Raw genomic sequence first — 69,352 nt, forward strand, 5'->3', positions numbered from 1 at the left:
TCTTTACGGTAGTGGAAAGCCTCAACTTTCTCCCTCAGGGTAGCTGGGGGTTTCAAACTGCCACCCTGGTGGTTAGCAGCCCAACGCATAACCACTCTGCCACCCAGACTCCTCAAGAGGAGCTGATCAGGTGGAAGTAGATCACCAGGCCTTCCTAGCCCCGCTTAGTGTGGAAACCCCGCTGTCACCTGCCCAGTGGGCTAGCGTCCTGCAAGCCTGCCCTCCCCTAGCAGGATAAGGTGTGTGTATGGGTAGGAGCTATGCATGAGGGGTCCTGGCTGGGAACTGAGCCAGGGTCACTCCCACCACGGAAACCATCCTGTGTCAGCATTTGGCATTGAAGACAGGCCAGAGAACTAGGTGCCCTGGGAGTGTTGTTGGATCAGGGTTGGGCTGCAGACAGCAAGGTGGGCAGCTCAAACCCGCCAGCTGCTCCTGGGGAGAACAGCGAGGCTGTCTGCTCCCAGAAAGATCTGTGGCCCCTGACGCCCTGTATAGATAGGGTCTCTGTGAGTCCGAATCAGTTCGATGGAAGTGGGGCCTTGTCCATTTGCTGAGAAATGTTCTTTTTCTGTCACCTTTTTGCCTGAAAAGTAAAATGGAGCCCCCTTCTCTGTGCAGAATGGAAAAGGAGCAGGCCGAGGGCGTCTTCCGAGAAGTGGTCAGCTACAGCCCAGACCCTCTGCCAGGTGAGAATGGCTGGGGCTGGAGCTGGGGCTCGGGGCAGTCAGGAGGGCCCCGAGGGAGTCCTCACTGCCCGCTCCTCTGACCAGTTAGATACTATGATACGGACACCACTAGCCCCGTCAGCTTTTACTTGACTTCGCTGGAGGAGCTGCTGGCCTGGAGGCCCACCATGGAGGATGGCTTCAATGTGGCCCTGGAGCCACCTGTGGGCCGCCAGCCCCCTCTCAGCAGCTCGCGGCCCAGGACCCTGGTGTGTCACGACATGATGGGCGGGTACCTGGACGACAGGTGAGGGAGGCAGCACCGCCCACCGCCTCTGGCCTCTGTGGCCAAGCCCCCGGTGGAGAAGGGGAGGGCTGGGTTCAGCCTTTGGGTGACCAGAGCTGGGAACCACCCGCGGGCCTGACGTGGGAGCGTGGCAATGTCCTCTGCAGGCGCATGGACGGTGAGCAACCGACCAACTTACCGAGGCTCCTCTGAGCCCGGTCTGCAGGCTCCCAGACCTCTCTGGATCTAGGAGCTGCACAGGGTTAGGGGTCTCTGATAAGGAGAGGCTTGGCTGTGGGTACAGGGAGAGACTTCGGTCCTCTTCTCCCCGAGGCCACCATGCTGGGTCTGGGTCCCAGTGGCAGATGCCGACCGATGCTAGTGACAGGGTCTCCAGTGAGTGTGGTGGGGGCTTCCCCCTGACCCCGTTTCCAGGGTGTGACTGAGGAGAAGCTGGCCCCTCTTGGAGGCCCATCACTTCCCTGGCCCCAGCCTGACGGCACTTCCCTCCCAGGTTCATCCAGGGCTCCTCAGCCCGGCAACCATACTCCTTCTACCACTGGCAGTACATCGACATCTTCGTCTACTTTAGTCACCACATGGTCACCATCCCCCCGGTGGGCTGGACCAATGCCGCCCACAAGCACGGGGTCTGCGTACTCGGTAAGACCCGGGGCTCGCTCCCCTCCGCCCGATGCCTGCAGGTGCCCCTGTGAGCCACAGGCTTGCTTTGCCTGGCAAGGGACAGAGCTCTCACCTGGGGTGGTGTCCAGTGGGGCGCAGGAGGGGCAGATTTGTTCCAAAAGTCTCTGGGTCACTCTGCTGCTGCTGTCCCCATAGGCGGTAGAACAGATGGGGTGGCTGTGTCCAGTGGGAGGCCAGGTTGCTGACCAAAAGGTTGGGGCCGCCCAGAGGTGCCTCAGAAGAAAGGCCTGGAGATCTCTTTCCAAAAAGCAGCCACTGAGCACCCTGCGGTGCACAGGTCTGCTCTGAACCATGGGCGCCAGGAGCTAGAGGAAACTCCAGACCGCTGGCATTTCTGGTGGTGTTGCACGGCCAAGAGGTGGCTGTGGTCCGAAGGACATAGGTTGTCAGTCGTGGGTCTCACCAGCCTGCAGCCTGGCCACTGAGGACGCTGCCCCTGAGTGGCTGGCTCCCAGATGTCTGCGGGTGCCACTGTGAGCACCTGCAGGGTTCTAGGCGGCACCGTGGTGGGTGCCTGACCTCCTGTCTCCTGTCCGCAGGGACGGTCATCACGGAGTGGACCGATGGCGCAAAGTTGTGCGAAGCCTTCCTGGCTGGGGATGAGCGCTCCTATCGGGCTGTGGCTGACCAGCTGGTCCGTCTTGCCCAGTTCTTCCGCTTTGATGGCTGGCTGGTCAACATTGAGAACTCTCTGAGTGTGAGCCTCCCTACCTTTGGCCCCTGGGGCTCATAGCGGGAACCCTTCCCCAAAGGTTCCTGGGATGGGGGCAGCTCCAAGATCTAGGGGATTGGCGCCCTTGGCAGCTCTGTGTAGGTCGGTGTGTGGGACCCGGGCTCCTTCTCCATCTCTGCTTGGCGGGGTTGGTGACTTCCTTTTCTGACACCCAAAAAACTCACTGTCATTGAATAGATTCTGCTCACAGTGACCCAGTGCCAGGTGTCCACTGCTGTCAGTCGTTGTGGGAACAGACAGCTGCCTCTTTCTCCTCCAGGGCAGCTGGTGGTTAGCAGTCTAATGCTTCCCTGACAGTGAGCCACAGTGGGGGAGGGGGAGGGGCTGTTTGGCCACAAGGAGTCCTGGTGGTGCAGTGGGTTACGCCCTCCCTGTAAGGTTGGCAGTTCAAGCCCAGCAGCTGGTCTGCGGGCAGAAGAGGAGGCTGCCTGCTCCTGTAAAACCTGTCTTTACCCCAGTGGGGTAATTCTATTTTTTTCAACGCGTCCACCTTGGCACCCCATCCACTGCCTTGTGTGTCGGGACCCTTCCTGCTTTAAGGGGAGGAGGATCGGAGATGCCATGGGGCGGGTCCTCCTGACCAGTTACTGGACGCCTGACCGGGCATGCCCTGTCTCTCCTGGCAGACTGCGGCAGTGGGGAACACGCCGGGATTCCTGCGGTACCTGACCAGGGAGCTGCATCGTGCCGTGCCGGGGGGCCTGGTGCTTTGGTACGACAGCGTGGTCCACAGCGGCCAGCTCAAGTGGCAGAACGAACTCAATGACAGCAACAGGTGGGCCCCCCCACCCGCCTCCCCGGGGTGGGGCCGCCCCACCCTGCCCCGCCCTGCTCCGCCCAGCCTCCGCGTGGCGGGGGGGTGGGTGGGGGTATATGGTTGGGCGCGAAGCATACCTGGGGCCCCAACTCAGTGCTGCTCGCTCTGGTCCAAGCTCCCAGACCTGTGCATAGGTGGGGCCCTGCCAGGCGCACAGTAGGGGCTGGCACAGGCTCCTGGGGCGCGGTGCACACGTGAGGGTCCCGCGTGGGCCCTTGTCTGGATGGAATCCATCTCCCCAGGGCTGGGTTCACGTGGGTCCTGCTGTGGAGCGCCGTTCCTGCCCCACCCCACCCCAGCTGTGCAAACCTGCAAACTGAGGCTGGTGATTTGGCTGCATGCTGGGGGCAGCCCAGAGAGGTGGAGCTGGGCAGTGGGACCCGGCCTGCGGGTCTCACAGGTAGGGCCGGCTGCCCACAGGATTTTCTTTGAGGCCTGTGACGGCTTCTTCTCTAACTACAACTGGCGGGAGAAACATCTGGAGCGGATGGTGGCGCAGGCCGGGGCGCGGCGCGCTGATGTGTACGTGGGGGTGGACATCTTCGCCCGCAGCGACGTCGTGGGGGGCCGCTTCGACACGCACAAGGTGGGCTGTGCCAGAGCAGGGAAACCGAGGCACGGGAATGCTGGGGAGATGCATGCCGTGGCAGAGAGCGTCCTAATTATATGCTATCAGGTGGCACACTGTCACCTGCCTGTAGGGGATACCCTCTTCTCCCAGCTGCCCCTACCCACCAGCTCAAACCTCCTTTTAGGGCTGTATTCTTTACGAGCATGACGTTAACATCCTGATACCCTGGGGTCCCAAAAAACAACCTCACTGCCACAGAGTGGACTCCAACTGTGTTTCCAAGGCTGTGACTCTGCGGAGCCAACAGCCTCATCTTTCTACTGTGGAGCGGCTGGTGGTCTTGAACTGCAGACCTTGAAGTTGGCAGCCCCATACCTAACCACTAACCCATTGCTGGCGAGTGGATTCTGACTCAGTGTCCCTGCAGGCCTTGGGTGCCCTCGGACCCCTACCCTTGGGCCCCTGTGGACCCAATGGTCCACCTTTCACTCAGCCACTGAACACGGCCCACTCTGCTTCTAAGGCTGCTGCAGGACTGGACTTGGGCACTCCCGTTGGGGGAGTTCCCCCCTCCCCCCGGGAGATCCCCCCTCCCCACAACTGTGTGCTCCAGGTGCCCCATCAGATGTTCTCGGTGGCGGCTGGCCCTCTGTAGGACTTTCTTCTGAGGCACTAGTAGAGGGGCTCCAACCTCTCATCTCTTCATCACCCGTCGGTGCATGCAGGGAGCGGACCCCCCTGGTCTACTTCTCTTGCCAGGGAGGGAGGGCGCTGGGATGGGGCTTCAGGGAAACAGCTGCAGATCAAGAGCCCAGTTCTCCTGGCAGGTTCTCTCGGCTGACCCTCCTGTGCAGCGCTGCTGCCCTCCCTGTCGTCCCTTCTGCTGTTAGAGAATAAATTTTGCCCCCTTGCTGCGCCCCCCTCTGCCCAGGGTCCTGATACTCAGGAGAGGGCCAGAGGTGAGGCTGGGCAGCATTCTCACCTCTGGCCCCTGATGCTGCCCCCTCCTGGTCAGTCTGTGGAACTGCCAGGGCATGGATGAAGCCTCAAATTTCAAAAAAAAATCTCACCTTACAGGACAGGGTAGAACTGCCCCTGTGGGTTTCCCAGACTTTACAGGAGGAGGAAACCTCCTCTCCCTGTCCCAGAGTGGCCTGTGGTTTTGAACTGCCGACCATGCGGTTAGCTTGTAACCACTACACCACCAGGGCCCTAGGCTGAATGGATCTGCCTGCATGGCGGGGCAAGTGGTTACTGCCATGGCTGCTCCCCGAAAGACTGGAGGCTGGAGGACACTCCAGGGGCATTTCGGAGGAAAGACCGGCAGTCAGCTCTCGGGAGAACGGCTGCTGGAGAGCCTGGGTGTGCGGTGCCGTGCAGACGCACTGGGGGCTGACGAGAGCCGTCACTGGGAGATGGGGCTAGGGAAGGTGGGCAGCTGCAGCTCTGCGGGGGCACCTTTGCCTCCCATGCCAGGGGCCCGGGTCCACACCCGGCCACCACCCAGACCCTCTGTGGTGGCCGCTCTGCTGCTGAGCAGGTTTCTGCAGAGCTTCCTGACCAAAACAGGAGGAAGGCAAGCCTGGTGACCCTCTGGGCCGGGCAGTGTGTCATTGCGTTGTTGCCTTGGGCTTGCTGTGAGTCGGGGGTGGGGGTGGGGGAGGGGTGGCGCTGGCACCAGGACAGCTCTAACAACAGCAACAGGCTGGGGGGGTCTGCACCCCCAGGTCCCCGGGGTTGGGACAGTCCTTGGTCTGACTTCTGTCCCCACAGTCCCTGGAGCTCATCCGGAAGCACGGCTTCTCGGCTGCCCTGTTTGCGCCTGGCTGGGTGTACGAGTGCTTAGAGAAGAATGACTTCTTCCAGAACCAGGACAGGTGTGTCACTGCCTCTGGGGACCCTCCAGGGACAGCTTGGGGCCCAGGGCAGGGAACCAGCCCATGGCCACCTTTGGAGGGCAGGTCTTAGGGCCAGTTAAGCAGGAGAGACTGCAGGCCGGGGCCCTGGGGGCCACCTCCCCCTGACGGCCTCTCTGGTCCAGCCAGGCCTTGGCCGAGCAGCTGCATCTGCATCTCTCCACAGGTTCTGGAGCCTGCTGGAACGGTACCTGCCCACACACAGCCTCTGCTCCCTGCCTTTCGTCACCTCTTTCTGCCTGGGGCTGGGGACACGGAGAGTCTGCTACGGACAGGTGTGTGGGCACCTTAGTCTCACAGAGGTTGTCGGGGGTGGTGGTGGTGGTGGTGGTGTGTGTGTGTGTATGTGTGTATATGGAGGATGGCCTGGCCAAGAGCTGAGTTCTCATCGGCTTTACCTTTCCCTGTAGGAGGTGGACGCAGGGCCCTGGTACCACCTTAGTGCCCAACAGCCGCAGCCCCTGCTTGGGGAGCATGGACAGGAGGGGGGCGGTGAGGGCTGGGTGAAGACCCGCTGCTGCCTGGCCGAGGCCTGGAATGGGGGCAGCTCCCTGCTCATCCGGGGGGCCATTCCCCCCGAGGTGGGGCACGTGGCTGTGAGGTAGGTGAGTGCAGGGGGCATGAGCTGTGGGGCCCCCTCCCTCTTGTCATGGGCAGGTGGGGCAGAGGCCAGCCATGTTGGTTATACCAAGGGTCCCAGGGGGGCCCAGGTCTAGAGCGGAGTCCCCCCACCCACCCCTGGCTGGCCCCTTACGGGGGTACCCTCTCTCTTCCAGGTTATTCTCCCTGCAGGTCCCCATGCCCCCCAAGATCTTCCTATCCCTGGTATATAAGCTTGAAGGACCCTCGGCCGTGACGGTGGCCCTGGAGTTGAGCACGGGGGACACTGACAGCTGTCACATTGGCAGTATCTCAGCCCTGAACGGTGAGGACAGGACCCACCACCTGCTCTGTTCTCCAAGGGTGGGGCTGCCTGGAGGTGGGGGAGGAAGGCAGTGCTTCTCTGACAACCCCCGCCCCCCATTGCCCCTGCTGAGCCCGCTGAGAGTGTGAACATGTGAAGTGGGTGGGGGCTCGGGTGGCATCTGAGAGGAGCCAGACTAGGGCAAGAGGTGGCAAGTCCTAGACACGCACTTTGTATTGTGGAGGAAATCCCACCCTCTCTTACCCAGAGGTTGTCTGCACCCACCTCTGGGCCCTGGGTCCCCCAGCCCTGTCTGGTCACCTGGCCAAGCCCTGGGCCTGGCTCTCTCAGGCCTGGCTGCAGCCTGGACAGAGTTTGTCTTTTCCCCAGCGGACACGAGCCGGAGGTACAGTGCCCAGCCCCTCCGCGTGCCCCCTACCAAGCTGACCAGGTGGGCCAGCCGATGTGGCCAGCCACTGCCGGGGGGTTGGGTCCAGCGGTGAGTGCCCCCTACCTGCTGGGCTCAGGGGAGTGGATGTGGTGGATGTGAGGGTTTCTCAGGAGGCCTGGCTCACTTAGCCAGACAAGGCCAGCACTCCGGGGTCAAGGCGGGGCCACTGGGTCCTCCAGGGCTTGCTGAGACTGGGCATTGGGGGTCCCCCCCTCCATTCCTGGCCCCTGTGACACCTCCCCCCACCTTCTCCCACAGCTGCTTCAAGGTGATGCTGCAGGGCTGTGTACTGCAGGACCTCTTCGTCAGCTTCTCCCGGCCCCCCAATAGCCACCAGGAGGAGACCTTTGTCTGCCGCCTTGGGGAGATCCAGGTGACTGAGCTCTCCGGGGACCCAACCCCGTGGCAACGTGCCCCGTTCCCATGCTGAGGTCGCCCTCTCTCCCAGGTGGTGGACGCCCAGAGCCTGCTGAGCCCCCTGCCCCAGGTGCAGACTGTCACTATCTCCCACGTCCGCTGGCAGCCGGCCGCCCCAGGGTCCAGGGGCCTCACTCGGTCCAGGCAGCTCCAGCTGAGCTGCACCCTGCACTGGGCCTTCCCGCTGCCCCAGGCCTGCTGTTTCTGGGTCCACTGTCGGAGGGAACCAGTGAGCGGCCCCCAGGGTGGGGGGCCATGGGACCCCAAGAAGCCCGAGTTCCTGGGCTTGGCGTTCACCAACCAGTACCGAGTTGTGGACCTGGCTGTGGCCAGAGATGGGCCTGGCCAAAGAGGCCACGTGGAGTTCCTGGTGCAGCCTGTCCCCAGGGAAGGCTTTCCAATCCCACAGGCTGAGTGGGGCCGGGCCACCCTGTTCTACACCAGCCCAGACCCTGATAGTCATTAGGTGCTCCTCACTGCCTGTCGGCCCCACGGTGGGGGTAGGGTCCCTGGACATAGGCAATGGGACCCCGCCTTTGTCTTAGCTTTCTCCTTAATCCGGGGTTTCATATGAAATGACCAGGGGGCGTTTAGTGCAGAAAATTCCCGAGAGAACACTCCTGGTGGGGTTCCAGAGGACTGCGCGGCTCCCAATAAACTCAGAAAGCATTGCCAGAATGGGGTCTCCGGGACACCTTATTGAGCCTGTGGGCCACAACGAGGCGGGCACCTTGCAGGGTGAAGCCAGGCCAGGCGTGCGTCTGGGCTGCGTCTGTAGGGCTGTCTGCAGGTGGTTATGAGGCAAGTGGACTGGGCAGCAGCTGAGCTAATCATGAGAAGCTGGATGTGCTGAAGGAGGGCCTGCTGGAGGAGGGCTCACGGGCAGCCTGCGTGCGTGGCAGGCAGAGGACTCGCCAACCTGGCCAATGAAGATCAAAGGCCACAGCCTTCAGAACAAGGGGTGGGGAAACCCCACTCTTTGCATACTGTCCCCCAAACTCCTCACGGCTGGACCGAGAAGCAACATCACCGGGATTGCAGACAAGATCAATGGCATCCAGCACTTGGGCAGAGCAGCCAGGTCATCAGTCGGCATTCGTGGTATCATAGCCTGGGGCCAACCTGCCGCACAATCTCCCCTCCCCCCCCTCGCAAAGGTGCTAGAAAGCAGACGTATCACTTTAAGGACTACGGTGAGCCCGGCCCAAACAAGGGTCTTCCCGACCCCCTCGCAGGCACAGGGCAGCCGGGCAAGGAGTGAGGTCTGGCAAGGCCCCGTGCCTGCGGAGGAGGGAGCGGGCGAGGAACATGGGTGAGACCGTGAGGCGCAGGGAAAAGATGCAGACCTCGCTGGAGGAAGCAAGGAGGGCGAGACTCAGTTCCTGAGACATGTGGCTGGAGTGGGGGGGGGGGGGGACTGGTTCCTCGGGAAGGACTTCCGCTTGGTAAACTAGAGGGTCAACAAGAAGAAAGCGGGGTGGCCCTCCATGAGACAGCTCCAAACACTGCTCGGAGCGGTTGTGACTGTCCCCTCGAAGGGGCAGCATTTCGTTTCACTGCACGTGGGGTCCACGGCCATCAGAACCCGGTCAGCGGAAAGCAGATGACTGGCTTCAGGGTGTCTCACCCCTCCTGGGCCTTCAGGTGCTCTGGTCCCTCTTAGGGGCTGGCCCCCACTCTCCCTGGAGTTACAGGAGCTGCCACCAGGAGCCACCCACCTGTCACTTTTTCTCCAGCCTGCAGGGTTGGGTGGTCTTTTTTCTGTTTTGGGGCGGGGGAGGACTCAAGGTCTCAGGAAACTCAGCTGCATTGGTGCCTTGCAGAGGAGGTGGGGGAGTTCTCCCCCAGGGACCCATCTCTTCTCTCCTACCACCTCCCAGGCCCCCAACCCCGCTCTCTGAGGGCTGCACCCCTTCCCTGCCCCTTGTCCTGACTTGTCTTTCTCACCACTGTCTCACTGTGGGTCTGGCCCAGAGGCCCCCAGCACAAGAGCTAGAGGCAGACTATCTCAGTCTTGCTTCCCTGGAGGGCCTAGGACCCCCCACTGACTGACTCCCCTCCTGCCCCCTGCCCCCTTGCATCAGGAGGCTCTGTGGGACAACATTCTGGTGTGATGGGGGTGGGGGCGAGGTGGGGAAGCAAACAGAGACCCCGAGGAAGCACTCTCTTTGACAGTGTGTTTTTGGCCTTCTTTCTGGTTGGAACCACAAGAGACCTGGTTTTTTAAAATGAGGACATGCTGGGGTGATAAGGGGATGGGGAGAAAATGATGGGTGGGCGCTCTGTGAGAAATGGGGTCGCCCTCCTGAATACAAGCCACGTGCAGGCTGCAAGGCACCAGAACCTCTTGATTGGCAGAGTTGGAGGTTGCGGTGGCCGGCTCAAAGGTGGTAGCTGAGTCTGTGGTACTGTTATACTCCAGGCTCTGGCTCCCGGCAGAGCTCACCGTGCTTCTGAGTCTCCCCTTCCTGTCTTCTACCCCAAATCTCTCCCTTTCTGGTGGCCATTCCCCACTTCACCCAAGGTGAAAACATTCAGGCCTGTGCTGATCTGGCCTTCTCGTCAGCCATGACCAACCCATCAGAACCCCCGTGTTCGGTTCTGACCATTCTCTGGAGTCAGCCAAAGGTGGGGTCACCAACCTGGTGGCTTACAGAGCCAGGAAAGCGGTCGCTCCCCAACTTCCTGTCCAGAGACTTTGTAAAGTGCAGGGCCCCCGGAACAGTTGATGCAGAGCGGGAAAGGAAATTTATAGTGGCAATTATTTTCTCACAGTCTGGTGAGCAGGCAATTAGAAATTGGGGGTGGGGGACGGGGGTTAGCAGAGCATGGAGCGCGGCAGACTGGCATCCCACACCTCGACGAGAGAGCTTGGCCCCCAGCCCCACTGGCAATACAGACACGACACAGTAAAATTAATATGCCCACATTTAAGTCCGGGCCTTTCTCAAGAGTGTAATTGTACTAAAATAAATGATCCGACGGCTAGACAATGGAGAGCTCCCCTCTGGGTGGGGCACCCTGCTGGCTCCATGTTTGGGTCTCAGTCTCGCCTTCAAGTTGGAGGTCTCCCAGCCCTGCCCCCTTTGGCATTCCCTGGCACCCCAGCCACTGCAGGGTGATACTACCCCCGCCTCCATCAGAGAATGGGAGTCATGGATTTACCTGGGGCCAGCAGCAGCTGGGCTCCTCCCGGGCATTGACTGGGGGCTGTTAACTGAAGACCAGAGTGCACAGGGGTCTTTAAGCCTTCCTCCTAGGGCCACAGGCCCCCCTTGGGGAGGGGAAGGTTTGTCACACCCCTGCCCTGCCCCTCCCAGCTGGAGGAGCTGCAGCTGCTGGTCCACTCGGTGCAGGGGCAAGGTTGGTTCTGAGTGGGGAGGGGAGAATACAGACCTGAGAGTCCCCGCTTGGGGCTGGGGAGAGGTCAGTCCTGTGACTTCCTTCCACCCCAAACACAAAAAGAGCCGTCCTAGTTTGAAGAAAGGGATCTTTATTAATAACCTTAATAATCGTTATCATCATCAATAACACTGCTGATCGGCGTGGTCACACCTCGAAGCACGCGGGATGGTAAGAAAGGAAGCCGGCTGCAGTCCTGGGGGGCCGAGGGGCACGGGGCTGCTGGCAGGCAGTGGACGGCGGGGGCTTTGTACAGGGGTGGGCCGCGCAGGGAGCCCAGGGGCCTATGTACACCGCGATAGAAAAGGAGACCGGTCGGAGTGAAGGCCGGAGAGAAAGTGAGGTGTGTGCAAGTCTTGAGGTTCATGAGGCCCTGGGGCCATGTTGGGCCGTGGGGGGAGGGTTGTATTGTGTGTATGTGTGTGTGTGTGTGTGTGTTGCTGCCTCCCCTTCCTCAGCTGTCCCTGCTCTGCTAGGGGTGCCTCCAGCCCTGATCTTTCTGCCCCTGGGGCTACAGCTACTTCCTGCCCCCACCCCGCCCCCCAGGCCTGGCCGGTGAGCAGGGAGGGGTCTGCAGCCCAGCTGACCTCAGCCTTGCAGGAAGAGGCTATCCAGGCCTGCTGCTCCCATGCTCCGCCTGGGCGGGTGCCTGCTCTCACCGACACCCCAACTCCTAGTCTCCACTCCCAGCTGGGTCCGTCCCTGTCCTCTTTCTGGTGGTCACCTCTGGAAAGGCGGAGACACGGCCAGGAGGAGGGGCCTCGGGCCCTGCATGCCGAGCCAGTAGGCCCAAGCTGCTCCTGTCCGGTATCTTCTGTGCAGCTGAGCCCTCTCTCAGCGGTCCGGCAGCACTCTGGTTCCCCTGCCCTGTGAGCCCTTGTGCAGAGCCCACCCCTGGCCACCGGCGACAGCCTCCAGGAGGCCCCTCGCCCTCCCTGCCCTCGGGGTCCCTGAAGCCCCTGCTGGGCAGGCCCAGCCCTGTGGGCGTGGAGGAGGCCGGGCCCCTTGGGGTGCTGAGCTGTCTCCCCACTCGGCCTGGGGGTGGACTGCGGAAAGGAAGACTTGAGAGAAAAGGGCGCCCCCACCCTCCAAACTCTCCACCACTGCCTGGGACAGAGAGGGTGCTTCCAAGGGTGCTGCCCGCGTGGCGCCTCTCTCTCCCGTCCATCTGCCCGCCCGTCGGTCAGTCGGTCCATCAATCGGCATGGCGCCTTCTGCTGCCGCGCTGCGCTCCCCCTGGCCGCGGGGGCTGGCCCGCCTCCCGCTCGGGCGGTCGCTTGGATGGTAACCTCGTGTCCTTTCGTTTCGTTTTATGTTTTTGTGTTGTTTTGTGATTTTGGGGGGGGATTTTGTTTGTTTGTTTTTGCCCTTCATGGTCCAAGGAGAAAGCGGCGGAAGCTTTCACTACAACAGAAACAGAAGAAGCGGCCTCATGGCTGGTTCACAGACCGAAGGCCGGGGGACTGGGCCGGACGTGGGCGTGGCCACATGAGGCCCCGCCCCGGGACCGGACGCATGGCACGGCCCCCGCCCCCAGCCTGCCCCGACCCCGGGCGCCCACCGGGGGTTGGGGGTGAGCCTGCCCTCCCCACCCCAGCAGTGCCCGCTCAGCCCGTGGGTAGGCCCACTTCTCCCTGAAGGGGTCCCTGGCAGAAGTCCCCCACGCGCACACGCAGGAGAGGTGGGCCTGGGCCCCTCCTGGGTAGTCGGGGTGAGGAGGGGGTGCTCCTCTGGCCCACCCAGAATCTCTGCTTCTTATGGTTGAGTCCCCCTGGGAGCGGGCAACACTGTGAAGTGTCATGCATGAAGTTTAATTAAAAGCAGTGTAAGACATGAAAAAACAATAACATAAATGATCAAGGGTTCTTGAGGGAGGGGAAAATGAGGAGCTGATGCCAAGGGCTCAAGGAGAAAGCAAAGGTTTTGAGAATGATGATGGCAACAAATGTACAAATGCGCTTGACATGATGGATGGATGGATTGTGATGAGTTGTATGAGCCCCTGATAAACTGATAAAAATAAAAATTTTCTGTTGAACCAGGGTGGGGAGAGCTCCCGTCCCCTATCCAGGCTGTGCACTGAGGGCTAGGGGCGGGGGTGCTCTTGGCCAGCCGCCTGGGCAGGGTCATTCATAAAGTACCTGCATGGAGTGTGGGTCCTATGGCACTCCCCCGCCCCCCAATCGAGGAAACTAGGGATTCCAACGCAGGGGCCAGGCTGTCTCCTGGGTGTGGGCGCTGGTTCATTTGTGAGAGGCAGGCAGTGTGCCCACTACTTGGGATGGCCCCCACGCGTAGGGGGTGAGGCGGTTGCAACCTTCTCTGCAGAGGCTAGCCTGCAGCAGCGGAGACTGAACAGGCCAGGTGACCGTCGGCGGCAGCACAAGCCTACCGCAGACTCAGGTGAAACGGACCACCGATAAACCGCGTCTGCTCCCAACTTTCCCCAAGAGCCCTGGTGGTGCCTTTGGGACAAGAGCAGGGCTGCTCCCCACAAGGTCGGCAGTTCAAACCCACCAGACACTTGTTGGGAGCAAGACCAGCCCTGTCTGCTCCCCTACAGAAACCCCAGACAGGGCCATTATGGGTCGGAATCTACTCTAGGGGGAGCAGGGACGGCAGCTTGTGACTGGGGGAGGGGAGGGTGTGAAGTGACTCAGATGCTAGGGGTGGAGCTACAGGGGCACTTTGACTGGTTGGCTATTTCTGATCTGGTGCTGTGGTCTGGGACTGTTGTGGGGGCAGCTCTGGGCTCAGGACTGGCAACTCCTAGGCAGGCTAGTGTCCAGCTTCCTGACTCACAGGGCCCCTCAAGAGCCAGGGGCCACCGAGCTGCCCCACCAGGCACAGCCTGAGGGGCTCCCTCAGTTGTATAGGGGGCCAGGATAAACCATCTTAAAACAGTGAAAGGGGAGCCACATGAAGGGTGCTGTGAATGAAAAGCTGTGGCTGGATGGGGGTGGGCTGGGCAGAGGCTGGGGAGGGCTGACTGCCCTGTTGGTGGGGTGCAGGGCCCTAAAAGGCCTGCACCCTATGGCAGCCAGCAGCACCACCAGCTGCTGGGGGACAGGACCAAAGAGGAAGCAAAGAAAACACACCCATGGTGTCGTCTCTGATGCTGGAGACTAAGCTGGCTACATGCCAGCAGGGATGCCTTCCCCCTGGCTGGAGTGGGTGGTGTGCACTGGGAGGAGGCTTTGGGTTAAGATGAGCTAGGTTGCATGTGTTGACAGCTAGACAGACAGACACACACGCCTGCACCCCTGCAGCAGCAAGCCCCCTTCCCTTATAGCCATGCTGTCCCAGGGAGTGCCCACCTGGCCTAGTGGAGCGGTCAGGAGGACTAAGGAATTACAGGTGCCCTGGTTCTCCAAGGTGGGAGAAGGTGATGTGTGGGGGTGACCAGAACAGCAGAGAGACAGGCGGTGGCTCACAAGCCACAAAGCCTCTCTCTGCCTCTGGAGCACCGGCCAGCCGGATGAGTGGCCATGAGGATGGGCAGGGTCAGGACTTCAAGATTCAGGGTGCAGGCCCATCCAGGCTGCCTCCCAGTTTCAGCAAGGGTGTGAAGGGGCCCATCTCCCGGGCTGGGGGCTCAGAGCCGCTCTGCACACACACTCCCCACCGCTGCCCCAGCCTCTTACCATGGTTCCAATGCTGTAGGTGGCTGTGGGGCCAACGGTGTGGTGGTAGGGGTCAGCGGCGGGGTACACTCTGCCATAACTGGGAGAGCCAAGGGAGACACGGTGAGGGAGGGGCAGTGGCCTCCACCTCCTCCCAGTGTGGCCCCCTGCCCTCCTCCCTCCTGGCTTTGTAGAGGGGGAGTGTGAGGAAGCTTACAGGGACATGGGTCCTGCTGTCCTGGGGGCTCCACGGGTGAGAAGGGGAGCCCAGAGGGCTTGGGCGGGGCGGGGGCGGGGAGCAGCTCATTTGGGAGAAGGCATAGTCAGGAAGAGAGGCAGGGACCAGAGTGAGGCTGTGTGTGTGTGTGTGTATGTGTGTGTGTAGGGACCGGAGTGTGTGTGTGTGTGTGTAGAGACCTGAGTGAGGCTCTGTGTGTGTGTGTGTAGGGAACGGAGTGTGTGTGTGTATAGGGACCTGAGTGAGGCTCTGTGTGTGTGTGTAGGGACTGGAGTGTGTGTGTGTAGAGACCTGAGTGAGGCTCTGTGTGTGTGTGTGTGTAGGGACCGGAGTGTGTGTGCATGTAGGGACCGGAGTGTGTGTGTAGGGACCGGAGTGAGGCTGTGTGTGTGTGTGTGTGTGTGTAGGGACCAGAGTGAGGCTGTGTGTGTGTGTGTGTAGGGACCAGAGTGAGGCTGTGTGTGTGTAGGGACCAGAGTGAGGCTGTGTGTGTGTGTGTGTGTAGGGACCGGAGTGTGTGTGTGTGTGTGTAGGGACCAGAGTGAGGCTGTGGGTGTGTGTGTGTAGGGACCGGAGTGAGGCTGTGTGTGTGTGTGTGTGTGTGTGTGTGTGTGTGTGTGTGTAGGGACCAGAGTGAGGCTGTGTGTGTGTGTGGACCGGAGTGTGTATGTGTGTAGGGACTGGAGTGTGTGTGTGTGTAGGGACCGGAGTGAGGCTGTATGTGTGTGTGTGTGTGTGTGTAGGGACCAGAGTGAGGCTGTGTGTGTGTGTGTGTGTGTGTGTGTGTGTAGGGACCAGAGTGAGGCTGTGTGTGTGTGGTGTGTGCGTATGCGTGTATCTTCCTTCAGTGCCTCAGTTCCTGTTTATCTATCTGCTCCTTAGGGGGCATGGTGGGCTGGACACCTGACAGAGATGAATCCAGGCACTGTGGGCACCCCCAGACAAGATGAGGTGTCTGTCGGGTACCTGGCACAGTGGCCCCACCCATGGCCCCAAACAAGGCTGCTGGGGGCCTGCCCCAAGGGCTGCCTTTGGGCCTGCTCACAGCTCACAGCTGGGCGGGGGCCAGCTGTTTTCACTGGTGCCCGAAGCCCACCCCTGCTGGACCACAGGCCTTCCAGGAGGCAGGTGACACTCCCGGCTCCAGGGGAGCTCCTGGGGGTCCCGGAGCAGGGGTGGGGCAGCCTTTCCTTCCCTCCCTCCCCCTGACTACATACAGGGTGAGGGCACTCCAAGCCCCACCCATCTGCTCCCTGGGTTCTGATCCTGCACCCACCACCTGGAGGCAGGTGTGGCTTCCTCCTGTCCCCTACCTCCCTGCCCTGCCTGCCCACCTGCCCAGGGCCCTGCCCAGAGACTCACCTGTCGCTGTAGGCAGCGGTGGCGGCAGGCTGAGCATATCTGTAGGCTGTGTAGCCTCCCTGCAGGGGGAGAGAAGAGAAGGGGGAGAGTGAGCAGTGCGTGCATTGAGGTTCAGCCGGTAGGGGAGGGTGAGGGCAGAGGTGGCTGGGCTGTGGACACTCAGCCACTGGCCTCATGGGGTCTGAGCACCACCAGGCGATGGGGCCTGGAGCAGGCACAGCACGTCTGCCCCGAGAAGCAGGGAGGGGCCAGGAGCCCCGTCTCTGCAGTGCTGAAATGCCCCCGCTCAGGGGCAGCCGGGTCTTGGTCTCAGGGGCTGCAGCAAGGAACAGACCAGCACGCTGGTCTCCAGGGAGTCACTGCTCCTGGTGGCCCTGCGGGTGTGAGTGGGGCAGAATGGTGCTCTTATGATAGGCACAGACTGCCAGGCCTTTCTTGGGAGTGCCTGTGGGTGGATGTGGACCTCAGTCCTTTCAGCTCGGCACACTGCCCGTGGACCAACACAACCACATGCACAGCCCTGGCGCTGATGCCGACTCGAAGCGACCCTCCAGGGCAGAGTGGATCGGCCCCCTTGGGTTCCCCAATTGTAACTCTTCACGGCAGTGGAAAGCCTTGTCTTTCTCTCTCGGATCACCGGGCGGTTTGAACTGCTGGCCTTGCGGTTCATAGGCCAGCGTGTGACCCTGTGCTAGCAGGGCTCCTTTGGATGGGGACGGTCGCCCAGACCGGACTCTGCTGAGGGGCTCAAGGGTGCAGGAGTCAGAGTAGACACTGCCTTACCCTTCCTGGATTCCAAGGACCCCTCCTCAAATTTGGGTGGTTGGGGTTGGGTACGGCAGGGGAGAACAAGGGACAGAACGGCCCCACCCTGGCCGCCACTTACATAGATCTCAGCACCATAAAATCCATCCTGATACAGGACCCTGGAAGCAAACGGACAAGAGAGTGGTGGGCACACTGGAGAGGCGGGCTCTGGCGTCTGCTGGGGGAGGGGGCACGGGGCCAGCCCCGCCCATGGGACCGGCATTTTAACAAGCGTTCGATCCAGTGCCCTGTTCGGTACAACGACAGAGTAACACCTTTGCTGGTCACACCTTTCTCCCACACTCCCAAGCCCTCCCAGGCCCCCTGACAGCCTCGTGCACCCCCACCCAGCAGCCACTTTTCCCTCCAGGTGGGGGGAGGACACTGCACCCTGGGGGCCTGTCCCTGCCCTGCATGGTTGTGGGGCACCCTGAGACTTTCCTGAACCAGTCAGTGGTCAGGGCTTAGAGAAGCCCCTGCAGGGGGGATGTGTCCGCATCGAACAGCCATCACAGCGACCCTCAGGGTCAGAGTAGAGCAGTCCCTGTGGACTTCCCAGGCTGAAACTCTTTACGAGAGCAGACAGCCTCATCTTGAGCCTGAGGGGAGGCTGGTGGGTTTGAACCACCAACCTTGGAGTTGGCAGCCCAACTTGTAACCCACTAAGCCACCAGGGTTCCTTTCTTCCACGATACACACTCACTGCCACTGAGCCGAGTCAGACTCAGTGAGACTGTGACAGGAGTAGGAAGGCTCCTCTTTCTCTCTAGAACTCCTGGTGGTTTCAAACTGTTGACCTCGTGGTTAGCAGCACAAGGTGTTACCACTAAAACACCCCACCAAACTCACTGTCATCGAGTCAATGCTGACTCATAGTGACCCCATAGGACAGGGTAGAATTACCCCTGTGTTTCCAAGACTGTAGCAAACTCTTTACCCGAGTAGCAAGCCATGTCTTTCTAGTGGTTTCCACAGCACAGACTGCTCTACCATACTCCCAAGGGGCCTAAGGGTTCTGCCACGGTGGGAGTAGGTGGGGGTCCTCATAGGGTGAGTGGCTGCAGGTCTGGGTCGTCTGGGAATCTGGGAGCTGTGGGAAGTCTGCCTAGCCTTTGGGGTTGCTCCCAACCCCCCACCTTCCCAGCCACCCCTCTGGCCCCTGAAGGTACTCACGCTCCATAAGTTGGGATGGGAGGTGGGGGCGGCGCAGCCCGAAACGTGTTATACACGGCCCGGCCCCGGCCCCGCAGGTGCGCGCCCCGGTAGGCAACTGCTGTGCCCGTGGTGGGGTAGGGAAATCCGGTCACTGTAAGTGGGCGACAGAGGGCATGAGTACCACAGCCCAGTGGGCCAGTCTCCTCCTTGGATAGGCCCCTGCCCAGCAGCCCCCTCCCACCTGAACACGCCTCCAGATGACCACGCCCCCACCGACTGCTTCCCTTCTGCCTGACCACGCCCCAAACTTTCCAGTTGGCCTGCCCCCAGACAACAGCTCCCTCCCACTGACCACCCCTCTGGATGGCCATGCCCTCACAGAGTGCCCTCCCACGAAGCCACGCCCCAGTTGGCCACACCCTCAACCTGAGTGGACGAGGCCACAGCTTTGCAGTTGGCCACACCTCACTCTAGCCGCTGGCCTGGCTTCAGTCTCTCCCCTACATCCCCCACTGATAGGGCAGAGTAGATCTTCCCCACAGGGTTTAGAATGACGCGATCTTTACAGAAGCTGACTGCCTCATTGTTCTCCCGTGGAGCAGTTGGTGGGTCTGAACCACCAACCTCGCCATCTGTAGCCGAGTGCTTCAGCCACTGACTCCAAGCCCTTACCTGCATAGAATTCAGGCCCGTAGACTGCGCCAACTACTGGGTTTAACTTCCAGCCTAGAGAAGAGCAAGGCAGGTGAGTCACGCTCCATCCATCGCCCCAGGGGCGGCAATCCAAGAGCGTGGCATCTGCCGAGAGCAGCCGGAGCCCTGCGCATGTGCGCCCCAGAGAGTCTACAACGGGGTCTCCTTCCCAGGCTGTAGTTAAGAGCCGGGCGCCACAGACCCATTCCCAGGAGACACTTCTGGGATTTGGTCTATAAAATGAACCTCGCCATCCTGCCCCTGGGCATGCCCCTGCCCTCTGGCTGTCAGCATTCGAGTGAAATGCAGTGGCCTGTCACAGAAACGCACTCACTGCTGGTGACCTCAGAGGCACGGGGCTCCTGGGGCAGTGCAAGGAAGGAGAACATGTCCCCTTTCTATGAGATTCACACTCATTTCCAGTGTGTGACTGAGAAAACAGCCTGTGGTCACTTCTGACCCCTCTGGCTATGATCCAATTCCACAGTGGCCCAGGGCGGGTGGCCAGCAGGCAGGGTTAAGGCAGGCCTCCAGCCCCATTTTTGTTTGCCCAGTCTAGACACCAAGTGCTCTCCCACAACACTCCATGTGCTGGCTGGGTGCCAATGGCCGTGCACAATACTCATGAGTCAGGGTCTGGAATAGGGAAGGTGACCTGTGGGATTGCTAACCTCAAGGTCAACAGTTCGAATCCACCAGCCACTCCGTAGGAGAAAGATGAGGCTTTCTATTCCCGCAAAGCCACAGTCACGGACACCCCCGGTGGCAGTTCTACCTTGTCCTGTTGGGTCACTCTGAGTCGGCATCGATGCAATGGCGGTGGGTTTGGCTTCTGGGTGAGCAGGTGACCACAAGCCAGAAGCAGCACCTCTCCTGTAGGCAGCCACGTCTCACTGGTCCCAGTACTCACACTGAGCTCTGCTGTGTTTGGTGGGCTATGTTTGGTGGGCCAGGAAGTCCACCGGCTGCTCCGCCTCAGTCTCATGGTCTCCTTGCTGCAGCTTCTGGTGCCTCTGCCTTCAGAAAGGGACTGCACACCTGCTCTCCTCATGAGTCTTCCTCCTTGATGATCCTGCAGGTCTCTCTCCCAGCTTCTGAGAGGCCCCCTCCTGACTCCCACAAGCCCCCTTGATGGGTGGGGCACCCCTTATTTGCATACCCCCGTGGTAGTTATATAATCTGTTGCCAACTTAAGCTTGAGACCATTAAGGGTGAAGGGGTGGCGTTTAGCCGTCAATCAGGTCACAGCTTGATGACCTCATATTAAGGAGAAAAATAGTGGGACAGACAGACATTTCCTGCGAGACATTCCCAGTGACAAGACACATGGAGCTACACTAGGGCCCTGGAGCTGAAGGAGCCACGTGGAGACCCATGCCAGTGCTGAGATGCTTCCACCACCACTGGATCCACAAGCCTTTCCCTGTGACCTTCCGGCACTTGGCATCAATGCATGTATTGGGTGAGTCTGAAGAGGAATTTGTAGATTGGTATCAGACATATCGGACTTATGAACTTGATCTAGACTGGGCTAGAATATTTTCGTAACGTTCAATTACTCTTTGATTAGAAAAAAACCACCTCTCTCTTACACCCACGAGTGGCTCTGGATTTGTGTCTCTAGTCAACCCAGACTAGCACCCCCTCCTGCCCCCGTCCTATCTTTTGGTGGGATGTACAGAGACCTGGGTAGAAAAGCCATTGCAAGTAGCATTGCTTCTTCACCACAAGAACTCTGCCTGGGCGTAACCGTTCCTCTTTGCCACAGCATCCACTCCAGGCCAGGCAGGCAGTGGTTGCCTGGTAACAACAGCGCTCAGAGGTCAGCGAGAACACTGCTATCCCCTGCCGGAAGGCAGCAGCCTCAGGCACGTGAGGAGGAAGACCGGCCGACAAACTCCAGAGCGGACAGAGGTTTTGATTAATGAGGAGCTGAAGTCTTCCGTCTCACCCAAGCAGGGGGAGACGGGGACAGGGGGGCAGGGGCAGGGGAGCAAGCTACAGAGAGGGTCACCAAAGGACACCATGGATTTCCCTGGGGCCTCAGGTGCCGCCGGGTCACTTAGGTTAAACAGAAAGGTTCTTGGCGCCCACTTCAGGACCGATAAAAACACCCCCCCTCCTCTCTCCAGTAAGAGAACCAAAGCCTGCCTCTCCAGCATCTGGCCCACCGTCTCCGGCACCAGGCCAGCTTCTGGAGCACCAGGCCCACGGTCTCCAGCAGCAGCTGCACCACCCGGCATGAACGCTATCATCATGCTAGCTCACACATGCCCTTCTGCTATGCCAGGCATCACCAGGACAGGAGCAGGCGGGAACCTGTTTGCGTGGCGTTTCCTCTTTTCCCTTTGCTATCGGCACAGTGTCAGCAACTGTCTGGTTGTGGTTAGGTGCTTCCGAGTCGGTTCCGACTCAAGGCGGACTTCCGGGTTGTGTGACATCCTCTTCATGGTTATTTTTTTTTGTCCGTGGTGCAGCCACCGCGCCAGATCCATGTCCTTGATGGGCTCCTTTGTCTCTGCCCCTGGACTCTGCCAGGGCCTGGTCTCTCCTGACCACACGTCCGAAGTCCGTGAGACGGTCTTGCCATCCTCGCCTCTAAGGAGCGCTCTGGCTGGACTTCTTCAGAGACAGAGTTGCTTGTTCGTTTGGCGGTCCCTGGCACTGCCCATCTGTACACCTACACAGGCCCTCTCTTCAGTACGGGGCCCTGTTTAGTCATTTTATTATCCCTGCAATGTTATGATGAGGTCAAAACCACTGTGGCCTATCTGGAAGGGTTACCTAAGTGTTTTATATGCAAACTCAACTCTCGCTGAGTTGATGAAGACGCAAGGTTTCAGAGATGGTAAGTCTTCACAAGAGCCGTCTCATCTTTTTTCCAAGGAGCGGTGTCTGGGTTTGAACCACTGACCCTGAGGTCAGCAGTTGGGACACTTACCCGGCAGTGTCATACATGCAGAGAGGGAAAGTACAGACAATCTGCTAAGTCAAACAGGTGACTGATTTTACCTAGAACCCACAGGTACCTGTTCCCACTGAGCTGTGCGCCCTGTGTCACAACAGACTTGGGAATGGATCTTCTTGGAACTGGGGATAGCCTGTGACCACAGACACCAGAGGAGGGCTGAGGCCCGCCTGCATGGTCCCTTCTCCTCTCCACCTGGCCCACTCTGCCTCCTGCCTGGTGACTCTGAAGTGGCGGGGAGAGCTCAGGCAAAGACTCTAGGCCACAATGATCACTGGAGCTCATACACTGGGCTGGGCCAGCCCCCAGAGCCAGGACCTGCATCCGCAGCACTGTCACCTGCCAGGCCTGAGTCAGCAGAGACGCTGGCGGCCATGGTCTGACTGCCAAGGTTGGGGAGGCCTTCCCTTGCCCTGAGCCTCATGTGGTACCAAGTGGCGGCCTCTCCAGCCGGTGCAGGGGGGTCTGGTTGCCGATGGGTGCCTCTGTCCCCTCCTCCATTTCCAGGAAGCTAGGGGTGGGGGAGTGGCCCTCGGGTGGAGGGCAAGCTGTTGGCTCCAGCGGTTGAATGCCCCCTCAGGTGGGTCCCTCCCTCCTGTCTGGAGCCAGCCCCCACGGCCTTGGGCTCCCCATAGAATAGCCATAGACAGACACCCCACATGGGCGCACTCAGCCTCCAGTGTCCACCGAGCTCCAAGCCAGCGAGGGAACCAGCCGCCATTACACCGGCTCTGACTCGCATGCCCTGTGGGTCAGAGTAGGGCGGTGCTCTGTGGGCTCTCGGACTCAGGGTCCCCACGTAGACTGCCAGGCCTTTCTTCGCAGGTGCCTCAGGTGGGCTCGAGCATCCGCCTCTTAGGCAGAAGCCCAGCATGCCGGCCGTCTGCAACCCCCAGGGCCCTATCAGAAGCTCTTCCGTGTTTTCGCAGCCACGGGGAGCTGTCCCTTTGGTCACTGCCCAAGTCATTCGCTGTCACAGACCCTGGCCCGGAACTCTCCGAAGCCCTGCAGTACACGCACCATGGCTGCCGTCCACAGGGGAAGGACCCGAGTTTCAGAGCGCAGGAGGACCCCACAAGGGCCCCCAGCAGACTCCTGGTAGTACCACCTCCCACCATCAGCCAGGGTGGCTGGCCAGCCCCACATGGATCCCCGTGAGCCCGAGGAGAGTAGGGCATGACCAAGGATGTTGCTCAGAGCCACGGGGCCAAAGCCATCTGGGCGCCCCTGTGGTGGCTGCAGCCCAGCGTCGCCTGGATTCCTACCGTTGGTATAGGGATTCACTGTCTTCTTGTTGGTCATGACGCGGGCCGTGGCATTGTTGACCTGCACAGAGAGAGCAGGGGTGCCATCAGCCTCCTTCCCGTCCCACTGCGGCCCCTCCTGGGTGGTCGCCAGGGAAGGGGAACATTCCAGATAGGTCCAGGCTGACCTCCTCCCTCCAGGGAGCCTCCATGGCATTCCCTGCTGCTGGCCAATGCCCAGCCAACCAGGACCCTTGGCTGAGGGCCCTGCGTCCAGCCCCTTGTCCTCCTGTCATTCCCCACCCCCAGCACCAAGCCCCAGGCTGGGAGGGGCACTTGGTGGGCTGACCCCTCCCAGGTAGAGAGATGGCCACCCCTCCTAGGGGGAACACCCAGCTCCTGAGGCCAGTGCTCATCACTGATGGTGGGAGGGGGAGGGTCTGGGGGGGCCCCACTCTTCAGACTTCTGAAACCTGGGCCCCTCTGCATAGACAACAGGGTGGGCAGAAGGGACCTCAGGACAAGCCTGGGTCTCCCTCTCCCCTACAGCTTCAGCATGTCTCCTGGGGCCCTGGAGACCACCTGGGGCTGGGCCGGCACCCCATCCTGCTGTCACTGTCTCCCAGGACAGTGCCTCAGCCCCTCGGTTCCAGAAGACCCTCCCAGGCCACCTTGCTGGCTCTGTGTTAGCTGATGACCCCTGCTCCGACAGCCCTCCACTGCCCTGTGTGGACTAGGCATCGGGGGGGGGGGTGGGCTGGGCTGCAGACACCCCTGATTCTCTGGGGAAGAGTACTGCTCCAGTCCTGGCCCCCCCTGCTTCTGTGGCCTGACCACAGTGGGCAGTGGGGGTGAGGGGACAGGGCGCGTGTGAGGTGCAGGGCAGTGGGGCGAGGCTGGCCCTGCATTTGGCAGAATGCCTGTCCTTGATTTCAGGGCTATCACAAGGGGAGTCACAGGAGTGGGAGCGCTTGGTGAAGCAGGTCGTATGCAGGACAGGGACCCCTCCTGACCCTTTGTGGGGGCTGATCGTCAGGCTTGGAGGGAGACCCCTCAGGTCAGTCTGACACCTCATTTCAACACGAGGGGCCCTGAGGGCCAGGGTGGAGCCCCTCAGCCCCTCCTTCCCAGGAACACTGGCCTGGCTCTGTGGGGGTAAGGTGGTGTTAGGGGTACACTTATCTGAGCACCTCAATTTTCCGTCCCTCGACAATGGTGCCATTCAACTTCTCCCGTGCTCGGTCAGCATCTGAACTGGTCTCAAAAGTGACAAACCCAAAGCCCTGTGCACAGGAGAAAAGGACAATAGATGAGGGAGGACAGCAGATGGGGGAGGACAGCAGATGGGAGGACAGCAGATGGGAGGACAGCAGATGGGAGAGGACAGGAGATGAGGGAGGACAGCAGATGAGAGAGGACAGCAGATGGGAGGATAGCAGATGAGGGAGGACAGAGATGGAGGCATGGAGAGGACAGGGGAGAGGCAGAGGGGTGAGTCAGGTGGGCTGAGGACTCTGGGACCTGTCTTGGTGCTGAGGCAGGGTGGGAGAGCCGACTGCTGTCCCTTCTAGGGGACAGAGAAAGCCACAGCAGCCCTGACACTTCACCAAGCCTTTGGGGTGCATCTGGGTGGTATCCCCGACCCCCAGGGGAAAGTCTACCAGGCTGTCATTCCCACAGCCGGGGGCAGCTGGGATTGTGTGGCCAGGCACCCTCCAGTTCCCTACTCCCAGGATTTCTGGCAGAGCCCAGGGCCAGTTCCCCAGGCTGAGCGGTGGGCGAGAGGGTGGGGACCCAGGTCATCTGGCGGTCAGCAGAGAGCAGCAAGGCAATAGGACCGCAGATAGCTGGGGGCAGGGGGCAGAAGCATCCACATCGCCAGGCATCCCTGGGTGACACAGTCAATGGGGACAGGGTGCAGGGGGACACAAGCACCCACATCGCCAGGCATCCCTAGGTGACATAGTCAATGGGGCAAGGGGAGACGAGCACCCACATCGCCAGGCATCCCTGGGTGACACAATGGGGACAGGGGGCAGGGGGCACAAGCACCCACATCGCCAGACATCCCTAGGTGACACAGTCAATGGGGCAAGGGGGGACGAGCACCCACATCGCCAGGCATCCCTGGGTGACACAATGGGGACAGGGGGCAGGGGGCAGGGGGCACAAGCACCCACATCGCCAGACATCCCTAGGTGACACAGTCAATGGGGCAAGGGGGGACGAGCACCCACATCGCCAGGCATCCCTGGGTGACACAGTCAATGGGGGTACAAGCACCCATGTTGGCAGGGGTCCTGAGAGACGCTCAGGAAAGAGACACACATTTCACAGTGAGCGGGTGGGGTGACTGGCAGCTGGCGACATGGGGAGGGGCGGGTCTGGGGACGGCCTCTTGCGTACCCACCTTGGAGCCTCGCTCGTTGAAGATGATCTCCACATCTAGGATCTTTCCGAATTGCTGTGGAGAAAGAAAGGATGGGGGTGGGGGAGGGGAAACGTCAGCCTGCACCCCCCAGTGCCCTCCCAGGGGTACCCCTCTTGCCCCACTCTCAGGAAGATGGGTCTCACCGAGCTGGAACTATTCCCCCTCCACTCTCTGTGGTCTCAGTCCAGGTAGGAGAGGGGGCTCCTGATAAAGCATGGGGGCGGTGTTAGGTATTGTGGGCCTTCCACCTGTTAATTCCCACCCCCGACTTTGATGCAGGCCTGCCACTCACTCTCCCACTCAATGAAAGGCTAGCCACCTAGGGTAGGGCCTCCCGGAGGGGGCGCTTCCCAGGATGGAGGGCCCTGGAAGAGAGGGCTGGAGGTGGTGTGGGAGTTGCCTGAGGGTCTCAGGCTGGCAAAGGGGGGGCTTTAGGATTGGGGAAGTGGGTGATGGAGGGAGGGAATGATGGGGAGGGGAAGGCAGGGAGGGCCCACAAGGAGACTCTATGCCCGGAGTCCTGGCCCCCACCTCCTCGGGCAGACTGAGGCTGGGCTATGTGGGGGCAGGTAGCTAGGACCTGTACAGACTTGGTCTGCCAGTGAGTGCCTGGCCGGTGCACCCCATTGCCAGGGTCTCCTCTTCTACCTGCGGCACCCCAAGTGAGCTGCACCCCATCCCTGTGGCAGCCCCTACCCTGACTGTAGGCCTGGACTCTCATAGGGCCAAGACCAGATGGCTGGACCTCCCTGAAGCCTCCTGCCTTCACTTCTGGGGACTCTGAGTGTTCTGTTAGACCCCAAATCCAGGGATGGTTCCAGAAGTGGGCACGTCTGGGCAAGGCTCAGGAGCCTGTGCTTGAGCTTGGAGCCCAGTGCCTGGTGAAGCCCTTGGCTGCCACCTGCTCCCCCATAATTGCTCCCACAGGGACAGCACTTGGGATTAAGTCAGGGCCGCAATCACAGTGCAGCCAGCAGAGAGGGTCCTCGGAAGGTAGGTGCCCCATCCGCCCACCCATGGGTGCTCATCCCTGTGTGATTGGTGCTGGCTGCCTGGTCCTGGAACCAGAGGAGCCCAGGGGATGGCTGAGTGCCTGCCCTGGAAGTTGGGGGAAAGGGTGGGCTGCTTGGCAGTACCATAGCCCTACTGGGATTCATGAGGCTGGTGGGCTCCCCAAGAGGGCCAATGGGAAACCTGGGGGACTAGAAGGGCAGTGACCCCACTTGGTTACAACGCTCTGGGGTGGCTGAGCAGAACCCACCTTCCTACCCACCCCACCATCCAGGCCAGCCTGCCTCAGGAGGACAGGGCTCCACCTGCCTACACCCAGTGGGGGCAGGATGCCTGTGGCTGGCTCACACTCACCCCGAACATTTGCCGCAGGTCGGGGTCCCTGAACCGGAAGGGGATGTTGGAGACGTGGAGTCGTTTGGGCTGCTGCTTCTCAGAGGGGTCGGAGGGGTGCAGCGTCGGGCTGTCAGTCTGCGCCGCTTCATCCGTCTGCTGCAGGAGGGGACCAGCCGTAAGCGCCCAGGGGACTAGCCTGGCCAGGCCCTGCCTAGCCCCTGCCAGGGAGGGGGAAGGCCAGTTCTCCCCAGGCCCCTGGGCACGCCCCCACCCCGACTCAGCCCAACTCCTAGATGAGGAGGAGGAATTCTCAGAAACAGGGCTTGGTGATCCTCCAGTGTCCACAGTCCCCTGTCCAGGCGGAGGAGGGGCAGAATAGGGAGCAAGGTTTCAGACCCTGCCCTGGAAGGCCACCTGGGGCTCCACTCCCTCCTGCTGCCTGCAGGTGCCCCTCCTGGGCAGGCCTTCGAGTCCTTGTGGTAGTTACATAATCTGGTGTCAACGTGGGACTATTATGAGTGAAGGGGTGGAGTCTAGCCTGTCAATCAGGTCGCTGCTTGATGACCTCATTTGGAGGTGCCATGGAGATAAATAGCTCACTGGAGGGCAGACACATTCTCTCTGCTGCGTCTTCCTGCTGACAAGGCACGTGGAGGCCCATACCAGCACTGAGATGCTTCCACCGCCACTGGATCCACAAGACTTCCCACCCACTGGCCTGTGATCTTCCTGCATTTGGCATCAATGCAAGTGTTGCGTGAGTCTGAAGAGGAATTTATAGACTGTATTGGACATTAGGCTACTATGGGACTTATGGACCTGATCTGGGCTGGGCTGTTTACTTAATATGCAAGTGCTCTTGATACAAAGCTCTCTTCCACGTCTATGAGTGTCCCTGGATTTGTTTCTCTAGTCAGCCCGACTAACAGTCCTCCAAGCCGCGCTGTGCTCTGGCCTGCATGCTGACTCCTCAGAGCCAGGACCCCGCGGGGCTCAGGAAAACCACCCTGAGCAAGCTGGCGGCATAGCTGGAAGGCGCACATCCTGAACACACGCCTGTTCACCAAGCAGAGTGCGCATGACCCAGCAGTGTGGTGGCAGACGGAGCGTGTGCCAGCCGCATGCAGGCCTGGGGCAGGCTGATCCCGGAGCTGCAGGGAGATTTGAGCAGGGACCCCATTCCTCTGGGCTGGGATGCACTGTGACGCTAGTCTCAGCGGCTGGCCCAGCGCTGAACAGTGGGGCATTCTGCACCCTCCCTGCTGGCAGGGGTGTGGGCTGTGGGTGGATCCAGTGTCCTGGAGGGGGTGCCAGGCTGGGTCTTAGGCAGTGCAGGGGCCCAGTTTTGTCCGGCTGGGGGCTGCTCCTGGGGATTACAGAGGCGGCTTTGATGGGGCCCAGGCCCAGTCCTGTATTGGGAGCAGCTGGGGAGCAGACCCTGAGCTCTGAGCGGCCTGCGTCCTCACCCAGAGCTCCTTCCAGGATGTGGCAGGGGCTCTCCCCGCTAGCATGGGGCCAGTCTTGTAGAAGATGCGCCCATTTTCCAGGACCCCCAGCACCCATCCATCAAGGGTCCACACAGAGCCTTGTAGCAGCTGATGTGGCCACAGGTCTAGCCTGTAACCTTGGGCCGTCTTCCTGGGAGGAATCTGTGTAGCTGTGGAGCCAGGTGGAGTGTGCCCCCACACACTGTGCCCCGGGGGTGGGGGCAGATCTGGGCACAAACTTGTCCTTAGACGCCATCAGGCCAGTGCAGCCTCAGCGACACTGTGGACACAGAAGAAAACTTGCCAGGTCCTGTACCGTCCTCCCATGTGTTCTTAGGTTCCAGTCCATTGCCGCCGCCGCCGCTGTGTCCATCCATCGGGACGAGGGCCTTTCTGTTGCTGCCCATTGCACTTTACCAAACACCACGTCCTTCTCCAGGGACGGCCTCTCCCGCGAGTATGCCCAAAGTGTGTGTGAGACAAGATCCTGCCATCCCTGCCCCTAAGGAGCGTCAGGACCGTACTTCCTCAAGACAGAGCTGTTGGTTCTTCCCACGTTCTGGTCCAGCAGCACGGTTCAAGTGCACCAAGTCTTCCTCCACCATCCTTAGTCCATGCCCGACTGCCACAAGCACGTGAGGCGCCTGAGCCTGCCACGGCTCAGGTCAGGCTCACCTTAGTCCTCAAAATGACAGACGTCCCTGGCTTTGAATGCTCAGCACCTGGAAGAGGTCTTGAGCGGCAGGTTTCCACAATGTGGGGCAGCCTCTGAGCTCTTGGCTCAGCCCTGATGTGGGAATCCAGGCTGGACAGGGCATGCAATGCTGACCCTACACCAGCAGAGGGCAGTGGTCAGCCTAGCTAGATGGTCAGGAGAGAGGGGCAGGCGCTTCACCCAACAGGAAGCGGAGCATGGGGTCAGGCTAGGCTGGAGCTCAGTGCGGTATTTGGGGGACACAGGGCCATCGGTGATGATGTTGGGGTGTTTGGGGCTTCTGCTGGACCTCGGCCTGTCTTTCCGTGTGCCTCCCAGGTCAGACTCCCTCTTTAGGACATGCACCGCACATCCTACCCCTAATGGAGGAGAAATGGGGTGACTGGGATGGTGATGAGGATCCTTGGTGCCACAGTGGGTTAAGTACCAGGCTGCTAGCTGCAAAGTCAGCAGTTTGGAACCACCAGCCTCTCTGCAGGACGAAGATGAGACTGTCTACTTGGGTGGAGACTGACAGCTCTACCTTGTCCTTCTGAGTCTCTGTGAGTCAGAAGTGACTTGATGGTAATGAGTATGGCTTGGTTTGGGGGTTGGCACAGGCATAGGCAAACAAGAGCCTTCCTGTCCCACTCCGCAATCCCTCAGCTCTGGACAGAGACAGATAACGGGCTTCAAGGGCTGTGAAGCTGTAGGGTGTGCACAGAATCCCAGGCTGCCACGCTCGCCACCTGAGGGGGGTCAGAATCTGTCTCACCCTTTATTACAGCAGTTCAGCCCCACCCCCTTAAAAAGCAGCAGTTTTGCCTCCCAACTGCCCCGCCCCTTCTGCCCCTGTCCTTAGTAGTCTTGGTGGCTCTGGGCCCAGATATGACTTGGGGACTCAGGGCGGGGCCCCGACAGAGGCTGTCAGAGCATTTGTCTCCTCCCCACCCTGATGTGCCTGGAGCCCCACGGCCTAGGCTGAGAGAGAGCTTCCCTGGACCCTTGTGGTGGGGTTGCTCTGGATCCAGGTGGGCCAGAGAGGGGCAGTGCTGCCCCTTGTGCCACAAGAGGATACAGCTCTGAGACTGCTGCCCAGCCGCTCACCTCCTTCACCAGGTGCCCCAAAGACCACAGTGACTCCCCCCCACCCCAGGGGCACCCAGCCTGCCTTGGGAGGTCTCAATCCCAGTGACCCCTCTCTTCCACTGGGAATGGTTCCTGGGAAATGCAGGGGGGGGGTACTGGGGCAGCCCTACCTCCTTTCTTCCCTGGTAGAGTGGTGAGCAGTCCCTAGTTGGCCCCTGCGTGGACCCCAGTCCTGGCCACACGGATGGTGGCTGCTGCCTGCAGTTGGAGGACATTCCCCTAGCTGGATCCCCAAGCAGGCCCTTGTGGGAGTCCTCATTCTCACCTCCTCCAGCGTGGCCACTCTCCCCTTTGCTGAGAGTGAGGCCGGGGCCAGCAGATGGGGCTCCGGGTGGAGCTGGACGGTGCAGTGGGCACTGGGAGGCTGGGGCGTGAGCAGGGGCAGAGTGGCCCTCAGATAGGAGGTGGTTTCTCAGAAGAGAGGGCCCCTAGATATCCCAAGACTTATGATGACAGATGGCTGAGCGGACCCCCTCATCCCAGAGCAGTGCCCAGGACCCAAGTCTGCAGTAAGTGCTCTGGTGGAGGGCCTCCCAGCGGGCACAAACGGGCATCTCAGCACACAATCCCCAGGTATGTGTGGAGCTGCCAGGAGGTGGTAGGCTGGATGCTGGTTCTGAGCCACATATTCCGTGCCCTGTACCCAGTCCAATACCAGGAGACCCCAGGGGTTGAGGATCTTTACTGGGGGAACAAGGGATACCCTGTGGGCCGGGAGCCCTGATGGCCTGCTTCAGCTCAAACACAGGCTCCAGGCTGGGCTGCGGGCTCCTGAGTTCCCCTGGGGGTTCAGGACCTGCTGTCTGCGGCTGCATCCCAGGAGGGAGGAGGGGCAAGCCCTGCTGCCCCATTAGGTCTGCATGGCCCCAGACCTTGGCTGGTCAGGCCCCTTCTTTGGAGCCACGTGGCCGCTGGCCTGAGCTGTGCGTGGTGACACTGTCTCCACCCGGTGGGACGTCCTGCCCCTCTGGCCTCAGCATGTGCTGAGCTTGTCAGTGCTGTGGTTCCCGGAGCCCCTCCCAGGCTCCAGCTGCCTTGAGGCCCTGGGGCCAGCCCAGGGCTCCTCTCCCTCTGTTCCTGTTGTGGGGACTGGTGGCCACCAGAGGGCAGGGCCACCCATCTCTTCTGCACCCAGTGCCTGCTCAGCACCTGGCCGATGGACACAGCTACTGTGTGCCCGGGTGCGGATGGCAGTAAGGGCCCAGGGTCGAGAAGGCCTCCAGGCTTGCTTCTGGGGCTCTGTCCCCACTTGGTGTCACCTGTCAGTCTGGTCACCGGCCTTTCCTGCCTTCCTCCTGAAAGCATCCCTGTGGTTCCGTGAGAGACCTTTCTCCTGTCCACAAGGAAGTGACCAGAGACTTGACCCAAGCCCGCTGAGCATGTGGTCCATGGGAGAGAGGAAGGGGCTGCCGCTGACTGGGCCTGTCTGTGGTGAACCCACACTAGCTCTGGGCACGGCCTTCTCGTCCCAGCCCTGCCTGTGCTGGTTTCGATGGTCAGAATCGGAAACCCTGTTGGCTGGGTCATGTGACTCAATTTCCCCCTAGGACCCTGTGGGCCTTGGCCATGGGGCTCAGGGGTCCACGGGCACAGGAAGCTGAGGGCATGGAGACGCCTGGGTGAGGAGGGCTCTGGCTGGGCATTACTGGAGGGTTCAGCAGGTTCATACTGGGCAGGGGAGAGGGTGCTATTGGGGGCCCCACTTGGTCCTGGGAACCAGGCTGGTACAGGGAAAGGGGCACCGTGAGGGCAGCCATCGGAGTGACATTGCGGTGTCACTCCTGGGCAGTGTGGATGGAGGTGGCCTGATGCTTGGCCCCCGCCAACCCATGGAGTCAGCTGCTGGGACACAGCCAGTGGTGGAGGTGGGGGTGGGCTAGCAAAGTTCCAGAGTGGGGGTGGGCAGGCATGTGTGGCGTGCAGGTGGGGAGGACCCTGGATAGTGCAGGCTGGAGTTCAGGGTCTGAGGCTTGCCCCGGGCAGGGGGCAGTGGGTCCTATGGGGGTGGGGTGTTTTCCCAGGCGGGCACTCGCCCCACCCATCGTGAGCTCCCTGGCTCTCGGGAGGTCTGAGAATCTGGGCTCAGCACTTTCTTAGAGCTGCATGACAACCACATAATTGAAGTGATCTGATTGGAGAGCGGCCAAGCAGGTAGATTACAAGTGATTGGGGATGATAGGAACGCCTGCAACCGGACACTGGCCTCCTCCCGCGCCCCCCCACTCCTCCCTGCCAGCCCCTCACAGCAGTCTTCCTGCCAGCCACCCCCTACTAGATTGGAGCGCTGGTCCTCTGTGCTAGACGCCTAAGCACATCAGAGAGATAAGCTCTCCTGTCAGCCTGCCACACCAGACCAGGGGTGCCACTCTTCTCTGCCAGCCCCCCCCCACCAGATTGGGGGACCAGCCTCTCTGTCAAACCTTCCATCAGATCAGGGGCACTGATCCTCCTGTGAGCTCCCCACCCCCAACTAGCTTGGAGCGCTGGTCCTCTGTGCCATTACCCCCAGTGTCGGGGTGCTGTTGCTCCTCTTTGCCAGCGCCTGCACCCCGCCCCCAGGATTGAGGGGACAACCTTCATTTTCCACAAAACCTGAAGTGCAGGGAGGGGGCAGCAGGTGGTGGGAGCCTGCAGGAGGCCACTGACCTCCTCCCTATGTCTCTCCCCAGTTCCCTCCTCCCAGCACCCTTGTCTGAATGGGGAGGTGAGGACGGCAGGGCCCCGGAGCACCTTTTCAGGAGAGGATTGCTGTGGACCTGCCTTACACCCCCAGGGAGGTCCCAAGACCCCGCCCAGCTCCCCTGATGGCCAAACCAGCCCCCTGGGCAGTCTGGGCTGGCCAGGGCCCCAGGGGCAGCCTTACCGGCACAGTTTGTGTCCCGGCTATGGACTGCGTGCCGGCGTCAATGCCCGGCGGCTCAGCGTGGCTCTGTGCTGGCGTGTACAAGGTCATGCTGTGCTCAGGAGGCACCGGCGTCTGGCCAGGGTAGTCCTGGGCGGGGTGCGGTGGAGGTGGGGCGTACTCGGTGGGGATGCCGTTCTGTGGCGGAGGGGGGTACTGGGCTGGGGGGTAGGGCTGAGCCATCGCTTCGGGGGGAGCCGTGGCGTCCTGATTGCCCTGTGGGGAGAGAGAAAGGCCTGGTTAACATCTCGTCTCTAGCCTCGCGCCTATGCACATGAAAGCCCCTGCCTATCAAGGTGTTTGCTGCACCTCAGTGGTGCATGGGGCACCGGCTGTGAGCTGGAGGGGTGGTCCCCGGGACCCCGGCACAGCTCAGAGTCCATGTGACACTTCCCCAGTTTGAGCCTAGGCAGGAGCGCATAGGACCTCAAGTATATTACGTAGCGTCTTCTTTATTTTAATAAATGCATTATTTAGGCAAAACCACGGCACAGAAGGGGCCGTTTGGAGCTGTGCCATCCAGTGGCACCGAGTTCTGGCCACAAGATAGGTCTGTCTCCTTAAGACAAGCTCAGAGCCCAGGAAACAGTTTCTCAGGCCCCCTCCCCCCCATCCCAGCCCAACCTAGAATCCAGAAGAAAGAGTCCAGTGTTCAGCCTTGCTCTGTGGTCTTGGCCCTGTGACTCTAGGCACAGAGCTCTGGGGATGCAGTTCCCCGGTGGTTACAATGTCACAGCCAGCATGCCCACATTGCTACATTCTGATACAGCGTGTTCCACTGGAGACACCTCCTGCTGCTCGTTCAGCCACGCAGTACCCCCCCCCCCCCGTACTCCCCCCGCCCCCTCCGAAGCCTCAGAGACTGACGTTTGCTCATCTGGTGACACACTGCGTAAGTGCTAGGCTGCTAACTGAGAGGTTGGTGGTTCAAACCCATCGGCTACCATGAAAACGAACGCTGTGTATGTTGGGGGGGATGCAGGCGGGGGGGGGGGGGAGGACTACTCTGGCCTGAGGGTCCCTGAGGGTCCAACAGAGGCATCTGCAGTGGGTCTGAGGTTTGAAAACAAGGCTGAGGGCGTCTGCGGGATGCAGTCCACTGGGGGTCGTGTGAGAGTGGGATGTGCGGTCTGGTTCAAAGTCCACAAACACAAAGACGACCCAGACAGTGGCCCTTATGGTGAGGTGCTGTCCGTGGGGGCAAGCCAGGGACCCCTCCCACCTTCCCCACATGCTTCCTGCAGCCGACACCAGCCGCTCAGGTGGCTCCGCAGTGCCTGGAGGGCAATGCTCAGTGTGGGACCCCAGCCAGCAACATCAGCACCATGTGTTAAAAGTCCCAGCCGGCACCCACTTCTGGCCCGGAGACCAGTAGTCTGGGGGTAAAGGAGCCCTGGGTGGTTCTCGGGGAGCCAGGCATGCAATGGCTAAACTCCCACTCACTGCTCACAGAGAGGCTGGGACTTAGAGTCTACCCACAGGTACCTTGGAGGAAAGGCCTGGAGACCTGCCTCTGGAAAATCAGTCCGAGACCCTGTAGAGCCAAGTGCCATCCTGACGCGTGGGGTGCCGGGGGTCCCCTGTCGGGCAACTGTTTTTCTGGTGCTGGGGTGGGGGCTTGGGGGACACTCTGGCTCTGTCCATCCCTGTCCTCCACCGTGGACACCTGGAGGCTGGCTGGGAGCAGGCCCCTCTTGGGTGGTCTCGGGGTGATCCCACCTCTCGCTGAGCTCCCCAGGTACAGCAGCCAGATTCCACATCTGCAGTGGGGTGATGGGATTGGAGTAATGGAACAACAGGATGCAGAGGGGGAGCCCAGCCCCTTAGTGCCGCAAGCTAGGTGCCTCCATGCTGACAACCCCCAACCCCCCTCCCTTCTCTTCACTGCAGACTCTGAACCGGGGCATCGCTGGGCTCCACAGCAGCAGCGGGGAGGGAAGGCCGCGTGCGTGCCACACACTGCCCCTTACACACACGGCACGCATCTTTACATACAGACACACGCACGCAAGGCCTTACACACGGCACGCATCTTTACATACAGTCACACGCACGCAAGGCCTTACACACGGCACACATCTTTACATACAGACACACAAGCACCCAAGGCCTTACACACACGGCACGCATCTTTACATACAGACACACATGCACCCAAGGCCTTACACACACAGCACGCATCTTTACATACAGACACACATGCACCCAAGGCCTTACACACACGGCACGCATCTTTACATACAGACACACACATACAAGGCCTTACAGCACACACCTTTACATGCACACAGGCCCTTACACACACACCATACACCCTTACTTACAGACACATACATTCTCCCTCACAATACACATGTTTACAGACTCACACACAAACTCTTGCATACAGATGTATATAACCCTTTCTTATGGACTTACACACGTTTAGGCAGATACATGTTCAGCTACCATCACACACACACACACACACACACATGCACCCTCACACACTCAGACTCATCCCCTGCACATACTCACCGACACGCAGATAAACCCCCTTGCACACAGGTTCACGCACAGATTCACACACACACGCACCCTCATGTTTACACACTGCCCTGCAGAGACAAGCAGACTCAAAAAGAGATATATGTGTACTCACACAGTCTCACACACACACACACACACACACACACACACAGAGTCACACACACACATAAAACCCCACCCTGCCCACTATCAGTAAGTGTGGGGGAGGGGAAAGGGGAGGCGCAGGGCTATGACCCTGGCACCTGTGGGAGAGGAGGGAGGGGTGAGGTGCTGAGAGCTGGAGGCTGATGAGGACAGAGTGGGCACCAGGACGGGAGAGGTCAGTTACCTGTCTCCCCTTGGACACAGGTGCCTCCCTGGGGCCCAGAGTGAGCCAGGAGACAGTCCCCAAATGGGGTGCCTCCAGGTCTTTCAGGGCATGATACACCCAGCTCATGTCTCTCAGGTCACGGTCACTGCTGCTTTGCAGGCTGGTCTCATAATTTGCCATACCATCTCTACGCTGACACACCGTTCCTGCGTGGTGCCAGCACTTGTTCTGGACTGCCCGCCCCCCGCCCCCCACAGCGGGCAGTTAGAACCCGTCTATTCAGTCTGAACGCTGAGCAAGTCGTCGGAGCAGCTGGATTACATGAAGAAGCACGTGGCATCAGGATCGGAGGAAGGCTTGTTAACCACCTGGCTTACAGAAAGGGAGGAGGACTTGAAGCACCTGCTGGTGAAGATCCAGGATTGCAGCCTGCAGGATGGGTCACAGCTCAATCCGGGATTGCAGTCTGCAGGATGGGTCACAGCTCAATCCGGGATTGCAGCCTGCAGGATGGGTCACAGCTCAATCCGGGATTGCAGCCTGCAGGTCCAGTCTTCTTTTTAACTTCATGCTCAATGGAGGAAAGGTTGAAGTTGTCCAGGATTCTGTCTTGCTTGGCTCCACAACCTGTGCCCATGGAAGCAGCCGTCAAGAGGGCACACGTCACACGGCAGTAGGTAAATCTGCACAAGACCTCGTTCAAGGGCTGAAAAGCGAGGATGTGACTTTGAGGGCTCAGGTGTTCCCAATCGCCTCAGAGGCTTGGGACAGTTGGATAGCGAATGAGGACAACAGCGGGGAAACGGGCGCATGTGGAGGATGCCGTTGGCACAGGGTCCTGAAAGCGCCGTGGACGGCCAAAAGAACAAACAGAGCTGGCTCGGAAGAGGTGCGGCCAGAGCGCTGCTCAGAGGTAAGGACGGCGAGACTTCATCCCCCTGGACTTGGGCACGTTGTCAGGAGAGCCCAGTCAGTCCCTGGGGAAGGGCGTCGTGCTTGGTAAGGTGGCGGGGCAGCAAAGGAGAGGAAGGTCCTCCCCGAGATGGGCGGACAGCAGCTGTCGCCAGGGGCTCCAACAGAGGGACCATCGTGAGGCTGGAGTGGGCCAGGCGCCGTTTTGTTCCGTTGTACATTGGGTCACCTTCCAAGTGACATCTGAGCCTGGAAGGGGGGCCTGCGGTGGAGGTAGGAAGCATCTCTTGCCAGCTCCACATTCTGTGACCTCTGCACCGTTGGGGGGAATTATGCTCTGGGAATGGGTGAACCTTGCACCTCAGTTCACCCCCTCTTGGTGAGCCGGCTGCTAGCCAGCACACCTGCCTGTCTCTCCACTCTCACGGCAGGTGACTGGTTGTGTTCAGGATCCGTCCCAGGCACCATTGTGTGTCCCTGCCTGTGTGCTTCCAGCTTGTTGGGGTGTTGTGCTCCAGCCGGTGTCTGCTCAGCCTTGGGCACGGCCCAGTCAGGCCCTGGCTCACCCCCAAACCCCCACCTTTGGGCTCGATCCAAACATAGTGCTGCCCAACACCCCCTCCGGGTGCTCAGCTCCCAGGAACCGCAGGACAATTAAGCTAATTGCCTCTCAGACTCCCGTGCCCCTGAGGGCGCCATGCAGAGCTCAGGGTCCCCAGGCCAGGCAATGGGAGGGAGGCTGGCGGCAGAGGCTGGGCGCTGGGCCATCTCCCCACCTCCATGGGCCGGCAGGCAGGCAGGACAGCTTCCAGGCAGGTGGGAGGAGTGGTTGAGAAGCAGAGAGGGTGACCCCTGGACACATTGCCCTGGGTGTGGGGTCCCTGCCCTCCTGGGGCATGGGTTTTGGGGTGGGGGGTGGTCCACCTCTCTGACCTGGGCCCAGTACCACTGGTCTTTGCTGGGTTTCTGTGGCCATAGCATTGTAGCAGGCTCGGGACACAAGGAGGGGACAGATGGGCCACAACCACAAACATGACCACTGAAGCCCAGTGACCGAGGGGGTGGATATTAAGAGCCTCACGTCACCAAGGGGCCATCAGACGAGAGTGACCTTCTTCATGCTCCAGAGCCCCTCACTTCCTCTGTCATGTCCCAACAGGACCCTGAGGGCTCTATGCCAGCTGGCTGTTCAGCTCCCAGCTGCCCATCTGACCCCACCCCAGGCGTGGCTGTAGTTGTCTAACAGGTTACATGTTGGGCTGATAGCCAAAAGAACAGCAGTTCGAAACCGCCAGGGACCCTGTGGGAGACAGACGAGGCTTTCTGCTCCTGTCAAGAGTTACCGCCACGGAAGCCCGGGGGCAGTTCCACCCTGTGCTGCTGTGAGCGGGCATGGCTCCATGGCAGTGAGCTTGGTGTCAGCAGGTGTGTTTGGGGAGGAGTCTGTGGGCCTAGCTCCCATCTAGAGCCCTATGGAGTCCGCCCTATTCACGGTGAGCCTTATCTAATCAGCGGGAGGCTCCCTGGCACCCCACCCCCACTGACTTCAAATCAGTGTTCAACCTGAGCTGCCCACCTGCTGATCAGCCTGACAACCGCTGAAAACGTCCTTAACACAAAGCTCTCTGTCCCTGATAATGGCCCATGCAAATAGGCACATGGAATAGAGGCTTCAGGAGCCTGGGAACAGTGGCTTGGCACAAGGCTGGCAGTTCAAACCCACGAGTTGCTTGGCTGGAAAAGGGTGCGGCAGTCTAATGCTGGAAAGGTCTACAGCCTTGGGAACAAGCCCGAGGGAGTGACACCCCTTCTACCCCGTTGGGGGTGCTGAGAGTGTGCGTCCACTCAACACACTCCCACAGACACGGACACGGAAACACAGAGACACACGCTTGCGGGCACACACACAGACATGGTCACGCACACACACAGACACGGAAACACACACAGACATGCTCATGCACACACACAGGCACGGAAACACACACAGACACACACGTTCACACACACAGACACGTTCACACACAAGCACAGACACACACACAGACACACACAGACGCTCACACGGATAGGCACACAGGCGCCACGTGCTTGGTCAAGTGGAGGGGCAGTGAGGAAGAGGAAGATGTTCCACTAGGTAGTGGGCACAGTGGTTGCAGGGCTGGGCTCGGGCATAAGGACCGTTGTGGGGATGGCCCAGGCCCGCGACACGCTTCCTTCTGATGTTCCTGGGATGGCTATGGGTCAGCACTGACCAATGACAGCAGCAGCCAGGGGAGGGGCAGTCCTGGGTTAGGGGTAGAACTCTTGCTTCCATGCAAGAGACCCAGGCTTGAGTCCCACCCAGTGCCCCTCATGTGCCATATGCTGCCCGCCTCCGACCCCAATCTGTCACTAGAGGCTTTCCTGAGCAGCACTCAGCAGCACTTCCTGCCTAAGGTGGAGTCGGAGAAAAGGCCTGGCATGCTCCTTCTGCCGACACCAAAGAGCCTGCGCTCACGGCGGTCTGACCGGCAGCCGGCCTCATGTAGCACTTTGTTCATGGTTTACCATGTGGCTGCCAGGCCAATGAAGCGGGGATGGAGGGCAGCACTCTGGAAGAGGGTGCGGATTCAGCTAGAAACTGGAGGGTACAGTGAGTCCCCATCACGAAGAGACTTGGGGGATGGTCCCAGTCCTGCTGCCCAGGCTGGGCCAGGCAGGGGAGAGCTGTTGACCTTGACAAGGGCTTCCTGCGGGGACATGTCTGCAGAGGCTGTGTCAGCTGGAACCCTGCAGAAGGCTGCACCCACTTCCTAGAGGGGCATCGGCCCCCGGAGAGGTGGACTTGCCCGGGGCTGCCACGGGGTGAGTTCAGAGGGGATTGGGCTCCTTAAACGATACACCTCTGGACACACCACAGACACCAGGGGAGCCCAGCACGGGGCCCCGTCACGGGAACAGTGGCTCCTGCGCATGTGCTGCAGGGAATGACGTGGGCATTCCCAGGGTTCACCTACCTGCCTCTCTGGAGTCTGGCTCAGGCTCATACTCAGATTCTGGGCTGCCGGCGGAAGGCAGCGGCAGGGACAGGCCTGTGGCTTGGCCATATCTAGTGGGCACTGACTTGTCATGGAGCCTTGGAGTGGCTTCCATGTGTGTATGTTCAGGGAGGGGGTCCACCTTCCCTGGCACATGAGCAGATACACGTGATGGCAGCCCTGGATCCTTCCAGTCCTGCCAGGTCCCAGCCCCATAAGGAAGGGTCTGTGGGCTTCCCGGTGGGAAGGGGACAGAGCTCTGTGATGGCTGTGGGCCAGGTCCAGGCCCTTGTCACCCGCCCTCTCACCATGGAGGCACCGGCCAGCCCACTCCCGCTCAGCACCAGCTCTGCAGAGAGCTCTGCTTTGTAGTGCCTGCCAACTCCAGTGGTGTAAGCATGTCAGCACACCCAGCCTCCAGCCGTCAATGGGAGGTGCAAATGGAAACAGCTAACCCAGAGGTGTCTCAGGATGGACCTGGCCATCGGACCCTAAAGGGCCCAGCCTTGAACATCCCCAAGGAACATAGTTCTACCTGCACCCTTGGGGACGCCCCCAGGGGCCACCAACTCCCAGCAGCCAGCAAGAGCAGGAGACACTGACCACAAGCAGAGGTGGGCTGGGACCACACACTCTGGAGGTGGTGGGGAGGATGGGAAGCTCAGGGGTGGGGTTTCAGAAGGATGGGGCTCCAGGGTTGGGGCCCTCCCCACGTCTTCGTCTCCTCCCCCAATCCAGTCCACTCTGCCCAGACAGCCAGTTTCATCTCTCTCATATCTTTTATTAATTAGGGCTGTTGGACAGCTGTCACATAGAACATTACTTCACTCAGGGACCACGAGGCCCCTGAGACCCAGACATGGTCCCCAGGCCCTTCCTATCCCTCTGTCTCATTGCCAGGAGGGCTCTGTTGCCAGGGTTGCCCCACACCCCAGAGGGCCAGCCCCCCACCATCAGACCTGGGCGCTCCAGGGGAGACCAGGAGGAGCCCCCTACAGGTGGGCAGAAAGGTCAGAAGGGGCTTGCTCCCCTAGAGCTCTGTGTGCTCCATCTGATTTCCTTGTCTGATCCATGTGCACAGTGTGTGCTCTGCATGATCTCTATACATGACCTATGCGCAACATGAATACATTGCAGAGTATTCACGTGTGATCTATGCGTGCTGTGTGCTGTTACTACCATGCGTGATCTCTGTGTGTGATCCATGGTGCACTGTGCTATTGCTCCCTGGATGTGCCCTGTGCCCTGTGATGTTAACTCCATGTGGGACCCATGTGTACTGTGTATGCCACATGATCTCCATGTAGGATCTGGGAGCATGGTATGCTCCCCATGTGTGCTCTGTGTGTTCCTTGTGAGCCCCATGTATGACCGGCGTGTGCTCTGTGCACCTCTGTGTGACCCCATGTGTGACTGTGTGCCTGTGTAAGATGCATGATCCCACCCGGGCCTTGGCCCTGCCTGGTGAGCTGCTGCACCAGGAGAGAGCTGGTTCATGAGGAAGGGAGGCGTCTGTGACCTCTGTCGCTCCCCTCATGTGACATTTTGATACTTCCTTCACTGTGTGTAGGTGACATACCCCATGGTGGAGCCCCACTCGATCCTCTGTCCCCACCTGGCCTTCCTGAACCCACCCCCTCAAGCCAGACAACTGGCTGTACCTGGGTGGCTGTCAGAGCCTGAGGGAGGGGCTCTGGATCCCACTTTATTCACTGAAGCCTTCTCTCTGGGCTGTGCCCATGTACGCCCCCGGATGCCAAGGGGGCCCAGGGTACAGACATGGCAAGACCCTCTGGCCTTGAGGGACCACCCCCCCCTTCCTGGCTAGCTTTCCAATGATGAGCACTGAGGCACCCCACCCCCAACTGCACAGCGCCCGCCCCAGCCCCTCCCTCATCAGACTGGTGCCATCTCAGCGGAAAAGCCCCAAGCCAGGGAACGGATTTTCACACGATTAAGCCATAATTCCCTCCAAGCTCAATGCATACAAACGATAAATAATGTGCCTCCCAAACCCTCTCCCTGCCAGGAAGTCAGTGGGGGCAGGTGGGGGTGGGGAGGAGCACAGGGCTGGGTGCTGAGCCTGTCAGTCAAGCCCAGGCTTGGCTGGGCCTTCTCTGCGGACTCCTGGGGACCTGGACCCAGCTGAAAGCTGCTGGCAGGCAGGGAGGGGGCCCTCTGGCCAGTTCCTGGTGCCCACTCTGCACACACCCATGTGTGTGTGCAGAGTGGGCACCCAGCCAGCCCTGGGACAGGTGGGACGTGTGCCCTGCACTGACTGGCAGCATCACTGCTGCTCTAGCAGGCCAAGCCTCCACACGTGTCCTCCTCTAGAGCTGCCTGCCCACACCCACCCCACTTTGTGGGCACTGATGAAATCTGGAGAGCAGGGGTGGGAGGGCATGGGGGTGGTGAGGGGCTTCCAGGACTGGGATGCCCAGGGGAGAGGAGGTACTGATGAGACAGTCCCCCAGCCCTGCCACCCCCACAGCCGCCCTGAGCCTGAGTCCCATGGGTGATCCCGCCCACTCCCCCCCCAGCAGCTGCCAGGACCAGCGATGACCATTGTACAGATTAAAGAGGTGAGTCTCCTGGGGGCTGACCCACCTGCCCAAGGCCACCCAGCGGCCGGCCCGAGGCTCCTCTTGCACACTGAGATCCTCTGCCGCCCTAAGGGGGAGGGGCTCAGAGCTGGCCCCTGTCCCTCCTGCTCCTCGGCTCTGCCCCACACTGGCTGGGGGCTGAGGTTCTGGTTAGCAGGCAGGGGTGGGGGCAGCAGTCAGAGGACGGGGCAGGAGGCATTAGTAGGACTGGGAAGTCAGAGGGAAGGTCCCCTGAGAAGGTCCAAGCCGAGACACAACTGCCGGTGGTCCCTGTGGGCTCGCAGACGCACCCCTACTGCAGCCCCTACACAATCCTGCCCCCACTTCCCTTCATGCTCAGGTGGGCGCTGCCTGTTTGCGGAGCACCTCCTGGGCTCACTGAACACCCCATTAGGTTGCTGACAGGAGCCCTGGTGGCACAGTGGCTATGCATTGGGCTGCTAATCACAAGGTCAACAGTTCGAAACCACCAACTGCTCTGTGGGGGAAAGAGGAGGCTTTCTATGACCACCAAGAGCGACAGTCTTGGAAACTCACAGGGGCAGTTTTTGCCCTGTCCTAGAAGGTTGCTGAGAGTCGTCATCGACTCGATGGTAGAGTTTGGGTTTAGGTTGTTGAGCTCCTGTAGCCACCCAGCTCTCTTCCACTCCCACCCCCCTCCAGGAAGACCTCCATGCCACCTGGCATAGCTGTGGCCTTCACTCCCCCACCGGCTAGGAACGTTGTAGCGTGCGAGTCCGCATGGGACCTTGTGTTCACTGGGGGGTGGGGGGTAGCTCTGGGTCCTGCCCCAGGAGGCAAGGAGGGCTTGTTCACCTGGTACTCCGGGGTGTACGAGACCAGGCGAGGGGACAGTCCTCATGACAGCTACCCAATGAAACAGTGCCCGAGTCCCCCAGGGTGACCAGAGGATGAACCACGCTCTGTCTAACCCACCCACGGGCTCCAGGGCCGCCCACTGTCCCCCAAGATGAGCCTTCTGCCAGCCCTAGGGAGTCTCCACTGTCTGTCTGCATATTCATTAAGGAATATTAGCATTATTAATGGGCCGTGGGCTGCACATGGCAAATGGAATCTGGGAGGAGAGGGGGAGCCCAGGACAGGAGGCAGGCAGGCGGGGGAGGGCGGGGACAGACCAGGTCCCGGATGGTCCCTCCCCCTCCCACGGTGGCCCCAGGCTTCCCGCAGCCACCCAATTCCTGAGCACCGAGAAGGCCGACTCAATGGAAATTAGCAAAATGTAATTAGGAAGGCAAACCTCTGGAAAGGCGATTACATAAGCCTCCCGCAGCCAGACTGCCACCGGCTGGGACTCCGGGAATGGGGACAGACGGGGGCTGAGAGGCTGGCCTGGGACAACTCTCTTGCTGACACTGGGATCCTGGGGGGGGGGGGAAGGGCATTATCTAGGAAGGGGGTCCTGCCCTATGGGACCATGTCCTGCACCCCTGTGCCACCTAGTGCCCCTATGGCCGCTCTGTCCTGTGTTGGTGCCCGGTCAGCACACAAGGATGACCACATCACGCGCTGCAGCGAGCTGAGCCCCCTCCTCAATCAGGTCCAGGGAACAGCAGCCTGGGTGCTGGGACAGTTAGAAGCACAGGCTTCTCCGTCCCCCGCTGGGGACACACAGAGGAGAAGACCTCAGTGGCAAACCAGCAGACAGCCCGGGGGCGGGGACTCTAAGCACCTCAGCACTCAGCAGTGCCTGAGCCCCACCTTGGGGTCCTGGGACCCTGGGACAGAGAGGGGCCATTCAGGCAGGAAGAGTAGAGAAGGAGGTAGCAGGGAGGGGGCACCCCTCCAGGGTCGTAAGGCTCTGGGGTCCTGGTCTCAGTCTCAGGGGGCAGTGGCCTTCATCCTGACATTGGCATTTTCACCTGCAGGGAGGGGCAGAGGAGGCCTTGGGGGGGGGGGAGGCAGGCAGGTGAGCCCACCCCCAAGTCACCAGGTGTGAGGAGTGAGCAGAGGCTCAGGGCACGCAGGAGGGGACGCTGGACTCCTGTTGAGCCTCTCTGGAGGGGTGGCCCCCTATGAGCCCAGACTAGGGTGTCAGGACACACACAAGAAGGACGGGAGGTCCTGCCCAGTCCAAAGTTCAGGTCCTCGGGTGGATGGCGGGCACTGTCCTTCCCTGCTTGTATCTTGGGGCACCTGCTCTGACTGCAGACCTGCCCTGGGACATTGGCAGCTCATAGCCCAGGAGGGCACCAAGCCAGCACCCCTGCAAGCTGTCCACAAGGGCGGAAGGGGCTTAGGGTGGCATGGCAGGTGCGGCCCGACGTGGGGGAGCAAGGGCCCACTTCAGATACAGACAGAGGCCTGCTGGAGCCCAGAGCATGTGTGATCTGAGTGGGGGTGGTCTTGGTTGGTAAGGTTTGTGGAGAGCACAGGGAATACCTGGGGGGACCCTGCAGAGAGACTCCAAGACCCAGACTCATGGAGACGTCTTCCCCAGGAGCAGGTAGTGGTGTCAGCTGAGGAGTCTGGTCTGGACTTCCAGACCCACCTCACATAGGAGCCCCGTGGGACAGCCAACAGTCACCCTGTTCCTGGGAGCAGGGGTCTTTCTCATGCCCTCCTCTCTGTTCCCATCACCTGGTACCTGGGACCTTGGGATGGCAGGACTGGGGCACCTTGGCCTCTACCACTTCCCAGGGTCATCTGTGTCCCTGTCCTATGCCCAGATGTGGCCAGTCCATCCCTCCTGGTCCCCAAGAAGGCAGACTCCAAATCCATTGCCCTCAAAGCCTTCAGGTCCAGGACTCTGAATTGGCTCCTGCCCTCCTGTCTGTACCCACTGACCCCAGGGATGTCAGTTGCCTTCCCCCACACCAGGCTGTCCATCAAGTCCTCCACCTGTACCCAAGAGGTCCCCCCATACACGTACCGGCTGCCCTGCCCTCTTCCACTCTCACGCAGAGCCAGCACCTTCCCCAGTGATGGAGATGGGTCAGCTCGCCCCCGCCCCTAGCCAGAGCTGGGCATGGGCAGTGGCTGGGGACTGAGTTGGGGGCGGGGGCGGGGGTGGGGCAGTGGAGGGCCCTCAGCACCATGTCCCCAGGATGGCACCATGCAGATGCAGTTGGGGACTGGCCCACGCACAGTCCTCAGACAGCAAGTCCGGGGAGGGAGGGCCGGCTGACGTTCCTGGGATTGGCTATCTCCTCCCAGAGATAGCTGCTGCGGTGCCCAGCCAAGTCCGCTCAGGGCCTGAAACCTTGAGCGGCAATTTTCTACTTAACAGGCTTAACAGCCGAGCCCGACCCCATGGCCCCTGCTGCTCACGCCAGCTCCCTCGGCCTGTCTCTGTCCCTCAGGTCGTGGGCGGCGGCACTCTTCTGCATCCATGTGGGGAGTTCCGGGGATGTGTTACACACACACACACACACACACACACACACACACACACCAGCCTAACACACTCACACATGGTCACACTCACAAATACACCCACACTGACACACGCATGCACACAGAGGGAGACCATCACAGTCCGACTCACACACACGGTCACACTCACAAGTGTCCGCTCATTCACACTCACACAGGCATTCACGCACCCACACCAGGCACACGGACACATCAGTCTAACACACAAGCAGCCCACATATTTGCAAACACACTCACACATGCAAACACGCACACCATACAGACTCACCACAGCTGAACCAACTCACACTCATGTGATCACACAGAAGTACACACCCATAAACACACTCAAGCAGGCATGTACTTACAGCAGCCTCGTCAGAATCCAGCACATTCACACACACACACACACACACTCATGCACATACGCTCTCATGCCCTCACATAACAAGACTCTAACATATGCACGGACTCTTACACACGCTTTCATATCTGAAGACACTCAAAACACACCCATTCTCAGGCCCATTTAAACACACTCATTCTCACACTGTCACACACTCATCTACACAAGCACACTCTTCCACACACCCCCCCCCACAAGCACACTATAATATGCAGGCTCGTCTAATGCTCACAACCACACACAATTCTTACATAACAGCCTGCATCACCACCTACTTATCCACACACGACAGTGTAATAACACACTCACACTCATTCTCACACAAACGACACCCACACCCACACCCACAGGACACACACTCACACTCATACACTTTTACACAATGCAGTCACATTTGGACACGCTCACAGTCACACACGCTCACACATGTTCATGCCCCGACCCCCCACCCTACGCTCTGCCCCCACCTTGGCCAGAGTTTCTGGGCTCTGGAAGCGCTGGAACAGGAGCAGGGCCACGTTCTGGGAGCTGTCCCAGGCCCTGCGGGCACCCCTACCCTAGTTGTGACACATGGAATGTTGCTGAATGTCCTGGTGCAAAGCCCCTGGTTAGGCGTCCCTCATAGCCCCTCACCCACGACCCTGCCCATCCAACTACCCTGATGCCCCTGGAGCAGCGATTGGCCCCCCCAGGGAGCTTTGGCTGCCAGCTGGCCAGGCATTGGGTGGGAGGCCTGGGGGCTGGGGTTGGTGGGGAGGCGCCCACTCTCTGCTCGGCGCCGAGGCAAGCCCGGCTCTCCTCTTTAGCTGATTAAATGTCCCTCATTAATGAGCTTCCTTAATTAATGAAGTTTTGGGTCTGCTCCACTTGCTGCATGGCAGCTCTGCCTCCTCAGCACATTGCCGACCGCTCCCTCCGGAGACGGAGGCGCCGAGCCTGCTCTGCTCCTGCCGACACTGCACCCGGACAGCCCCCCGCCCCACTTTCCCAGCCAGCCAGCGGGCACACATAGGCACTCCCAGGCACCACACGGGCACACATGGGTACACACAAGGCATATGACCCCGGGCACCACATGGCACACACAGGGGTATGCCCAGGCACCACACAGACCCACATGGGCACACACAGGTTATGCCTAGGTGCCACGTGGCATGCACACACACAGGGAGCATGCCCAGACACCAATCACACAGGTGTCCAGAGAGGGCACCCAGGCACCATCCGTGCACACGCAGGCACACACCACAGACACACTGGTTCCCTCACACTGGTGTGAGGCACACTCCCACCTGCAGTGCAGGTTTGTACACGTGCCACACTTGTCCCACATGCGCAGGCACCCCATGTGCACCCCTGGCACGCTCACTCGCATGCCACACACAGGCAGTGTGCACGCCACACCATGCACCCTGCCCAGCTGTCACACTGCACATGTACACTCACCTCCGAGCTTGCATGCACGCACATGTCATGCTCACACATGGTGCTGTGCACACACCATGAATGTTCAGCATAATACACTCATCACACCCAGGTGTGGGGCATGCCCCCACCTCACACACATGCGCGATGTCCATACTCTCACAGTCCTGCTTCAGCATATACCTGGGTCCTGCCCCCTGTACATCCCCACACACAGGGTGCCTGCCCACCTAAGACACCCACACACGAGTACACACACACACACACACACAGCCCACCCCGACCAGAGAACACAGGTGCATGGATATACTGCCCCTCCCCCACAGTGGGGGACCAGCTTGCTGTGGGCAATCCCTATCCCCAGACCCACCTGTTGCCCTGGTGGTCCTGCTTAGCTGGTCTAGGTCCTGGCTGCCCACCCACTGTGAACTGCACCAGCTCACTGGCAGAGGGATGGTGGGCCTGGCAGCGGTGACTTCCCCTGCAGACGGGGCCCTGGCCTCTGTCCCCATGGGGCTGGGAGAGGTTGGAGAGTCCGGCTCGGGAGCAGGGTGGGCAGACAGACTTGGCATCTGTTGGCAGGTGGGAAAAGCAGGGGTTCCCACAAGGTAGAAAGGGCCCAAGGGGCAGGGAGGGGAAGTCCCAGCAAGCAGGATGCCGCAGGACCCTCTGGGACCCTCCCTGGGAGTCCTGCTGGGAAACCAAGGCCAGGAGAGGCTCCCCTGCCACGCCCACAGGCAGCCCACCTCGGGGGACCCCAGGACGGTCCCATTAGCTCAGAGGCGGCTCTGTCTGCTGGGTGATTGCCACACAGGCCCAGTTGCCGGAATCTTCCCTGGTGGGTCCTCACAGGGCCTCATGGCGCATGGCCCATTTTACAGAGGAGAAACTGAGGCTCTGGCAGGTCCTGCAGCCCGAGACGTTCCGAGTGCACACTGAGCTCGGCTGACTGAGGGGGTGTCAGAGGAGTCAAGTTCAAACCCACTCAGGGTGCCCAGGTGGCTGGAGGGCACGAGGACTGTGGGTGCACACTGCAACACGCGGAGTCCCACCGTGCCAAGCCTCCTCTCCTACACCCCCTGCGGGCCCCAGAGTTAGCACAGGGGAAACTGAGGCCCACCGAGATCGTGGGGCAGGGCCAAGGCCCCTGACATTCAGAGGCCTGGTGCGAAGGACTGGGGCTCAGCCATGAGTAGCCCCTCCTCCTGGACCAGCCCCTCCGCGGCATGGCTCAGGTGCTCTGGATGTTCTGGAACAGCGCCTGACTCATGGGCAGGCTGCTTGGAGGCACTGTGAGCTGCGAGCTGCCTGGAGGGCCTGGGAGGACCCACATCAGGGAGCTGGGTGGGCCCACGCCCTACCAGGTCTTCCTCTCACTTCCTGCTTCTATTGAGGGAGAGGCTTGTGGGGGGCCTGGAGGTCAAGCTGTGTGTGTGTGTGTGTGTGTGTGTGTGTGTTGGGGGGGGGCTCTTCTCAGGGGGGCAGGATGCCAAGCTGTGGGTATGGGGGAGGGGGTCTCTTCACGCTGGCCTTTCAGAGGTGGGGCTGGGGGCTCCCTCCTGGGTCCCTCACAGGCTGGAGAGCAGGACAGGAGGAAGGTGGGGAGTGGGTGGGGGTGCAAAGCCCCCAGCTGGCTCCCCAGCCGCAGGTTTCAGGGACCATGTCACCGACTGGGGACCGAGCGCTACACAAACACAGTGTGGGTGGTGGCTGCCAGGTGGACAGTCAGTTGGACCAGTGCTGGCCGAGGGACATGCCTGCACCCTCTGAATGGGGAGAGCCCTGAGGACCTGGGCCCGCCTGACCGGGAGAGGTTCAAATCTACCACGTGGTCGCAGGGAGAAAGATGAGGCGGTGTGTCCGCGCTCTCATCAAGACGTACAGCCCTGGAGACCCACAGGGGCAGTTCTCCTCTGTCCTGCAGGTTCACCACGCATCCGGAGGGGCTCGATGGGGGTGGGGTGGGTGCCAGCTAAGCTGTGTGGCCCCAAGTGTTTCTCTCTCCAAGTCTGGGCTCGTGGGAGCCAGGCCTGCCCTCTGTCCCTGACACCTGGGCCGGTGACTAGGTTGAGGGGTGGGAGCTGGGCAGGAGCTCTGGTGTCTGTGAGGAGGCGGTGGGGGGAAGCTGGCGCTGCCCCTCCTCCATGATGCCTTCCAGGTACTGTCTGGATTAATGGGAACCAAATCCCGAAGCCGCGCTGTGAGGAAGGGAGGTTTCCGCAGCGATGCAGCCACTCCACAGAACCCTGCCCTCCCCACCCCGACTGCGCCACACTACTGGCCCTCCCACCGCCCCCGTGTCACCTGGCCCCCCGACAGAGGCTGGGCTGGTGTCTGAGGAGGGGCCTGCTGAATGCGACTCACAATGACCCAGATAAAATGGAAAAATCAATTTCTAATTGAACATCCTCTTCAAAAAGGCTCCATCGCCCGTGGCTGGCATGAATGGCAATTCCATTCTAGAGACTGCTTCTCCAGGACCCCAGCAGGGCCGGCCAGGTGGCAGACTGCCTCACACTGGGGCCCCAGGGCAAGGTGGCAGAGATCACTCCTCAGTGTGAGCAGGTGAGGAGGGGGTGGGCTGGGGGCGCCTGTCTCCCCCACTCAGAGAAGGATGGGCTGGATCCGGGGTATGCAGTCTTCTAGAGACTAAGTTGTGACTGCTCTCTGGTCCGGCCTGGGGCCAGGCTCCCAGGAAGTGGGTGAGCTCTCCTGGCTGTAGTGGGGTGGTGGCACTTCTAAGAGTCATGTCCGAAGTGGGGGGGTGGGTGGGGCTACTCTGCACTCCACCCACGTGTATGTCCACTCAGGAGCTGCATGCTTGAGCCAACACCCCTGCACCCCCTGTCCCCACTTCATCCTCTGGGAAATATCACACTGTGTGTACCTCTCCACCCCTGCCCAGGGGGCCAGCCTTCCACCAAAACTCACGTGGCCTGCTCACCACCCAGCTGCTCAGTCAAAGCGGTCTTTGGGGTCACAGCAGTTCTGATTCACGCTGACCCCTGCTGGCCCCGGGCCCTCCTCCAAGCTGCTGCTGTCCGAGAAGCCAAGGGCCTGCGGCCCACCTGCCACCCAACACCACAGGGCCGGACGCGTGCCCTGCGCTGGCCCATCTGCAGCAGAGGTTGTCAGGGGAGGAAGGCACCTCCTTGAGAAGGACCGGCCCAGGGACCAGGGACCCAAAAGCCATGTCAGGACGTGGATGCTGTGGTGTGGTGGAGCCCCAGGGGACCACACCGGTGCTCAGCCCGCGCCTTCATCACGTATCACGCCTGGGGGTGACGCCCAGACAGTCCCTCCCGTGTGAGGGCAATGGCAGATCCCCGCGGGGCAGGTGTGCCCTGTCATCCCTGTCAGGGCCATGGGCAGAGTGATGCACTGTCCCCACCTGATGCTGGCCTGGTCCAGGTCCTTCTCAGTGACACGAGAGGATAGACGTCACTCCCCACCTCCCCACTTGGAGGCTGAGGTTGTATGACCCGGGGGTAGTCTTGGCCTTTCCTGGGGAGGGGGACTTGTCTTCCAACATGAACCCTAACCCCTCAGGCAGTGCTGGGCTTTGGGAGGGTGGGGCCCAGAGAGCCCCCCAGCCCATATGACGGGTACCCCTAGGGCCACGCAGGGCCCAGCCAGGTGGCTGGAGGCCAGGGCCATGTGGCAGCTTTATCACGGGCCTGGTTACACTGGGGATGGCGCTTCTGAACCAGCAAACCCAGGGAGGATGAGTGGAGCGTGGGAGGCACGCAGCAGGACGGCTGGGGGTGGGATGGAGTGGGGACAGAATGTGGGGGCTACATCCCGGAAACAGGGGTGTCATGTTGGGGGCCAGCCAGGAGTGAGGACAGGGGCTCTGTCTGCAGTAGGAGGCATGTAGGGAGGGGGCAACAGCAGGCAGGTGAGACTAGCAAAGGTACTTTGGGGGGAGGGGTCCCACAGGTCTGCACCTGGTCCCTGACCTGTGAAACCAGGCCTGCCGCTAGTACCCCTGCCCAGGTTCCCTGGCCCCCTACTTCCCCTCCCCATGCCCAGGATAATGAAAGGTGTCCGAGCAGGTTGGGCAGGGTTTGTGGGGGTCCATCTCTCCCCAATGGATGCCACATACCCCAGTCCCGCAACTTTCCTCCTGTCCACCCGCTTCCTGGACATTCCACAGCCAGGTCGCCCAGCCCAAACAGCAGACCCTTGGCACCTCGAGGACACCTCACCTTGTGGCCCCTCCTCTAGGCAAGTTGCCCCTTCTCAGGCCCAGGGGGGTGGTCAGGGCCCCCTGAAGTGGTGGCCTCCTCCTTGGCAGAGGCAGATCAGTCTGTGCCATCTGCTCTACCCCTCTCTGTCCAGGCCAGGGAGGGCTAGGGGAGGGCAGGCCCTGGGTCTGGACCCCCGGGGAAGTGACACAGTGGCTGTGGTCAGTTCCAACGCAGAATCCACACATGGGGGCATGATCTCAGAGGGGGCACACACACACAGAGGGCACACATGGAGGATGTGCATACACAGGGCATGTACAGAGGAGACACACACGGAGCAGGATGGGAGGGGGCAGACAGTGGTGCCCATGCCCGACTTCCTGCAGAGAGGCTCCGAATTCCTGGGGAAGAACACCAGTTCTGTGGAGAGAGGACGGACTCCTGGTGGGACTGAACCCAGACTTCTTTGAGAGAGGACCCACTTTCCCAGGGAAGGTGGATCCCAGCCTCCTGTGGAGAGAGAACCTGAACTCCTCCCCTGACCCGTGGTCACATCCATCTATCTATCCGTCTGTCCACCGTGTTCCTGGCTGCCTACACGGCAGTCTCGGGCACGGAGGATGCACCAGGCCTGTCTCTGAGGGCACTGCCTGGGACATCTCCTTGCCCCTGCAGAACAAGGAAATGTCTTTACCCCGGGCAGCCCACTCTGGGCGAGGGCCCTTCCAAAGGGCGAATCACCCCGACAAGGTGTCTGCAGCTGACTGGCTAGGGACTCCCATGGCCAGCCCTCCTCGTTAGCCCAGAGAGGTAAAGGGCCCAGCCCAAGGACTCACAGCAGCTCAGAGGGAGACCCCATGTCTCCCAATTCTCTGTCCAGCACCCTGTTCTTTCAAGCCCGCTCTCCTGCCCCCCAGTCTCTACTAGCTGTCCAGGCTTTATAATCCCGGGAAGAACTGCCTGCCTCCCTGTGCCTGGGCAGGGACCCTCCACCCGTTTGCCTCCATGATCTGTCTCACTCTCTGGTGGCCTTGAGAGCTGAGTCTGACTCCAGCTCCCCGGGGGGCTGTGTTCAAAGGCGGCTTTCAAACCAAAGTGCAAGCTCTGCCTTCTATTCTCCTGGGGCAACCGAGGAAGGAGAGGCAGGACTAGGAGGAGATGGTGGTGTGGCTCGGACTCCAGGACTACCGCCGCCTCGCCAAGAGACCAGAAGAACTAGAGAGCGCTTGGCCACCAGCACTGATCCAAGACGATAGACCAGCGGGTCTCAACCTGTGGTCAGGACCCCTTTGGGGGGGGTCAAACCACCCTTTCACAGCGGTCGCCCGATTCAGAACAGTAGCAAAGTTACAGTTATGAAGTAGCAACAAAAATTATTTTATGGTTGGGGGCTCATCACAACATGAGGAACTGTATTAAAGGATCATGGCATTAGGAAGGTTGAGAACCACTGCTACAGAAAAATCATGATCAAAAGGGGGTAAAATGCAAAACAAAATTTAAAATTCTCAGACAACCCAGGTTTTAAAGAGCTCATGAAGCCCCCCAGTGGTGGTCCTGTGACCCTCTTGAGACCTAAGCCAGAACCACAACATCAACAGAAACTCCCCGCCCTCGGGTGGGTTCCGACGTGATTCCGACCCTACAGGACGGAGTTTCGGAGACTGTGACTCTGTGGGAGTATATAACCTGCTCTTTCTCCCGAGGAGAGGCCCATGGTTTTGAACGGCTAACCTTGCCGTGAGCAACAACCCTTAAAACCAAACCACCAGATTTCATTGGGACCACCTGCCTCCAGCACCATGCTCTTGTGAAGCCTGTTCTCTGTGGGGTCAGGTAGAAACGGGAGCTTGAGAGGCTGGGGGGCTGGGGCGGGGGTGGAGTGGGCAGAGGCCCTGAGCTTACGTCAATGGGGGAAGCAGGATGTGAGACCAGTGGCCCCACCTTGAAGAATGTAGTCAGTGCGGGCAGGCTGGGTGCGGGGTCTCCACAGCACCTGGGCAGAAATGGAATGAGGAGACCGTGGATTTTTCCAGGGGCTTTTGAGAGTGCCACACACGCACAGAGAAATGGTGCCGCTAGTGTGCACACTCATGGTATGTGGACTTCCAACAATTCACAAAGGCTACCATAAGGGCCACACGATGGACTGGGCGACTCTTTCCTCTCAGGAGACAGGCCCGCTTCCGCCCCAGTCCAGGAAGTGCTCCAGGCCGTACACCTGCTGTCCTCTCCCACAAGGCCCTACTCTCTTGGGACGAGTCACTGGGGTTTTCTGTCAGTTCTTTGAGGCACCATGCTCCATCTGCCTCAGCGCTCTCGCATATGCCACCCCCTGTACCCTCGTGCTGTTCCCTGCAGTCCTGCGCTACCCAGCTCTGTGTATGCCTTCGGTTGAAAAGCCACTCACAGCCCTGTTTCCACAGCACATCGGTGGCTTTCGGGGAGCCTCTGGGTAGCAGAGCGCTCAGTGACTGAAGGAAAGGTTGGCAGTTCAAGTCCCCCCCACTCCCACCCCCAGTGGCTCCACAGAAGAAAGGCCCATTTCCAAAAGTCAGCAGCCGACAGCTCTCAGGAGCAATCCTCCTAGGACCACGTGGAGCTGCAGGAGCCGCCCTGGACCCCGCATGGGCTGATCCGCCTGTGCTTTCTTGTCTTGTGATGGACTCTGTGCCCCAGGAGGCGGCTCCAGGGCAGGGCCCCCTTCTGCCCGCCCGGCTGTGCCCTGGGTGCCAGCATGATGTCTGTCTCACCGTAAGTCAGGCGGGTGACTGGCTATGGAGAGTGATGGGTGGACGGAGGACAGGCGTGCTGGCCTTGGCGGGGAGGGGCAGGGCCTGGCCGAGGACGGGGGCCTAGGGCGGCAGTGATGGGAGGGTTGTACAGTCGCCCCCAGCAGGGCCTGCGCCTGGCCACAGAAGTCTACCCTCCTGGCCCCAAGGACACAGCATCTGTCCTTACTGTGAGAGGAGGGAGGCTGGGGGCACACATGCGCAGGTGGCAGCACGTGCCAGTCTCCTCTAACACATGGCAGCGCTTCTCCCACACCCTCTTCTGAGTGTACATGTGTTCTTCCAAATCACCTGTGTGCCGGTGCACATACATATGCATTCCCACACATATGCACACACCCACAGGTGCACGCACACAGTCACACCCACTCATGTGAGCACACCCACACCCATTCACCCACAGCCACATGCATACACTCATTCTTCACCATCTAGGTGTGCACACATGCACTCACACACCCACAAGCACACATGCACACACATCCACATGTTCACACCACCCACGCACACAATGCAGATGCACGTATCCATGTGTGCAGACATGCACAGCCTCACATGCCTTCACACCCGTGCATACGTCCACATATACGAATGCACATCCATATCACCCATGTACACATGCATATGCACATGCACGTACACACAATGCACACATGCACACCCACTACACAAACACACACACACGAGCAGGTGGGAAGCATGTCCCAGCTTCCTCTGCTCGCCTGCAGACCCACGTCCCCTTGGGGTCCCTCCCCAGACCTGGGACAGCAGCATGGCCTTGGAGGGTGAGGCATTAGGAGAGCCAGGTGTGAAGAGCTGGCTCAGGCAACTTGGAGGGGCCACCTCCCTGCCAGGGCACTTAAACTCTGCCCGGTAGTTCCCAGGCAGTGCCAGCCACACACGAGTAGTTGAGAGAAACAGCCAGTGGGTGCTCCAGCCGCTGCCCTCCCCGGAGTGTGCCACTGCTGTGCCAACCTCCCGCCATGCAGGCCTGGGTGCCCGGCAGCTTCTGACCTTGGCCTCCTGCCACCCCCCCCCCCCAGTGGGACGGCAGGCACTGCCCACTCTTGGCCAGGCGGCGGCCAGCCAGGGCAGGCCAGGCACAGGCTCCAGCTCCATCAGACGGATACCTCGGAGCAAAGCCAGCATGAAATATTCATGCGGCAAATGGTGCAATTTTGTCTGCATTCGCCGACTTCATGTATATTTCAGAGCATCATGACAGGGGACTGCTGAGCATCGGCGCAGGGGGTGGGATGGCCACCCAGGAGGGGGACAAAAGTTCTAGGGGTGCAGCAGAGCAGGGTGACAGGAACACCCCAGTCTCCAGTCCCTTGGGAGAATGAGATAAGAGCCACTAGCTCTGAGATGGGGCTGCACTGGGGCGCTGGGTCACAGCTGGGGTAGGGGCAGGGGTAGGCCTGGGGAGGAGGTGGCCCCACCGCTGCCTACCTAAGAGAGGTGTCCTGATGCCTTCCAGGTCCCAATGGCAGGGGACAGAGCCACTCCTGCCTGCCGCCCTGCCCGGTCCCCTCCTCCCCCTCCCTCCCGACAGCCACAGGGTGTCATATTTCAGGCCAAGGCCGAAGGAGGCGGGTGCAGACTCAGCAAGCTGCCTCTGGGGTGGCGGCGGGCGGGCGCAGAGCCACGGAGCCTCTGGGGATTTCCAGGCAGGCCTGCCAACAACGATGCCCCCAAACCAGCCCTCCCTGGGCCTTCTGGGCTTCCACCACTCCGCGGGGGGCTGCCCAGCCCATGCCCAGTGCCAGGCCCTGAGGCTGTGTCTGCCCCCCTAATCCTCCCCCACCGCAGCTCTGGGTGCAGAGAGGGTACCCAAAGTGCGTCTGCTGCTGGGCCAGGCTCCCAGAGCTGCCCCTGCAATGCCAACTCCGGATGCCGGGGAACAGCCACCCTTGGCTGCGAAGCTCCCCTGTCCCAGGGAAAGTGGCTTGGCTGCCTGGCTGCCCTATGTCCTGCCTGTAGCTGGCTGATTGGTCGGCTGTCCATGGCCTATCCTGGCCCTCCCTCAGCGGGGCGAGCCCAGGGCATCCATGACTCAACTATTGGCCCTGGGCTAAAGCTGGCCCTCCACTTGGATTTGCCACTGCCTCAGTAGCAGTGTGGTGGACATGTAGGCCACACTGCCTGCTGGGGCCCTTTGATCTCTCACTCACGCACCTTCCATGCAGCCAGTGAGGTGGGCACAGGTGGCCCCATGCCACAGGAGGAGGCGCTGAGGTGAGAGGGGCAGGGGAGCTGAGGGGCGAGAGCCCAGTGCCCCCCAACTCCCCAGTTCACTTGGGATGCAGGGGCACCTGCCTGGAGGGCAGGTTGGCATTAAATCTGCCACATGTCACAGTACACAAGGGGAGACGGCACACACATGCACATGCACTCATACACCCAAGAGCCAGTCACACATGCACCCGTATGCACACACACATATACCCACTTATACATATACTCACCCTGCCCATAACTTACATCTGCACACATATACACGTATCCTCGTACACATACTCAGCGGCACACACACATCCACAGACCACTCACACATGCACACATATGCACATACACACATTCATGTGTACACACATACAAACACACAGGTCACACCCCTATGCATGCACACATACGCACACATCCACATGCCCATAAACAAACACTCAGGTACGCACACACAAATCACTCACATAGACTCTTGTACATACCACTAACGTGTACAAACTTCCACACATCTGTCTGCACGAAGTACTCCCAGGCATACACTCACACTCCCTGTTCCTCACCCATGCTTGCATACTCACAAAGACTTCCACCCCCCATACATCCTTACATCCACACCCCCACGTAGACACAGACTCACACCATGCACACCCACACATGTACTTGTACACGGCACACACTCAGTCCCGTACACACTCCCAACTTCACACCCTCACACGCATACTCACCCTAGATCTCCTTGAATATTAGAGGGGGTGTGACACTGGCCTGACACCAAGAGGCCAGGGCTCAGTTGGGGGGCCTGTGTGTCCCGTGTCTGGGGCCGCTGCCGTGGGGGGAGTCAGGCCTCCAGGGGCAAGACCCCTTCCCACTGCAGGACTGCAGAGACCAGGGAGTAACCTGAGAATGGTCCCTGGATGCCAGAGACCAAGAGGCTGGGCTCAGCTCTAAGCCCAGGGAGTGGAGGGTGGGTGGGGCAGTAAATCTGGTCTCAGGAAGCAAATCCGGCGGTAGTGTCTGTCCTGTGCTCCCCTTCCCCCTCCACTGCTCCCTAGATACTAGGTGGGGCTAGAGACTCTGCCAGACCCCAGGGGTACCCTGGATATTCCAGGTGGGAGCCTGTACCGGGCAGGGATGGTGGTGATGAAGGTGGCCTGAGGTGCACGCAGACCTCTGCTGGACCACAAGAGCAGAGAGGGAGACCCCTGTAGGGTCTCGGTGGTCCTGGGGGCCAAAATTCCAATGTGTGGCCAGTCTCAGGCATGAGAGAGTAAGCAAAGCCAGTAGCTGCCTTTCCTTCCCTGAGTCCAGCCTTGCGCTGACCCACGACACGCCTACCACCCCTGGCTCCATGCAGCTGGTGGACATTGCAGCTGGCATTCCGTCATCTGTCCTTTTCAGGGCATCAGCCACGCTGGGAGCGTGGGGCCCAGAGGCCCAGGCTAGCCAGAGAATGCAGTGTGGCTGGGCCGGGTCATGGTGGAAAGACTCTGGGGGTGGGGGCACTCTGGAGGAGGGAGCTCGGCGCAGACTGGGGCAGGGAGGAGACGAGACAGTGAGTCCTGCATGGCCGAGTCACAGGAAACAGCCCACGTGCCTGTCCTCTCGCAGGAAGATGCCCACATTGCGGTCCATACACCCAACGCGCTGTTCTGTGGCCACGGCGAGTAGGGAAGGCCTGATCCAGGCCCAGGAGATGAGCCAGCCACAGGGCAGCTCCCAGGATACCCACACCAGGATACCAGTCTCAAACGCCTAGCAAGTAGGCAGCAGGGGGAGGTGGAGAGCTGGCTCGGGGTGTGTGCGTGCGTGCGTGCGTGTGTGTGTGCCCACGTGAGAGTGCACATGTGTGCACATGGCATGGTGAGATCTCTGGAAACACATGGTTACACCATCTCATGAGCCTGATTAACTCCCCTGAACTGATGCATCATAATGGCTTGGGCGTGTGAGTGCAGAGTGGAGACTCAAAGTCCATCAGTAGCCAACTGGACACCCCCTTACTTAAGGGCTGTGGGGAGGAGATGAGCCAGTTAGGGAGCAGGGTAGAAACGATGAAACATAAATTTCCTCTAGTTCTTAAATGCTTCCTCCCCCCACTATCATAATCCCAATTCTACCTTACAAACCTGGCTAGACCAGAGGATGTACATAGGTACAGATAGCAACTGGAAACACAGGGAATCCAGGACAGATGATGCCTTCAGGATTAGTGGTGAGAGTGGCGATGCCTAGAGGGTGGAGGGAATGTGGGGTAGAAAGGGGGAACTGATTACAAGAATCTATGTATAGCCTCCTCCCTGGGGGAGGGACAGCAGAGAAGAGGGTGGGCGGGGGAGACGTTGGACAGTGTAACATATGACAAAATAATAATTTATGAATTATGAAGGGTTCATGAGGGAGGGGAAAATGAGCAGTCAATATTAAGGGCTCAAGTAGAAGGCAAAGTTTTGAGAATGATGATGGCAACAAATGTACATGTGTGCTTGACACAATGGATGTATGCATGGGTTGTGATAAGAATTGTATGAGCCCCCAATAAAACGATTAAAAATGGCTCGGGCTGCAAATTCTCCTTCTGCGTCTACGTTCACTCAGGGTCATGGAGTGGAGTCTGAGGCACCGCGTCCCTGTGTAGGGCTCTGAGGCTGCAAACTTCTCCGGAGCCAGACAGACTCCTCTTTCTCCCGTGTCGTATGTCTGTATCCCAAACTGCTTACCGCGCTTCTAAGGAAAACCAAACCAATGTTGCCGCATCGGCTCTGGCTCACAGTGACCCTGTGTAGGCAGGGCTTCTGAGCCTGTCCATCTTCACAGGAGCAGACAGCTCCGATTCCCTCCCGCCGTTTGGTATGTTTATAGAGCAAAAAACACCCCCCACCCCCAAACAACAATCACTCTCAGTAAGTAGTTCCAACTCATGGCGACCCGACGGAGGGATGTTGAAGCTGTAAATCTTTCTGGGAGCAGGCAGCCTCATTTTTTTTAAAGCTGAGGCAGCTGGTGGGTTTGAACTGCTGACCTTGTGATTAGCAGCCTAGCAGCTGGCTGGCTCACAGTGCCATGAAACTCCAAACTCACTGCCATCGAGTTAATTCGGACTCCCAGTGACCCTACAGGGCAGGGTGGAACTGCCCCCTAGGGTTTCTGAGACTGTGACTCCTTACCAGAGCAGAAAGCCTCCTCTTTCTTCTGCAGAGCGTCTGGTGGGTTGGAACTGTTGACCTTGTAGTCAATAACCTAAACCTAACGTGTAAACCCACTGTGCCACCAGGGGTCCGACAGCGCCACCTGGTTTGTTCGCATGTATCTGCAGATGAGCATAGGTCTGCACAATCACACCACAATGGAAACACTGATAGGGAAAGCTCGTGACGTGCAAGCTGCCTCTCAGGGCTCCCAGGCTCAGTGGTGGGGGCCTCATGCATGGGGCCCGGGTGGGGGTCTGGGGTAAGAGATGGGTCCCCGTAGAACCTCCTGTGGACAGAGGCCTGCAGACACTCCTAGCTCCAGTCTGCACTCTCAACCCCTCCTGTGGGAGGGCCTCTTCAGGGGCCTTGGGTGCCGACTGAGCTTGGGTTGACCTCATCTTGAAGCACATAGCATGGCTTCCCTCAACCCAATATTGGGGTGAGTGAGGGTGTGGTCAGAACCCCACCCGCTTTCCTGGCAGCTGCCTCCCTAACCCAGGCCCGCTCCCCTGGGAGCGCAGGGCCCCTGGAGGCAGTGGGACTCCACCTAGTCTCAAGTGTTCATGGCCAGAGGGCACTAGGCTGCCAGAGCAGGGCTTCCTGGGCTGAGGGTGGGAGGCACCCCATCAGAAAGCAGCTCATAGGGTCCTCCCTGGCTCCCTGCTGAGAATGAGGGGCCCTTCCAGGGAAGAGGGCCCACCATCAGGCCCATGTCCCTGCTCTAAGGCAGCCTCACTCCTCTGCCACCGGCTGCGTTGGCATAGCTCACATGACGGGCATCGTCTGGAACCGAGTTCCCTCAGCCCAGGAGTTGGGCTGGGAACCCAGGAGCTCAGAGCTGTCTGCACACCTGCACGGTGCAGACATGTGCGTGGGCACACAGGTGCGTGTGCGCCACACACACACACGCACACACACACATGCACACACGCTGGCCCTGCCCACTGGAAAGGCCTGCCCATCCCGGGGATAGAGGGTGGGGGGTGGGAGGCACGTCGTCGGTGTAGCCGCCGTCCCGTGTCACACAGCTCACACGGGCATGCGCAACCCTAATGGGCAGGCGGGAGTGTCGTTTCCCCCTCTAATTACATATTCAGCACTTCTGAGAAAATGAGATTTTAGTAATTCAATTGGGCCGAGGAGCAGGCCGTCATAAAATGAAAATTGTTAACAATCGTGTGGTTAAATGAGTTAAACGGAGGGGAAGGGGCTGGAAGAGCCGACCCCTGGGCTCCTCAGGACTCAGGAGACGTTTGAACCCGGACGCGCCGCGGACAGCCCCTTGGAGGCAAGGCAGGCCTTCAGTGGGGAGCTGAGCCGCTGGGGGGTGATGCGCTGTGCATGCAGGTGGCGGGGGTTCACCAGGCCCCTCCTGGGCCTGGGGCCTGGGATGAAACACAGGCCCGGGGTCTTCCTGGGGGAGGAGAGGGGACACACAGGGCTCGGTATCTGGGGGTATCAAGCTGAGAGGTCTTTGGGGAGCCTGGAACCTTAGACCCTGAAGATGTCAGGGCGATCCTTTGGTTGGGAGCAGGTGGGATGAGGCCTGGAGCTGTGGGTGTCCCCTTCTGACACGGTCCCAGCCCCTCTGAGCGTGACTCTGGAGTCCCTGGTAAGACCTTTCGGGAAGCAGAGAGCTGGAGGCAGAAGATTTGCAAGCAGCAGGAGGAAGGCCTGGGTCCTGACCCACCTGATGGCCCGGAGCTCTCTCCCAAGACCTAGCTCTGCCACTCAGGAGACCCCTCGGCCAGCCCCCAAGACTGCTTCCTGTCCTTGTTGCGCCAGCAGCCTGCCCCCAGTTCTGGTAGTACCCTCAGCTTCAGGGGCCAGGTGCTGTGGGCATCTCGGGCCAGCTGGCCATCAGACCATGCTGCAGTGCCCTGCTCCCCACCCCGAGTAGCCCTGATGCTCACCCTGGAACCAGCTGAGCTGCCTCCCTGTGTACCCAGGACCTCACCTAAACAGTCCTCCCCACTCTGCTGCCAGGAGCACCCCCCCGGGGGGGAAGGGCTGTAACCCAGCAGGGGTGTTGGGGGGCTGGTGGCCAGGAGTCTTCCTGGGTAGGGAGGGGCAAGATGGGGAAGCTAGAGGGGTGGGAGGGGCCAGGCAAGATGGTTGGAGGTCTGGTGCAGGTGATGAGCAGTCAGAGACTGCAGGTGGGAGGTGGTGGGGGCAGGGTGGGGTGGTTGTAGAAAGGGGGATTGGGATCCTGGGAGAACCTGCAGCCTGTAGGGGCTCCATCCCCTCCTTGTGGAGTTGTGTTGCTTCGGGTTTTTTGGAGCTTTCCAGTTGGCTCCCACCCATAGCGCCCCCTCGCACAACAGAGCGAAGCACTGCCTGGTCCTGTGCCAGCCTCACCAGGGTTCCTGTGCCCAAGCCCATGGCTGCAGCTACTGTGTTCATCTGTCTCACCGAGGGCCTGCCTCTTTCTCCTTGCCCCTCCACTGGACCAAGAACGATGTCCTTCTCCAGGGTCTGGTCTGTCCTGACAACATGCCCAAAGTCCGTGAGACGGAGTCTCACCATCCTTGCCTCTAAGGAGCACTCTGGCCGTACTTCTTTCAAGATAGGTTGGCTGGTTCTTTTGTCCGTCCATGCCCTTTGAATACTCTCCAGCCGCACTGTTCAAATGCATCCATTCATCCAAGCGCCTTCCTTGTCCAGTGTGCATCTCCCACAGGCACGGGAGGCCATGGAGAACACCTCCGTCCTCAGAGGCACCCCCCTCAACATGCTAACGAGGCCTGTACGACCCAGCGACCCCACAGGAGCGTGCCGTCTGGCCTCCGGCCAGTGGCTTCCGTGAGCATGGATTGCAGGTCCGGGTAAGGCAAACCCCTGTGAGATGACTTCCAGGACTTTTTTTTGGGGGGGGGTATAATTCCATTTATCTCTCAGCGAACCCAAAATGTAGCCCCCGGATGCAGGAAGAGGGGGGCTGTTGCTGTCAGATTTCCTCCTGCGGGGTTGAGGTGGGCGGTTTGCCTCAGGTGAGGGTCTCAGCCTCTAGGGGGAGAAGTATGTGATACATAAATGCCTTGGCGGCTCGGGGAGGGGGTGATGGGACACCCTTGCAAAGACAGCGGTGCCTTCCCCCCAGAAGCAAAGGACCTGCGGGCCCCAGTCCTGGACCCTCCTGTGACAGTGTGTGCAGGGGGGCAGGGACGGTGTCCAGGAGGTCCTGGGCCTCCTCTGGGAGGTGGCATTGGCCTCCAAGGAACTGCTCCTCCCGTGGGCAGCGGTCCTGACCTGCTGGGCCGGGGACAGGGACACAGAGGTGTTGGCAAGCCAGGGGTAGGGGGGCAGGAGGGGAGCAGTGCCCGTGTCCCAGTCCTCTGGTCCCACTTCTCCAAAATTCCAGCGTCCCAGCGTCCTCTCTCCTCCCCCCCCCCAGTGCCAGAAACACTGTCTGATCCAGGAGGGGTGGGGCCTGCCCGAGGTGCTACCCTCTGCCGTCAGCCCCTGCTGCCTCGACATCCCCTACAGGGGCAAACGTGAGTGGAGGGGGTGTCTGGGTAAACTGGCAAGTCATATGTATTTTCCCACAGCCAAAAGAGGATAAACTATGAACTGACACGGAACGTCAGAGGTTAAGCAGCTGGGTCCTGTCCAGGAAGCCCAGGTCTGTGCCTGGGGATCATGTGGGAAGGGAGGAGAGGGACACGGACGTCCTCTCTCCAGAGCCCTCTCCTGACCCATGAGGGACCCTCTGGCCTGGCCCCCCACCAAGTCGCAGCCATTGCAATATTTATCCAGGTTTCGATTCCAAAAGGAGAATGAGGAGAAAGCAGGACTGGGAGAGAAGGAAAAACCGAGTCTCTCATTGGAAAGCTAATTAGTCTAATTAGGCCTCATTAAGAGCGCTCGCCACAGTACAGCTCAGGAATGAACTGCTGGGCCCATTCCGAGGCTTCTCTGTGTCTGGGGCTGCAGGGGCGGGGATTGGGAGGGCCCAGGGCACCTTGCCAGCCGGGCAGCTCCCTCTCTGGGCAGCTGAGTGCAGGGCAGGGGTGCAGAGCGTCCTGGAAATAACTTTTCCAGCTCTGGCAGCCCACCTGGGTCCTGTTCTCCAGCTCGGGGTCACATGCAGGATGGGTTGGCCGGTCCCGGGTCCTGCAGGTCACTCCATGGCAACAGGGTTCATGGGGAGCCTAGTCCTGGCCATCCAGGGCAGCTCCTCACCGAGAGGCCACCCGCTCGGGGAAGAGCGAGGCGAGACCGGTGGGCCCTGCCTTTCTTGGAAGCCTGGCCACTTCTAACCTGACACCACCCCGCTTCTTGGGCCTTGCCCGACACCCTGACACTAAGACCCTCTGCTGAGCCGTGGTCCCCAGGGGCTGGAGGTGAGGGAGGGACACGCTGCCACCTGTGTGTGAGGCCTGCTGGGGTCCTCTCCTTTCAGCCCTGCCCGCGGCTGGCAGGTGGACCATGGTTACAGTCCCTGGGAGGGGACGTGCCCACATTATAAGCCACTCCCCCAATGCTGCTCCAGGTTCCGGGCAGGGTCCACCTGGGCCCCAGATGGGCCACATGACTGAGCTCCCAGCAGAGACCAGTTTCTGCAGAAGCCCTGGGGTGGGGAGCTTCCTTTCTGTTCCTTGATGCAGCCCTGGGTTGGCACCCCCCACCAGCACAGGCCCCCAGGAAAAGCAAGGGGCAGGTACCAGGGGAAGGATGCCCAGCGGGCTGAGCAGGGCCCCATGTGGGCCCTAGGGGGGAGCCACACTGCAGCAGGATCGCCAGAAGCCTGTTGTGAGCCAAGATCAAAGGAATTAAGTTGGCCTAGCTCGGAGCCCCCCATGGGGAGCAAGGCAGGCGGGATGAGGGGCCCCAGGGAGGGCAAAGCCTGGCAGAAATTAAACTTGACAAGCTGCCGTCACGCAGATCCCAGATGCCCTGCTGTAGGGAGAGCCCCCGCCAAGAGGCAGGGTTCCACCTGGCTACAGGCCGGCCCACCTGCCAAAGTCCACCCTCCCCTGCATAGCTTGTGTGTGTGTGTGTGTGTGTGTGTGAGAGAGAGTGTCGGGGGGGCTGCCCAGAGAGTGGGCTTGGGCCAAGTATGCTGACTGGAGAGCCTGTAGGAAGAGGGTCACAGAGTAATGGGAAGTTTCAGGAAGAGTCCTGCCCAGGCCCCCAGGGCAGCTCTGCCCTGCCCTCCAGGGAGGCTGAGTGGGCATGGACCCGAGGGCGGTGAGTTGAGGTCCTAGAGGGTCTCGATGGCGTGGCTGTAAAGCCTGGAGCCGCTGCCCTGGAGAGTGGGCGGAGTCTGAGGTGTGCACGCCATTCCCCCGCGGCGCAACAGTCAAGCGCTCTGCTGCTAACCCAGGGGCCAAATGGGGGGGGGGGGCGCAGACGACAGGGTTTTGAGACACTGGAAGACTATGGTGACATGATCTGGGAGCCCCAGAAAGCTGTGGGTGCCCCAGCTCACTGTGACACCCCACCCCAATGGTCACTGGCCCATTGGCTGCCCTCCACTCCTCCCCAACCCCGGGCATCCTCTGCCCACTGGTCCAGGGCAGGCACAGCTGGCTGTGGGGTCAGGGGCTGCATGGGGGCGGGGGGAACGCATGTGGCAGGGCCTGAAGCACACACTCAACCTCATACTAAAGGGCAACCCCTCTCCAGATAGTAGACCCCCACCTTTGGTTAGGGAACCCCATGTTCAGCCAGTGGACCCCACCTTCAATCAGTGTGCCCATCCTCAGTGAAGGAACCCCATCTCCAGCTAGTGAACCCCACTTTTAGTTAGTTAACCTCATCTCCAGTTAGAAACCCTGCCTTCAGATAATGAACCCCACTTTCAGTTAGGAAACCTAGTCTCCAGTCAGAGAACCCCATCTCCAGCAAGTGAACCCTGGTCCTAGCTAGTGGACTCCACCCTCCATAGGGGGCCCCATCTTCACTGGTGAGGTCCAGCTGTGTTGCCATGGCTGGAGGGCAGCCCCAGCGGGCCCCTGGCCACAGGGCAGTAGCCACAGTCACACTGCTCTCGACTCATCACAGTGATCTCTTTTCGGAATGGAAGCCAAGGAGGGAGGGGCCCAGTATGATTTCCACCTGTCCCCGCATGGGGGTCCAAGGCTCAGAATGGGCAGTGCTCTGGGTGGCTGCACACATGAGCAACAGGGTGGTCCCTGTTTCTCCTTCCCCACCTCTGCCAGGGCCTGCAGGCGGATGGAGTTACAGACAGGCCTTCCAGACAATGGGAGGTTCCAGCACCTTTGCAGGGGGCTCTATCTCCAGCCCTGGGACCCAGCCCCACTGCCCTCTCTACCAGCCAGATGCCTGGGGACATGGGCCAATGGCTGTCCACACTGCTGGCTTGCTGGTTTCTCCATGCTGAGGCACCATCGTGAGCACCTGGCAGCCCCGCTCCGCGCCCCCCCGTGGGCACACGTACCCTGCTGCACTCCTCGCTCACAGTGAGTGACCCCGGTCACACACACCTTCCCTGAACGAAACCTGGCACAGGACACAGGCCCATTCTTTCCCAGGCTGCCCTGACTCCAGGGACCTTCCAAAGGGCCACCTAGGCCCTGCCCAACCTCCCACACAGACCCACATGGCTCTGAGCCAGAACTGAGGGCCAGGTGTGACCAGATGCATCTGGATGTGTTCTCCCTGGGGCTGTGAACCCCGGAGGATTTCAGCTCTGTGCTGGGACCCCCCTCTGTACCTTGGATTTCAGGGTGGGTGATCCCATCCATTCAGGCCCAAGGTCACACATCTCCTGGGATATACGTGGGGCTACTCAGAGGAGATGCCCCCTGCTCTCACTAGGGGGGGGCAAGTTCCAAACCTCAAACTCCACTGAGTCCCTTCCGACTCAGGGCAGCGACCAACCAAAGCCTCAGCTCCTGTAAGGCGTCACTTGGGCGGTTCTGGCTCCTGGAGGAGAACCTGGAGCGGGCACTTTGGGGTTTTACAGCTGTGACCTGACTGATGCCGACTGCCAGGCTTTTCCTCCGAGCCACTTACGGGTGGGCTTCCATTCAGCTCTGGTTTGTAGCACTGACTGAGCCATTGCCGCCGCTAGGGGCCCCAGGCAAACAAGGAAGCCAAATAGAGAAGGTGGGCCCATGACCCCACCTCTCACCGGTGAAGGGCCAGTCTGCTCCTCCCCACCCCGTGAGCCTCTTTGGTACAGGATGGGGGTGGTGGGGCTCAGGCCTCTGCCAGGAGGGTCCTGTCCAGGCCACAGCTGGCTCAGGTCGGCCTCCCTCTTCTCCCTGCCACAGGCTGGAGGCAGCACTATCCATGGACAGAGGTGAACAGGCACCAGCCTCACGTCGTGGGGCCCTGTGGATGTGAAATGTCCAGTGAGGTGGGGGGGGGGGGTTCCAGGGAGAAGGGGGAGTCCCTGGGTGTATGCCTGGAAGGACTGGAGGCGGACGATTCGTGATCTGTGGACATGCAGGCAACACGGCCTTGCTCGCCGAACGCGAGGAGGACTTGAAGCAATTGCTGCGGAGTCAGGATTGCAGCCCTCACGACGCTGACAGCCCAGTAAAGAAAACCCCAATCCTCACCGCTGGACCAATAGGGATCATGACAAACGGGGGGAAAAGAACTTGAAATTGTCAAGGATTTGGTCTCTCTTGGATGCACAATCAATGTTCATGGAAGCCGCTGTCAAGAGTGCCAACGACGCTCTGCCTTCGGTCAATGTGCTCCATGGAACCTCTTTAGCGCGCTGAGAAGCACGGCTGTGGCTTTGAGACTCAAGTGTGCCTGACCCGAGCCAGGGCATTCTCCACTGCCTCCCAGGATAAAGAGGACCGGAAAAGAGCCGGTGCTTGACACTGTGATGCTGGAGAAGAACACTGAAAGGACCTGGGGCTGTCACGGGACACACCGATCTGTCTTGGAAGAAGTATGGCCAGGGTGCTCCTCGGAGGCCAGGACAAGGGGACTTTATCTTATGTACTTTGGACGTGTTGTCAGGTGAGACCAGTCCTGGAGAAGGGCACCTTGGGGGCAGTGAAGAAGAGGAAGGCCCCCAAGGAGATGGATGGACACAGCGGCTGCAGCAATGGGCTCAAGCCCAGCAACACTGGTGCAGCTGCTGCAGGACTGGGCCATGCTTCCTTCTGGTGTGCACTGGGTTGCTATGGGTCAGAACCGACTCGATGGCACCTGACAACAACACAGCTCCTGCAAAGATTTAAAGGCTCGGAAGCCCACCGGGGCAGCTTCACTCCGCCCTCGAGGGTCACTGTCACAATGGGCTCAATGGGTCCCCTTTGGGGTGGAGATGTTCAGCGAGCAGACTCGGGTGACAGACAGACAACCTGTGACTGTACCGAATCCTGCACAACCGTGTGTTCCAAAAGGTGGGCTCTACAGTGGGCGAGTTGGTGAGCCAGAGAGAATGAAGTACCCATCCGTGGGTTGAAAATGGAAAGGGGGAGGGAACAATAGCGAAGGAAGGACCCAACTCACCCCTCCCCAGCATTCCTTCCTTGACCCTCAAAGGCCCCCTGGGGTCCGTGATGGGAGATCCCACCCCCAGCCTTCACCCGATGGCGCCCTCAGGGACTTGTCTGCAGGCTGGCCCGGGGCTGAGGAGCTGGAAGGGTAGAGGGTAAGAAAGGGGAAACCCAGTGCCACCACTCTCCTCCGATCTGCAGTGGCCCCACGCATGTCAGGGGGTGGCCCCATGTGTGTCAGGGAGTAGCCCACATGTTTGTGTTTGTGTGTGTGTGTGGGGGGGGGTGCGGCCCACTTGTGTCAGGGCAGAACTGTGCCCCACATGTTGGTTTGAGTAGGTACCTGCCTTTTTTTTCAAGGTGCCTGCATGCGGATGTGAACCTCTGAGCTCAGGGTTGGCAGCAGGAGGAGTGTCCTGAGCACCTACTATGTGCCAGGCCTGCTGCGGGCAGTGAGCATAAGAGCCGCGCAGTGTGTGGTCTGTTGAGGGAAGCAGAAAGACAAACAGGCAATGCTGACATAGCAGGGAGAGGGGAAAGACAGGTGGGGGCAGGGAAGGGAGCTAAGTCTTGAAAGAGATGGGGGTAGGAGTGTCAGAGGGGTGTCTGGGGGGAGGCCAGCACTCCAGCAGGAGACTCTGTCAGGACAGTGGCCAGCAGGCTGGCTGCTCCCGTGGCCACATGGCCGCCTGCCTATGCAAGCTGCTGTTACCCGCCCCTGCTCCTAGTCAACCTGAGCCCCCCCCCTTGGGACCTGTCTTCCCCACCATGCTTGGACCCTCTTTGGCTCCTGCATCTGTGTGGTCCTCGCCAGGGAGGGGGTGCAGAGGTCATCTAGAAGCCCCACTTCCTGGCTGTGTCCCAATAAAACTTTATTTATAAGAATACAGTAAAAAAAAAAAAAGAATACAGGCAGCGGGAGGGCTTGGCTCATGGGCCCCTCCTGATTCACTCACAAGACGCCCAGGGAGGCC

General features: G+C 60.3%; 2 protein-coding genes across 2 annotated transcripts in view; one reads left to right on the top strand and one right to left on the bottom strand.

Annotated features, from left to right (window-relative positions):
* The window catches only part of ENGASE (endo-beta-N-acetylglucosaminidase), a 9,332-nt gene extending 1,186 nt beyond the window's left edge, over positions 1–8,146 (top strand). Inside the window, exons 2-14 of the mRNA XM_075562310.1 lie at positions 622–689; positions 774–975; positions 1,469–1,617; positions 2,199–2,356; positions 3,019–3,167; positions 3,630–3,795; positions 5,554–5,657; positions 5,863–5,971; positions 6,107–6,297; positions 6,473–6,621; positions 6,991–7,099; positions 7,310–7,424; positions 7,500–8,146. Of these exons, the coding sequence (XP_075418425.1) occupies positions 622–689; positions 774–975; positions 1,469–1,617; positions 2,199–2,356; positions 3,019–3,167; positions 3,630–3,795; positions 5,554–5,657; positions 5,863–5,971; positions 6,107–6,297; positions 6,473–6,621; positions 6,991–7,099; positions 7,310–7,424; positions 7,500–7,934 (2,104 nt within the window). The 3' untranslated portion in view covers positions 7,935–8,146. The remainder of the gene's footprint in view (positions 1–621; positions 690–773; positions 976–1,468; positions 1,618–2,198; positions 2,357–3,018; positions 3,168–3,629; positions 3,796–5,553; positions 5,658–5,862; positions 5,972–6,106; positions 6,298–6,472; positions 6,622–6,990; positions 7,100–7,309; positions 7,425–7,499) is intronic.
* A 4,967-nt stretch (positions 8,147–13,113) lies between these two features.
* RBFOX3 (RNA binding fox-1 homolog 3) lies at positions 13,114–33,153 on the bottom strand. The gene is made up of 11 exons (XM_075559706.1): positions 32,932–33,153; positions 26,757–26,894; positions 25,371–25,424; positions 24,151–24,243; positions 22,982–23,042; positions 18,728–18,781; positions 18,074–18,206; positions 16,980–17,019; positions 16,094–16,152; positions 14,515–14,593; positions 13,114–13,206 (listed from the first exon to the last, which is right to left on the bottom strand). Exons 1-11 carry the CDS (start codon positions 33,151–33,153, stop codon positions 13,114–13,116), a joined length of 1,026 nt encoding a protein of 341 aa, XP_075415821.1.
* Between the last annotated feature and the right edge of the window lie 36,199 nt (positions 33,154–69,352).

The sequence above is a fragment of the Tenrec ecaudatus genome, chromosome 10 (assembly GCF_050624435.1).
Source record: "Tenrec ecaudatus isolate mTenEca1 chromosome 10, mTenEca1.hap1, whole genome shotgun sequence".
Taxonomy (NCBI): Eukaryota; Metazoa; Chordata; class Mammalia; order Afrosoricida; family Tenrecidae; genus Tenrec; species Tenrec ecaudatus.

Bases quoted from the DNA above. Each gene is read 5' to 3' on its own strand.
- RBFOX3 (XM_075559706.1), bottom strand. From the start codon at position 33,153: ATGGCTCAGCCCTACCCCCCAGCCCAGTACCCCCCTCCGCCACAGAAC. The intron at 24,244-25,370 runs GTGGGTACGCAA...TCCTGTGCACAG, and splicing joins TCAACGAGCGAGGCTCCAAG to GGCTTTGGGTTTGTCACTTT. The intron at 13,207-14,514 runs GTAAGAGGCTGG...CCGCTGCTGCAG, and splicing joins CCTACAGCATTGGAACCATG to GCTAGCCTCTGCAGAGAAGG.